At 42.0% G+C, this 71,555-nt stretch overlaps 2 protein-coding genes and 1 non-coding gene across 5 annotated transcripts in view; all 3 read left to right on the forward strand.

Annotated features, from left to right (window-relative positions):
* The first annotated feature begins 399 nt into the window (after nucleotides 1-399).
* SUN3 (Sad1 and UNC84 domain containing 3) lies at nucleotides 400-38,277 on the forward strand. Its single transcript, XM_036864325.1, has 10 exons — nucleotides 400-521; nucleotides 4,549-4,610; nucleotides 10,765-10,868; nucleotides 14,962-15,002; nucleotides 16,024-16,195; nucleotides 17,476-17,560; nucleotides 25,588-25,703; nucleotides 26,763-26,930; nucleotides 36,889-36,981; nucleotides 37,976-38,277. The coding sequence occupies exons 1-10, from the start codon at nucleotides 400-402 to the stop codon at nucleotides 38,093-38,095; spliced, it is 1,083 nt and encodes a 360-aa protein (XP_036720220.1). The 3' UTR covers nucleotides 38,096-38,277.
* On the forward strand, nucleotides 12,253-12,359 carry LOC118901422. The gene has a single exon (XR_005021393.1). It is a non-coding gene; the product is annotated as a U6 spliceosomal RNA (small nuclear RNA).
* Nucleotides 38,278-43,968: 5,691 nt separating the features above from the next.
* The window catches only part of HUS1 (HUS1 checkpoint clamp component), a 27,778-nt gene continuing 191 nt past the window's right edge, over nucleotides 43,969-71,555 (forward strand). Inside the window, exons 1-9 of one of the 3 annotated variants that reach the window (XR_005021274.1) lie at nucleotides 43,970-44,160; nucleotides 44,771-44,898; nucleotides 44,999-45,175; nucleotides 53,906-54,013; nucleotides 55,036-55,110; nucleotides 59,022-59,121; nucleotides 66,514-66,633; nucleotides 67,802-67,943; nucleotides 70,779-70,848. Coding sequence is in view for 1 of the 3 variants with exons in the window: in XM_036863989.1 (XP_036719884.1) it covers nucleotides 44,109-44,160; nucleotides 44,771-44,898; nucleotides 44,999-45,175; nucleotides 53,906-54,013; nucleotides 55,036-55,110; nucleotides 59,022-59,121; nucleotides 66,514-66,633; nucleotides 67,802-67,884 (843 nt within the window). In the remaining 2 variants the exon portion in view is untranslated. Of the gene's footprint in view, nucleotides 44,161-44,770; nucleotides 44,899-44,998; nucleotides 45,176-53,905; nucleotides 54,014-55,035; nucleotides 55,111-59,021; nucleotides 59,122-66,513; nucleotides 66,634-67,801; nucleotides 68,030-70,778; nucleotides 70,849-71,555 lie in introns of those variants that run through there. The other 2 variants (XM_036863989.1, XR_005021275.1) reach the window with 2 other exon arrangements.

The raw sequence follows: 71,555 nt of genomic DNA on the forward strand, positions 1-71,555 counted from the left end.
GGCATGGCCAAAAGAAAAAAAAATTTTTTTAATTAAAAAAAATTGAGAACAGTGGGTACGGGTACCCTGGCATTTCCTGGTATGTTTGGGAGCTGCTGCCATAAAGCACTGTGACGTACACTCAGGACGTGTGCTGGCTGGTGGAGGGGGCCGCGTGCACCCCCTGCGCGGGGCTGGGCCATTGTGATGTGTCACAGAAGGTGATGCAACAGAAGAGCCCAAGGCATCTCAAGGTTTGTTCACTCGGTTCCCTCCTCGAAGGACAACCACCTGAGAGGTAAGAAGACAAAACCCGAACCAACCCAAAGCGCATTATGGATCGCATCATGTTTTCCATCAGGTAGCAAAGAGACAGCGGACGGTATTCCATCTACCAGCAACTTGTTCCTCGTGGGGAAAATGAGTGGAAGACCCAGGTCGAGGCGGGGCGCCAGGCTCTTCAGGGGTCCTTCTGAGGAGGCCGGCAGCGGCTCGAGCAGGAGTGCTGTGCTCTCTGAGCAGGAAAACCCTGACGCCAGCGGGTACGTACCTGCAGGGGGAATTCCATAAGATCTGATGGGATACGCGTCTTGTGTCCTATGTGCTCTGTTCACCTGGAAAATAACCCTCCTTTATAGAGAAAGCCTCTGAAGATTTCTCTGAATCCCAGTGCTTTCTGTGGCCTGCTGTCTTCTTTCTAACGGCAGGGGTTTTAGGTTAATTACAGCAAGTGGGGGACAAGGGTTATAAAAGAGAAGACATTCTTTTTCAATGTCACTTTGGCAGCAGTGTGAAATTACGTGATTGTAACCTGCAGCCTCTCGGGTCATTCGTCAGTGGCCTCTTGGCCGGTCTCTGTCCTGTGCAGGGTCCAGCGCTGAGCTTTACGACTCTGGACACAGAGGGCATTTGTTACATGCTTGGGTGAGAATTGACTACACAGGCTGTTAGTGGGTACATATTTTGAGCTAATAACTGTCTCCTCTAGTTAGAGCACATGAGGAGACAGCAGGAAAGCCCCGGCCACTTGGGTGGCACAAAGACCCAAGACCCTTTACCTGCCTCCTTGAAGCTGCCTGCTGGGAAAACAAAACAAAGAGTAATGAAGTAACCGTCCCCATGGTAACAGCTAAGGTTTAATCAAAAAGCTTAGTTAACCTTTGGTTAATGAGGTATGTGGTAATTTTCATTAAGCCAGTCCCTCGGGAGGGCTCCATGACCTTTGAGTAACTCTCTTTAGACAGTGGATCCCCCAGGTGACCAGTGAGATTTCAAGGGGTATGGTGGTTTCAAGAATGCACGTCCCTTCAGAGAAGAGGCTTGGGAAGACCTACCTCTCTGTTGCTTTTAGCACATTCTCACCACCCTGGATGGACAATAGGCATGATTGCTTTTTGTAGACGGATAAGCCACTTAAAGATTCTATATGGGGGGAATTAGGTGACTCATTCTGTAGAGGAACAAAATTTGCCCTCCCCCCCATAAAATATGTCTCTTTGGCATGAGGGTTAATTTAGGCTGATTATTTTGAAGAAACAGAAGACTCAGGAGGTCTTTCTTTTTACCTCCCCCTTAGCTGCGTAAAGAACTGAGATAAAGGGACTGCCCCTGGAACAGAGCTATCAGCAGGGAGGGATGTCTGCAGAGAATTGGGGCAAGGGGTGGGGACCGGCAGGGCCCAGACATCAGGGTCCACTCTGTGTCCCACCGTCTCTGCTTTTATGTACCAGACTCTTGCTTTTCCATCCCCATGTGAACTGCCTTCCTCCCCTCTGAAGTCCCAAACCTGACCTCCTCTTCTGCCTTTAGCTGAAGATGGTATTTGAGGTGAGCGTCTCAGCCATCTGGGCGAGCGACTCCGTTTTCCTGGCCTCCCTCACACGTACCTGATATAAAACTTGTGTTTGCTTAATCTGTCTCAGGTCCATTTAATTCTTAGACCAGCCAGAGGAACCTAGGAGGGGAGAGGAAAATGTTTTCCTCCCTCACAGTCCTGAGTCTATACTCCCTGCGGCGTTTGAGCTGCTTCCGGAGCTGTCAGGTTACAAGCCCAATGGACAGAACCGCTCAGGAGCAGATCCCTGAGGGAGCAAATCTGTCCATTTGGCCAACTCTTTCCTGTCTCGTTCCCATAATGTTAAACAGCAATGTTACTTTCTGTGGCCTGGGGTTTTAGGTTAATTACAGCGAGTGGGGGACAAGGGTTATGAAAGAGAAAGACATTCTTTTTTAGAGAATGCACTTCGGCAGCAGTGTGAAATTATGACTGTAAACTGCAGCCTCTCGGGTCATTCATTTGTCAGTGGCCTCTTGCCCGGTCTCTTCGTGTGCAGGGTCCAGCACTATGAATGAAGCAGCGTCCAGACTTGAGGTCCCTTGCTCAGCCATTCTTCATTCGCCTGGAGCAGGGAATTCTGCCTTTCTGTTGATGGCAACTAGCTCATAACAGGTCAAAACCCCAAACCCAAACTGCTCAAGTGACTTGCTGAAACTCAGGCCCAGCAGTGTCATAGGGGCAGGGCGGGCACCAGGCCGTTATCGCCAGACTGTGAGCACGGGTCCGACGGACCTGGTCCCCATTTGCGTGGCCTGAGGAGGCTGAGGGCCGGCTGGGTCCTGGGCACCTGGCTCCCTCAGTGACGGTGGCTGGGCAGGTCTGGGGACTTGGCCCTGAGGGCACTGCCAGCTGGGATTCCTCAGCGGGGCCTGGGCACTGGCAGGAAGACCCAGACTGTGTGTTGGATGAGCGCTGCCCGGCAGGGTGACCGGCCCGCACAGGGACCCCCTCCCCTCAGCCACTGCCTGGACCTCGGAGGGCGAAAGTCGAGACTTGGGACCTGAACAAGTAAGATGTGGGGTGACGCTGTCGCTTTGCTTAGGGATTTGTTATGTGTTAAAAGCCGCAAGGACGCATGGAGAAGGAATGTAATGCCTGTCTTTCTCTTCCTTGTCTACGACCTTTATGAGCATTACACCTTTAGATAAAAACTTGCAGGACAGAGGATAACATTTGTTTTGATGGAGGTTTACAGGAACATCGTGCGTGACCTGACCTTCACGGACAGCTGCGAGAACAAAGGCTCTGGCACCAAGAAGCCTGCAGCAACCAACCATGCCCATCCCTCACCTTTCCTATGAAAGGGCTTTGCTGAAAGGCTTCAGGGAGTTCGGGTGTTTTAAGGCGTGAGCCACCCGTCTCCTTGATCGGCCCTGAAATAAAACTTTCTCTGCTCCACACTCCAACGTTTCTGTTTTGTCTGCCCTCGCTGTGCATCGGGCACACAGACTTGCGTTCAGTAACAACGCCCCCTTTCCTAAGTTGTGACCCAGTGCTTCTCCTGCTACGTCAAGGTGCCATCTGTCATTAATGAGTGATTCATCTTTACCTAGTTTTTCATATGTTTTAAATAGAAATTTCAGTCTGCCACCTTAGAGTACTTTGTCCCAAAGCTCCTAGCCTTCTGCCTTAACGGGATTAGCCTGTTTTAGCCAATTTCTTTTTTTTTCTTTTTAAACAATCTTTAAAGTTGGATCTGAAAAGGTTATAACTGGGATCACATTGTAAAACTCTTTGGAAAAATCTACTGAGGCTGAATATGCACAGAGCCTACCACCCAGCAGTGCCTCTCCTGTGAGTTCACCTAAATGAAATACACACGGCGAGTCCATCAGAAGCCACGGACAAGAGGGCTCACAGCAGCATTGTTTGTAAGACTGCAGCGGTGTTGTGCATCACGACCCCTAATGCCCACCAACGTTAGGATGGTGCCCGTGTGTGTACTCACACAGTGGGGTACTCTGCGGTGGTAAGGATGAAGGGGCTCCAGCCACGCAGCGTGAGGCCATGGACGGCTCGCAAACATTCAGAGGAGCAGCCGCACGTACGTTCCGTTTACGATGCTTCCCAACCAGGCGGCCTACTCAGTGGGCACAGAGCCTGGGAGAGAGGTGCCCTTCAGGGGCGGGAAATGCAGGGTCTGATGGGGGCCAAGAGGGGCTGCTGACCAGCTGCCGTGCTCTTTCCCGGTTCTGGGTGAAGTTACGTGGCTACGTTCATTTGGTGAAGGTCCACTGAGCTGTGTGATGGTTTGTGCTCTTTTCTGTATGTATGTTGTACTTCAATAGAAAGTGGGAAAAAAGGTTAGGATTGCTTTCAAGAATTTTATCAGGTAGTTGCTCATTGTCGTGGTTCTTTAGCTTAATACCGAATTTCCACAAAATCCGACTCTGACTTTTCTTTTTTCTCTTTGGCTCACGCTACATTGCAGACCTCTAGGATAACCTCCTTTGTTTTCTTCTTTATAAGCATTTACAGGCATAAAAACATGCAACAGCATGACAGTAATGTGTGTGAAAGAGAGGGGTATATATGTGTGTGTGAATCTGTATATGCACCAGCCTGAATACTGCTTTCCCTCAGTTTCGCAAATAGTGGATTAGGAATTAAATTAACTCACATGCTCATCCTAGTCATGTTTGTTGACTTGGTTACAGAGGTTAAAGTTCAAATTAAAGGTTAAGGGTGGTGTGTGGTTAAATTCTTTTCGCTGTTATTTTTCTTCTTTTTAGGTTGACTCGATCATGGAAGACTGTCGCGAGTATGGTGTTTATACTGACTTTTCTTCTTCTAGGTGAGTCTTCCTAAATAATGATCCTTGAAGCCATTTCACAGGATGTGTGTGGTGAGAGACATCACAGTGGAATGACTCACATTTGTAATAAATGCCACAGGAGCCTGGAAGTGACTGCACGCTCTTGAACCATTCCTTTTTTTTTTTTTTATCTTTTATTTCTGATTGTAAAAGTAATATGGGCACCTTTGTGAAAACTTAGCAAGTACTTTATTTCTCTTAGAATCACAGTTTAAAATGAAAGAAGTTGCTTTGAAGTTAAGAATCCTTTATATTTTTACTGCAAACACATACAATTGACCTTTTCTAAATCTGGGTGACTCATCTTATGGGATTTTGACAACCAAAAACTCTGGCTTATCATGGGATTCTTGAAGAAATGATGGAACATGCCATTTGCAGTTTTCTGACTGTAAATATCACCCATCACAAACCCTAGCACACAGGAAAACTGCTCTGTGGTATGCAGACAACCTGAAGTGTAGACTGCCCATGAAAGAGTTCCACCCAGTTTCACCACGAAATGCTGTTTTACCTGGCAGTGGGGGCTATTTAGTTGGGACTGCATGCAGACACCTGGACCGAGGGCTCTCTAAAGCCTGCACCAGCCTTCCTTTAGCTGCATCTTAGTGCCCTGAGCACCCACCCCATCTCAGCAGACCTCTAGACTAGACCTTGAATATTCCAGTTCCTACCGAGAAGTGCACGCTGCCTGGCTCTGCTGCTTCCAGCTGTCTCGTCTTCATCTCTGCTGATTTCAGACTGTGAACCTCAGGAGGCCGCACCCACGCCCCAGCCCCCTTGCTGCTGCCCGCCCCTGACTCGTGAACCCTCTGTGATGAGATTTCCCACAGCTCTACCCTAGCCCCGTGTACAGTGCCCTAGCCCCCGCCTGCCCTTCTTTGGCCCCACCTCCCTGCCTGTGTCAGGAGCGCGCCATGTGAACGGTAGAACTCTTTATGCTCAGGATTTTCCTTGTTTTGGAAATGAATACCCTATATTCCTTTGACATCTTTTAAGATACAACTTCACAGTGCATGCAAACTTCTTCTTTGTCCTTCCCCACTGTAAGCTTGACCACTTGCCCACAAAGGGGCCAGATCCATTTTAGACACCACTGATGTGTTAATGATTTCAATGGAATTAAACTGGACTCAGATCCTTCTTTTTTTTTTTTAATTTATTTTCGGCTGCATTGGGTCTTCGTTGCTGTGCGTGGGCTTTCTCTAGTTGCGGCGAGCGGGGGCTACTCTTCGTTGCGGTGCGCAGGCTTCTCATTGCGGTGGCTTTTCTTGTTGTGGAGCACAGACTCTAGAGCGCAGGCTCAGTAGTTGTGGCTCACGGGCTTAGTTGCTCTGCGGCATGTGGGATCTTCCTGGACCAGGGCTGGAACCCGTGTCCCCTGCATTGGCGGGCAGATTCTTAACCACTGCGCCACCAGGGAAGCCCCTCAGATCCTTTTTTTATCTACTGGGGTGAAATCCACATAATATAAAATTAACCACTTAGAAGTGAACAATTTAGTGACATTGAGTGCATTCACAATGTTGTACAACTATCACTTCTAACTCCGAAATATTTTCATCAACCCCAAAAGAAACCCCACACCCATTAATCAGTCACTCCCCATTCCCCCTCCCCTATCCCCTGGCAACCACCAATCTGCTTTCTGTTTCTAAGGATTGACATGTTCTGAATGTGTCACATAAACGGAATTATACAACGTATGACCATTTTTGTCTGGCTTCTTTCACTAAACATCATGTTTTTGAGGCTCATCCATGTTGTAGATGAATAAGTGCTTCATTCCTTTTTGTGGATGAATAATATTCCATTGTATCAATAGACCACAATTTGTTTATCCATTCAACTATGGATGGGCGTCCACTGCTTCCACCTTTCGGCTGTTGTGAATAGTGCTGCTATGAACATGTGTGACCATGTACTTGTCTGAATACAGTAAGTCCCCTACATACGAACCTTCACGTTGTGAACTTTCAAAGGTTCGAACATACGTTCACATGTCCAATCGCATAACTTAGTTCACATGTCTGGCGTACATTGTCATGTGTGTGCATCCTCTACAAGTGGTTGTGCTTTTGTGTACTTCATTGTACAGTACTGTATAGAGTACAGTAGTACAGTGTCTTTATTTCTTGCCTGTTCACTCGATGCCAGCCCCTGTATGCCAGCTGTTGTACTGTACTACTGTACTTTTCAAGGTACTGTACTGTAGAATTTAAAATGTTTTCTTTATTTTTTGTGTTTCTTTGTTTTTTATGTATTATTGGTGTGAAAAGTATTATAAGTATTTGGACTTATGAACAAATTGGACTTAATGAACTAGCTCTCAGAACGGAACTCATTCACATGTAGTGGACTTACTGTACCTGTTTTCAATTCTTTGTGTTATACTCCTACTAGCAAATTGCTAGGGAGGAATTGCCAAACTCTTTTCCATAGAAGCTGCACCATTTCACTTTCCCACCAGCAATGTATGATGGTCCCAGTTTCCACACATCCTCACTGACACTTGTTGTTCTCCATTTTTTAGGATTGTAGCCATCCTGGTGGATGTGAGGTGCCGTCTCATTGTGGTTTTGATTTGCATTTCCCTAATGATTGATATTGACTAATACTAGGCCACTTTTTATGTGCTTGTTTGACATTTATATATCTTCTTTGGAGAAAGTCTCTTCTAGTCCTTTACCCATTTGATTGGGCTTTTGTCTTTTTGTGGTTAGACTTGTAAGAGTCCTTTATATTAATATATTCTGGATATTAGACCCTTCTCAGATATATAACTTGCAGATATTTTCTTTCATTCAGTAGGTTGCCCTTTCACTTTTTGAGTAATGTCCTTTGATGCACAAAATGTTTTAATTTTAATGGTGTCATACCTAAGAATCCATTACTAAATTTTAGGTCATGACAATTTACTTCTATGTCTTTTCTGAGAGTTGTATGATTTTCACTCTTACATTTAGCTCACTGATCCCTTTTGAGTTAATTTTTGTATATAGCGTTAGGTAGGGATCCAACTTCATTTTTCAGCAAATGGACATCCAGTTGTCTCAGCATCATTTGTTGAAAAGACTATTTTCCCCATTGAATGGTCTTGTCATCCTTGTCAAAAAATTCAATCAGCCATAGATGTATGGGCTTATTTCTGGATTTGCAATTCTATCCCATTGGTCTATATATGTCTATCTTTATGCCTGGACCACATTGTTGGAATTTGACAGGGATTGCTTGGAATCTATAGACAGTTTCAGGTAGTATTGTCATCTTAACAATAGTAAGCATCCTATCTATTTAGATCTTTAAAAAATACCTTTCAGCATTGTTTTATAGTTTTCAGTTTGGGTTGTAAAATGCGTCTCCTGTAGGCAACATATAGTTGGATCATGTTTTTTTAATCCATTCTGGCAGTCTTTATTTTGATTGGAGAGTTTAATCCATTTACATGTAAAGTAATTACTGATAAGAAAAGAATTCTGCCATTTTCCTATTGTTTTCTCTGTCTTATATCTTGTTTGGTCCTCATTTTATTCATTATTGCCTTTTGTATTTAATTGTTTTTTTGGGTTTTTTTTCTCGGCTGTGCCACACAGCATGTGGGATCTTAGTTCCCTGATCAGGGATTGAACCTGCGCCCCATGCAATGGAAGCACAGAGTCTTAACCACTGGACCACCAGGGAGGTCCCTGCAGCGTACTGTTTTGATTTTCTTCTCATTTTGTGTATATTTTTTAGAAGTTTTCTTGGTGACTACCATGGAGATTACAACTAACACTCTGAATTCATAAAATATAGCTTGAATTGGTAACAACATAACTTCAACAGCATATAAGTACTTGGCTCCTATACAGCTCCACCCCTTCCTCCTTTACGCTGTTGTTGTCAAAAATTACACTTTCATATATTGTGTATCCATTAACATAGATGTATAATTATTTTTATACATTTGTCTTTTTAATCATGCAGGAAATAAAAAGAAGAGTTACGAAGCAAAAATACAATAATACTGGCTTTTATATTTACTTATTAAAACTTATAGTTACCTTTACTGGAGATATTGATTTTCTCCAGATGACATTGACTCTCTAGTGCCATTTCACTTCAGCCTGAAGGAGTCCCTTTAGCATTTACTGTAGGACAGGTATTCTGGCAATAACTTCTTCAGTTTTTGTTTTCTGGGAATGTCTTAATTTCCTCTTCATTTTGAAGGATAGCTTGGGTGGATATAGAGTTCTTGGTTGGCATGTTTTGTTTTTTTTTCCTTTCAGCATGTTAAATATGTCATCCCACCACCTTCTGGCTTCCATAGTTTCTGATAATATTCAGAGATCTGATAATATTCTTATTAAGGATTCCTTGTACATGACAAGTAGTATTCCTCTTGCTGTTTTCAAGATTCTCTGTCTTTGGACTTGAGGACACAGTGGGGAAGGGGAAGCTGGGATGAAGTGAGAGAGTAGCAATGACATATATACACTACCAAGGGTGGGAGGGAGGCTCAAGAGGGAGGGGATATGGGGATATATGTATACATATAGCTGATTTACTTTGTTGTACAGTAAAAACTAACACAACATTATAAAGCAATTATACTCCAATGAAGATGTAAAAAAAAAAAAAAGATTCTCTTTCTTTGGCTTTTGACTGACTGATTATATTGTGTCTTAGTATAAGTCTCCTTAAGTTTATCCTAGTTAGAGTTTGTTGAGCTTCTTGGATGTGTAGATTTATGCTTTTCATCAAATTGGGAAGTTTTCAGCTATTATTTCTTCAAATATTCTTTCTGCCCTTTGCTCTGTCTTCTTCTGGGACTCCCATAAGTTTACATTGATAAGTTTGATGCTGTTCTGCAGGTCTCTCAAGCCCTGTGTACTTTCTTTAATCTTTCTCCTCCTCATCATCATACTTGATAATTTCAATTGTTCTATCTCTGAGTTCATTGATTCTCTCTTTTGCCTACTCACATCTGCTGTTGAGCCCTTTTAGTGAATTTTTTCATTTCAGTTACTGTACTTTTCAGCTCCAGAATTTGTATTTGGTTCCTTTTATAATTTTTCTATTGATATTCTCATTTTATTCATACTTCATTTCTTTGGTTTTCTTTAGCTCTTTGTCCATGGTTTCCTTTAGTTTTTGAGCATATTTAAGACAGACGGTTTATAAAGTTTTTGTCTAGTTAGTCCAATGTTTGGGCTTCCTCAAAGACGTCATGGCCAGTTTATGTCTTGAAATCTTTCAACAGACATTGCAGCCTCCCAGAAAACTGTTCTAGCCCAAAGGAGCAGGTAGAAACAAAGGTCAGCCTCTGCACCAGCTAATCAGGGGAACACTAGGCAGGTCAAAGCTCAGAGTCACAGTAGTTGAAGAACAATGTCTGTATTAGACCCCTGGCACAACATCTACACCAGAAACATTGGCTGCCATTCACACAGCCACTGCCACCATTCTGGGGAGTGGGATACGGTAGAGCAGGTGAGCAATAATGCCGCACTGCTCTCTTTCCAAAACGAATCTGCCCTTTTCTTCAGTCCTCTGGTTGCTGTAAGTTTGAGATTAGATTTCAGAATTCCAATAAAGTTGGTCCTGTTAGTCTTTGCAAGCTTATGATTGTTTCAATGGAGGAACAATTTTTTGAGCCCCTTATGCTGTCATTGAAAATTATTGTCACCCAAGAATCTGATATAGCTTCCCTGCTTAGAGAAATTTCTATTAATATATGTTGTCCACAAAAATTCAATTAACAATCAGGTTAAGAAGAAAAAAGAGGAATTTTATTCAAGCCAAACTGAGGATTATATCTCAGGAGACAGACTCTCAGTAGTTCTGAGAACTGTTCCACCTGTTAGAAGTCAAAGGCACATATACATTTTTGAGACAAAAGCTCATATGTCAAAATGATATGCTGATATTTATATAAAGTTCACTCCCGTCTTTGAGGAGCTCTGGTTAATGTGTAATGCAGATGTACACTGAATATTAGGGAGGGAGGAAGGAGGCCCAAATGGACACAGAGAAAGAACTTTAATTTTTTTTTGTCCTGCCTGAAAATATAAATTTTGTTTCATGAATGTAAAATATCTTATAACTGTTTCCAGATAAACTATTTAATCAAAGTCAATCTTTTCCTTAACAGGATTTAGAAATCACATGAGGCTGAAAGAAAAAGAGTTTCCTCACAAATCCAGACAATTTTATGCTGCAATTGCAGAATATGGTTCACAGCTTTACAATTACCAGGTGATGTTTTGTTAAATCATTTTGTATGTCACTCATTTAAAATCTAATACACTAGATTTGTGATTCATTACCCTTTCCTTCTTCCCTGTTTCTCCCTTTTTCAATGAGAATGTCTATCCTATGCTGCTATGTTTGAAAGCAGATAATGTGTTTGATTTCACAGCTTCATAGCTGGAGGGGAGTTTGCTTCAGGATGAATTGTACCTGGGGTCTCATCCATATCTGACTTGGATGATATTTAGTTGAGGCTTTGGACTTTAGACTTTTAAGTTGATGCTGGAATGAACAAAGACTTTTGAGCTGTTGGGATAAAATGGATGTATTTTGCATGTAAGAAGGACATTAATTTGGGGGTCCAGGGTTAGAATGTCATAGGCTGAATATTTATGTCCCCCCCAAATTCATATGTTGAAACCTAACCCCAAGTATTAGGAGGTGGGGCCTTTGAGAAGTGATTAAGTCATGAGGGTGGAGCCCCCATGGTTGGGATTAGTGCCCATTAAAAAAAGATAGCCCAGGGACTTCCCTGGCAGTCCAGTGGTTAAGACTCCACAGTTCCACTTCAGGGTGTGTGGGTTCGATCCCTGGTCGGGAAACTAAGATCTTGCATGCCACATGGTGTGGCCAAAAAATAAAAATAAAAAATAAAAAAAGATACCCCAGAGGGCTCCGTGCCCTCTCTCTGCCATGTGAGGACACAGTGAGGAGACACTGTCTATGAACCAGGAAGTGGTTCTCACCAGATACCAAATCTGCTGGTGCCTTGATCTTGAAATTCTGTCTCCACAACTGTGAGAAATAAACTGTTATTTATAAGCCAACCAGTTTCTGGTATTCTGGAGCATCCTGAACAAACTAAGCCAGCACCCCAAGGGAAGCTTCAGCATGTGGAAAATGGCAACTAGCACTTCAGTTAACCACTGCCTGGAGCTGTGGACAGAATGGCCTCACAGCTGTTCTGAAGCTAGTTAGAGCAAAAGGGACTTAGCCTGAGACCAGACACTGGTGTCCTCTCTCTGGTGCACCCCAGCGCTCTAGATGTTACCTTGTCTATCCTATGCTTTGGCCTCCGAAGATGAGAGAATGGAGGAAGGACAGGAGATTCGGTCAAGTCAACCACTGCTCCACGGAAAGAAGGGACAGACCAATGAACTCCATCCAGTCAATGACCTTGGACCTGAGTTGGTGCCCTCTTCCCTGGAAGTTATAAGGTTTAAAATTAGATAACTTGTGGCAGTTTTGTTATTAAAAAAAAAAAAAGTACTGGCCAAGTGAGGCATTTGTGAACACTTGCATCCAATTCTTCCCAGCTCGAAGTATTGGAGCCACATTCTAAGGCATAAAGCTTTGGGTCTCAGTCTACATTACCTGTAAAAACAAAACAGTGCTCGCCTAGGCAGTGCACATACAAAAACTGGAACAGTACAGAGAAGATCAGCACGGCCCCTGAACAAGGATGACTAGCAGATTCATGAAGGCTTCCATATTTTTAAGAGTAAAATAGTTAACAATGACAAACAAGGCTGTGGCCCTGTCCACAGCTGTTTCTCTGCCTTTTCTACTCAGCCCTTTCAGCCCTACTCAGTCATTTCTCAGGAGGCTGTTGATTCCACACCTGTTCAGTTGACTGTAGATGCCAACTGGTCCTCCTTCAGTGGGCATGTTTTGGGTCAGGCAGCAGGTGTTTCATCAGGAGCTTTGTTGGAGATGCTGTGCAGTCCTACTGAAGGCTCTGGACATCTGTCCTAACCTTCCATGGGGCTCTGTACACCTGCCCGGAAGGAAACTCCGGAAAGGTTCTTAGGAGCCCCAGCACCATTCTTATCACAGGACCCTCTTGGAAGGGATGGATCACCAGCCGTACCCACAGCAGCCTCTGCTGCATCTTTGAGGTTTTCTTTTTTCCCTGTGGATGCCAACCCATCTTTCACGTGTTATCTTCCTTTTCCAGTCCTTCTTTTCTTTTCACTTTCATTTCCTCACTTTTTTTTGGTCTGATGGCTTTTTTTTTAAGCTTTTTTTATTTTTTAATTTATTACTTTATTTATTTTTGGCTGTGTTGGGTCTTTGTTGCTGTGCACGGGCTTTCTCTAGTTGCGGTGAGTGGAGGCTACTCTTCATTCCAGTGTGCAGGCTTCTCATTGTGTTGGCTTCTCTTGTTGTGGAGCACGGGCTCTAGGTGCGCGGGCTTCTGTAGTTGTGGCTCACGGACTCAGTAGCTGTGGCTCGCAGGCTCTAGAACGCAGGCTCAGTAGTTGTGGTGCACGGGCTTAGTTGCTCCGTGGCATGTGGGATCTTCCCAGACCAGGGCTCAAACCCATGTCCCCTGCATTGGCAGGCAGATTCTTAACCACTGTGCCACCAGGGAAGCCCTGGTCTGATGGCTTTTTATACTATATTTGTTCCTATAGTGGAAGCCACGTAAAGTCCTTTTGGAAATGAGGCAAATAAAAATGCTTTTAAAAATCCAGAAAATGTTAGCTTTCAAAGAACTCTCAAATTCATTTATCAGCAAATTAATGAAGGCATATTTTCTGTATGTTCTTTTAAGGTTAGAACAGAAAAAAAGTAACAGAAGTGCAAAACACTGCCCCTACCGACAGGAAACCTATTCAAACAGAAACTGAAAAACTAGAAATAAGAATTTCTCCCTACCAAAAATAAGCTCCCACATCCACATCCCCATCAAAAGAAAAATGTTGAGGAGAGCCTATAAGAAATTAAATTGCCCACTAATGAGAACCTACCGTTTAGCACAGGGAACTCTACTCAGTGCTCTGTGGTGACCTAACTGGGAAGGAAATCCAAAAAAGAGAGGATATATGTATATGTATAATTTGATTCACTTTGCTGCACAGCAGAAACTAACACAACATTGTAAAACAACAATACTCCAGTAAAAATTTTTTAAAAATTAAATTGCTCAGCAGAAAAACAAAAGTGAGGTAATTGTTTTCTGTGTGGCGTGCTGTGTTCCATTCCACTCCACTGTCACACAACAGTGTGGATGAGATGTCCCTCCCGCCTTGCACCATTTTGGCAGAACAAACTGATGGGAAGTCAGAGTCTTTGAAACAAAAAAGCAGACTTGTCCGCTGAGAAGGATGGGACATTATTTCCCAGATAACTCATGGATGGTCACTGCAGAGGGTGGAAAGTGACCCCCAAGAAGCTATTTCATGGCCTGACCCCCAGAACCTGTGCATGGAAACTTTATTTGGAAAAAGAGTCTCTGCAGATGTAATTAGGGCTCCTGAGATGAAGTCATCCTGGATTTCCCAGTTGGGCCCTAAACCCATTGACACGTGTCACACAGATAAGATAAGAGACATGCAGAGGAGATGCACCTAGGGGAGAAGGGCGTGTGGGGACAGTGCGGCCACAGCAAGCCCGGGAGCCTCCAGAAGGTGGAAGAAGCAAGAAATGGAATCTCTCTTGAGCCTGAGAGGAAAGTGCGGCCCTGCTGACACCCTGATCTCGGACTTCTGGCCTCCAGGCCTGTAAGAGAATCCACTTCTGTCATTTTAAGCTGCTGGGTTTGCAGCCGTTGGTGGGGGAGCCTAGAACCCACGAGGTACGTGGAGCTTCGCACACAGAGGAGCTGGCGGAAGGAAGCTGGGTGGGCAGGGGCTGCAGCCTGGGAGCAGCCCCTCTGTCCGCCGTCCCGTGTGGACCTCCTCCGCCACGCCCTGTGTGCATCCCAAACAGCAGCAGCGTTGTCAGCCTGGCTGGGCAGCCCCTGTTCAAACATGAGGTGGTCCTGTTGAGACACCCTGCCGGCATTAGGTAAAGGCCTGCAATTTGTCTGATGGCATGCTGATGGAATGCAGTCATCGGCTTCCTCGCAGAGAAAGGGGGTGCCCCTCACTGTGTGCAGGAACAAACCTCAGGTCTGGATGCTTCCGCATCTCCTCTACATATAACTATTTGCAGGAAGGTGCAGGTGTCTTAGAGGCTGTGGGTCCCACTTGCCGCACGTCTCTCTCAAGGGTGGCAGTGTGATTTCCTTCCCCTTTGCAAATAGGAAAAATAACTCCACCTGAGTAGGCAGGATTTGGAATGATTTTGTTTTGTTCTGTTTTGTTTTTTTCAGGCCAGGCTTCGAATGCCAAAAGAGCAACTGGAACTTTTAAAGTGAGTGAGATGTTCTCGTGTGTGTGACTTTCTGGTGTGGGTCCAAACGCTGAAATGCTTTTGTAAAATTATAAAACTAATTTCTACTTCTGCGGATCATTCTTTAAGAAAATATACACTGGGAGGTTCTTTCAATATTATTTATTATTTTTTTAAAAAAGGAAACCACCAAGATGAGAAAAGCAGGTCGAAGGTTAAACATGTGGAATGGAGAATTACGAAGCCATTAAAATAATTCTAAAATATATTTACTGATCTGAGAAGTGCAGTGGGACACAAAATTATTTTGTAACAATGTTTTTGCATGGAATAAAAACTGTTACAAACACACCAAAATTTAACAGTTTTTATTTCTTCAAAATTTTATATTGTTTCACAAATTGGGAGAAAATACTAGATAAGTAGTGCTTCCATTTTTTTCAGCATAAAGAAATACCCATTGGCTTGACATTTTCTTATTCTTTCTAATAACTTTCAAACTGTACAAGTAGCAGAGCCCATACTTGGAAAGTAAAATCTTGCACCCTGGAGCTGGTGAAAGGCAGCTGCCCCCCACCTCCACCCCTGGCTGGATCCTCCAGCTCCCCCCTCGCCTGCCCGAGGCTGGTCCACAGAGCCTCAGGGCTTGGTTGGGAATCTCCTGCTCTGTACCCCACTCGAAGTACAAGGTGTTCCCCATCCTAAGGAGGTGAGAGGGGGATTTAAGATCCACACTGTGAGATCACCCAGCTCAGGTCAGGGTGGCTGCACTCCCCAGGGAAGGGATGGGACGTGCCTGCACAGAGCACACCCCAAGCCCTGGGATGCCCTCAGGACGGCTTCCCTGAAAGTCTTTGCTTTTCACATGTAGTGAAGGGCAGTGCTTTAGACGAAGGGGCATCCCCTGAGCGCCCCTCACTTAGGGTTTCTCTCTTCTGCAACGTAAAGCACCTCTTCATTTTGCTGGCCCTGAAGCCCAGCCCTGGGGGGCGGCAGGGAACCCACAGCTTCCTCCTTTCACAGTGAGGGTCTCTATTCACAGGAAGGAAAGCCAGACTTTGGAAAACAACTTCCGTGAAATTCTATTCTTAATTGAAGAAATAGATGTTCTGAAGGCCTTACTTAGAGATATACGGGATGGTCTGCACAGTTACAGCTGGACTGCAGACGGAGACCCCGCTGAAGGCTGGGACCATACTGAAGTTGTGGACGAGGTGATGTGGGCATTGGCAGGGAGGCGGGGCTCGTCCGACCTTCAGTTGTCACATCCCCAGCTTATGTGAGTGGGGAATGGGGCGACAGCTGGGGTGTGGTCAGTGTCCTCTTGAAAATTCTTCCCCGGTAGTAGCTTACATTCACTAAAGCTTGCCCCTGGAAGCACACTTTTTCATAATTGCTGTGTCACAGGGAAGATTTTGTATTGCAAGAAAACTGACTTCCCACCCAAATAAGTAACTGATTCTGTCTTATTTTGCACTTAAAAAACAAAAGAAGACAAACAAAAGCTCATGCAGAAATGACAGTCTCTGAAAGTCCATACACAAATACTTAAATAGTAAAATATTTTTATTCAGGGACCTAAAGCTCGTGTATTTGACTTGCTCAGCACCAAGTTGGGCAATATTATGGTGAAGACCAATGAGCTTGGTTTTGCCTCTTCTCCCCCCTTATTAGCAATAACTTCTTTCCTTTCCTTAGGTTCTGCTTTTTGAAAGACACAGAAAGCTGACACTGACCACCACTGCCTCCAGGCCCCCACTGCCACGGCCCTGGGACAAAGTGCTTCCTCAGTTAGAACTCAGACTGTTATGTTCTCTCAGGACACTTGCTTTTTTAGACTCAGAACATCCTTAAGAACCCAATATTAATTCAAATGATGAATAATTTCTAACACAAGCAATCATGTACTCTATGTAAACTGTCTTGATCCCCAAATACCTACAGGGAGTTCCCTGGTGGTCCAGTGGTTAGGAATCTGCACTTCCACTGCAGGGGGCACACGCTCGATCCTGGGTTGGGGAACTAAGATCCCACAAGATGCAAAAAAAAAAAAAATATATATATATATATATACATTTAACCAAATATTACAGAACATTCAAGTCTTTATTACTAAGCAGAGACACTAAAAGCGGCACCCAGCCGGTCACACGCATCCTCATCTGACTGCCCCACTGTGAGAGCGTGATGGAGTGGTTGTCAGGGCTTCAGAAGGGGCTTGAGTCCAGCCTTGCTCTGTGGCCTTGGCGAACGGCTGAACACATCTCAGCTTGGATAATTCAGCTGCCTGAGAAACACCGAGCCCACTGACCTGGGAAGGCGATATTAAGAATCTGTGTGTGGTGCCGGGCTCCACCTGCAGCTTGGTCAACATTCAGTGTTGTTATCATTTTGCAGATTAGGAAACTTGGGTCCAAATCAACACAGTAAATTGTCAAAACTCAAGCAGTTGACAGAGTTTGTTAACAGGAAACTCTTTTTAAAATTTGTACAGGAAACGTCAAACTTGGTAAATTATGTACTTAAAAAGTTGAGAGAAGATCAAGTCCAGATGGCCGATTACGCACTTAAGTCAGCAGGTGAGTAAAGAAGTGACAAGGCCTGTATAAAAAGTCGATGCTTCAAAAGCATCTATGTCCTCTGTGTTTCTTTATCTGGTGTTTATCTACCTGGTAACTGGAGAGGGAGGAAAAACTAACAAACCTAGACAATAAAGCGGAGAATAGAAATGGTTGTAGGTGAGTGCAAATCTCAGACGGAGCACAAACTGTGCATCTTCCTTAGCGCGTGTGACGTACACTAAGAGCACCACAGAGAAAGTGCGCCTGCCACAGGGAGGCTGGGGATGCATCACAAACATTATAACATTTTATCCTCTATATACTAAAACGACTACTAATGACTAATCTAAATGCATTATTAGGGATTAAGTGATAGTGTCTCAAGACTGTATATAATGTTCTTAGTATCCTCCAAAAATATATTCTTAAGTGCTTAGACTGTGAATCGTTAACCTTAATATTGCCTAGAAGCCCCTGCCTGTGGCAGTGTATGACCATGGGCTCAGTGAAGCATGGGGCGGGGGGCGGGGAAGGAGGAGGAAAGGATGCAAGAGAAAGAGGGAGGAAATACAAAGCCCACAGAGGAACGCTAATTTTTATCAAGTGACAAAAGCCAAACTAATATTGCGGGAATAAATTTGTGTCCTGCATGGAGTAGAGAGCATTTGGACCAGAATGATTATTAGTCGTGTGTGTGTGTGTGTGTGTGTGTGTGTGTGTGTGTGTGTGTGTGTGTGTGTTGAGAGACAGAGCAAGAGGACAGATGCCTGACTTTGAATTCCCTGAAACCTGAGAGGCATGAGCTTAGATAGGGTGGGAAGGTAACTCACAGAATGTTTTTTTTTGTTTGTTTGCTTGGGCATAAATTTATTTATTTATTTATTTTTGGCTGCATTGGGTCTTCGTTGCTGTGCACAGGTTTTCTCTAGTTGCGGAGAGCGGGGGCTACTCTTTGTTGCCTTGCGCAGGCTTCTCATTGCGGTGGCTTCTCTTGTTGCGGAGAATGGGCTCTAGGTGCACAGGCTTCAGTAGTTGTGGCTCACGGGCTCTAGACCGCAGGCATGTGGCATGCACTCAGTAGTTATGGTGCATGAGCTGAGTTGCTCCGCAGCATGTGGGATCCTCCTGGACCAGGGCTCGAACCTGTGTCCCTTGCATTGGCAGGCGGATTCTTAACCACTGCACCACCAGGGAAGTCCGAGTCTTGGCATTCTGATACAGCCTTTTGATGCCTTCTTCCTATTCTGTTGAATATATTTACAACTTCCATTTGGAAAAACCATAATGACAAAGGTCCGTAGATACCCTATGTAGAACAAGGAATAGCAGAAAATGTTATGGCTTCTGAATAAATGTTAGCATGATGCACAGCCAGCTTCTGGTTAGGATGAGATGGAGAAAAGCCTAGGGCAGCCTTTCTTCCCTGCTGATGACATACAACTAAAAGAGTTGGACAAAATATAAAAACCAGCTACCTGAGTATGATGAAAAGTAAACAAAAGGAGGCAGATTGTGGAGGGAAGTAAAAGACTGGAAATGTGGCCCATGCAAGGGTGAGTTTACCGTTTTTCTTTTCTCTCGAAGCTTGAGCTGAGGCTTGAGCTGCAGTGACAGAGCCACAAGGTGGTGACAGTGCGGTGGGTGACTAAAATTGTGAGAGAAACTCCACCGTTCTAGAAAGAACCAGAACAAAATAGTCCTGTCGGTCAGAGAGTGTAGGAGGAAGGCTTGAGAAGGCCGGACAGGAGAGCAGACGCCCTGACCTCGTGTGTGTGGCCTGCTGCCAGCTTGCCTCGTAGCTTCTCTTTCACGGAGACGGACCCACGGCAGCACAGCAGCAGCTCTGAGATTTTGACAAAGATTTAGCCACAGCTCGGGTCTTAGACTGTCCACTGAGGGGCACATGGGCAGAACATGCCTGTTGTAAAGGCTCTGAAAATGGAACTGAGATTGTTACCACCTCCCATAGAAAAGGAGGGGCACTTATGGTCTGAACATTTCTGGTTGATTGTCTGATGAAACAAACAAAAGCACCCAGAGTCTCACAATATAATATTCAGTATGTCTAGGATACAGTTCAAGATTAGTCGACATACCAAGACCTAGGCAAATGTGACCAATTTGCACGGGGAAAGAGAACCAGCAGATGCCAACCCACTCCATCAGGACACAGATGTTGGATTAAAACACAGAGACTCTGAAGCAGGTAGTGTAACTAGGCTTCAAGTGGTAAAGGTAAGTACAGCTGAAATGAATGAAAAGATATGATCTCTCAGCCAAGACAGAGGAACTATAGAAAAGCACCAGATGAAAATTTGAGAAATGAAAAATACATCTGAAAAAAATTCATTATATGGGCTTAATAATAGGACAATGACAAGAGAAAAGAATTAGTGAAATTGAAAATCAGTAGAAATTATCCAATCTGAAGAAATGGGAAAAAATGGAAACAATTTTGAAAAAAATGAAAAAGCTTCAGAAACCTATGGGACATATATGAAAAGGTCTAACATTCTCATCCTTGTAGTCTCAGAAGCAGATAAGAGATAAATGCAGAAAAATAATTTATTTGAAGAAATAATAGCTGAAAACATCCCAAATTTTGTTAAAAACGTAAATTTATAGAGTCAAGAAACTGAGGAAATCAGAAACAAGATAAAGTCAAGGAAAACTATATCCAGACACATGATAAATTTCACAAAACCAAAGATGAGGAAGTCTTGTAAGCAGCAAGAGGAACAAAACACTCACATTAATATGGGAGAATAATGATACAAATGACTGCAGATTTCTTATCGAAAACCAAGGAGACCAGAAGAGAAGGGAACTACACTGTAAAGCACTGAAATAAAGGAAATGCCAATGCAGATCCAGTAAAAATATCCTCTAAGAATGAGGGTGAGGGACTTCCCTGGTGGCGCAGTGGTTAAGACTCCGTGCTCACGATTCAGGGTCCCAGGTTCAATCCCTGGTCAGGGAACTAGATCCCACATGCATGCTGCAACTAAGAGTTCGAATGCCACAACTAAGGAGCCAGTGTGCCGCAACTAAGGAGCCCACCTGCCACAACCAAGACCCAGTGTAACCAAATAACAAAAAAACAAAAAAAGAATGAGGGTGAAATGGAGTCCTTCTTAGATGAAGGGAAACCAAGGGACTTCTTTGTCAACAGATCTGCTAAAGGAAGTTCTTCAGGGCTAAGGGAAATGACACCAAAAGGAAACTTAGAACTTAAGGAAAGAAGAAAGAACAACAGATAAGACGAATATCTATAACTATGAGACAATTTTCTTAAGTTCTTTAACATAGGTATGACTGTTGAAAAGAAAAATTATAACATTAGCTGATGGGGTTTTAATATATGTAGATGGACAACTCTTAAGGAAAGGTCAATGGGTGAAGTTAAAGGGACCTCTTGGTAAAATATTAACTCTAAATTTACTTTGAAAGGTTAGTTATGTGTATTAAGATTGCCAGAGCAACCACTAAAAAAATACAGAGACAAAGTGTGTACAGAGGGAACACACCTCAACAAAATAAAACCATATATGACAAACCCAGAGCTAACGTCATACTCAACAGTGAAAAGCTGAGCACTTTCCCCTAAGATCAGGATCTAGACAAGGATGCCTACTCTCACCACTTTTGTTCAATGTAGTATTGGAAGTCCCAGCCACAGCAATCAGAGAAGAAAAAGAAGTAAAACTGTCACTATTTGCAGATGACATGATACCATATACAGAGAACCATAAAGACTCTACAAAAAAACTATTACAACCAAAAATGAATTCAGTAAAGTTGCAGGGTACAAAATTAATACATAAAAATCTGCTGCATTTCTATACACTAATAACAAATTATCAGAAAGAGAAATAAAGAAAACAACTCCATTTACAACTGCACCAGAAAGAATAAAATGCCTAGGAATAAATTTAACTAAGGAGATGAAAGACCTATGCTCTGTCCTAGTCAACACTGTACTAGAATTCCTAACAGTAAAGTAAGACAAGAATCAGAGAGAGAAGGGCAGGGAAGAGTGGGGGTGTGGAGGGGAAGAGAGGGAAAGAAGAAAGAAGCAAGCAAAATTGGAAAGGAAGAAATAAAAATCTCTGTATTCACAGCATGATGATTTATGTAGAGAATCATCAAAAAATCTACTAGCACTAATAAGTGAAGTTAGTAAGTTCAATTGTATATATATAATTTTTAGATGCTAGTAGTAAGAAATTGGAAAAAGAAATTTTAAAAACAGTCTTATTCACAACAGCAGTGAAAAACATGAAAAACATGCTAAAAGCGAAAAAAAAAAAAACCCCACTAATGAAAGAAATAACAGAAGACCTAAATAAGTGGACAGATCTTCCAAGTTTGTGTATTAGAAGCATCAATATTGGTAAGATGGCAATTCTTCCTAATCAGTCTATTGATTCAATACAATCCCAGTCAAAATCCCAGCATGATTGTTTAGAAATCTACAAGTTCTTTCTAAAATAGCCAGAACAGTTTTGAAAGGAAGAACAAATTTGGAAGACTCACACTGATTTGAAAGCTTACTATAAAGCTACAGTAATGAGAGAATGTGATGTCAATGAAATTAATGAAACATAATAAAAAGTCAAGAAATAGTCCCACACTAACTTTTGACAAAGGAGAAAAAGCAAGTTGATAGTGCTGAAAGAGTTGGACATTCATATGCAAAAATAAACCTTGACTCACAGCTCACACCTTACAAAAATTAACTCAAAATTCATTAAATGTAAAAAGTATGATCTAAATATAAAGCTTAAAGCTATAAAACTTCTAGAAGAAAAAATAAGAGAAAGTTTTTGTGACTTTGAGTTGGGAAAAGATTTCTTAGACACAATATCCAAAGTGTGATCCGTAAAAAGAAAAGAATGGATAATTTGGACTTCATCTAAATTTAAAACTTCTGCTTGGAAAAAGCCACTGAAGAGAATGAAAAGACAAGTCACAGGCTGGGAGACAGGACTGCAAACCAAATACTTGACACAGGACTTATATCCACAATTTATAAACACTCTCAAATTTCAATGGTAAGAAAACAGCCAATCCAATAAAAAGTGGGCAAACGATTTGAAAGCAGCCAATCCAATAAAAAGTGGGCAAACGATTTGAAAGCCACCTCATCAAAGAAGATATATGCATGTCAAAAAAGCACATGAAAAAATGCTCATCATTAGTATCCATTAGTGAAATGTACATATACCCATTAGAACAGCAAACAAACAAACAAAACCTGACACATGAAATGGTGGCAGCAATGGGAAGCAAGCAGAACTCTCACACGTGGCTGGTGAGAATGTAACGTGGTACAGCCATTTTGGAAAACCATTTGCCAATTTCTTTCTTTTTTTTTTTTAATTGAAATATAGTTGATTTACAATGTTGCATTAGTTGCAGGTGTACAACACAGTCATTCAATATTTTTATAGCTTATACTCCATTTAAAGTCATTACATATAAAATACTGGTTATATTCCCTGTGCTATGCATTATATCCTTGTATCTTATTTATTTTATACCTAGTAGTTTGCACTTCTTAATCCCCTTCCCCTATCTTGCCCCTCCCCCCAGCCCTCTCCCCTTTGGTAACCACTAGTTTGCTCTTTGTATCAATGAGTCTGTTTCTGTTTTGTTATATTCACTCACTCGTTTTATTATTTAGATTCCACATATAAGTGAAAACATACAATAATTGTCTTTCTCTGTCTGACTTACTTCAGTAGGGTATGACATTTGACAATTTCTTATGAAGTTAAACATAACATGTATGACCCAGCAATTCCACCTCTACGTATCAATATTTACCTAAGAGAAGTTTAAACTTATGTTCACAATAAAACCTGTCTGAGAATGTCTACAGCAACTTTATTCATTGTCATCAAAACTGGAAATAGATGAAGGAATAGCTAGTTGTGATGTATCCATACAGTGGAATGTTACACAACAATAAGAAGGAACACATTCATTATACCTGCCAGGAAGCTCAAATGTATCAATTGTGCTAAGTGAAAGTAGCCATATTCAAAAGGCTACTACTGTGATTGACTACAAAGAGACAGCAAGACAGAAGGTCCAGAATAGGCAAATGTAGATAGCAAGTAGGTCAGTGATTGCCTAGGGATGGGGTGGGGTTCGGGGGAGTGGGGAGTGACCGCTGAGCGCAATAGGGTTTCTTTGGGGGCTGATTGAAAGTGTTCTAATGTTAATTTCAGTCATGGTTGTATAACTCTGTGAATATGCTAAAAACCACTGAATTGTACACTTTAAATGAGTAAATTGGGTAGTATGTATATCTCAATAAAGCTGAATAGAAACTTAAAAAATGAGAATAAGAAAAGTGAATTTGAATTACTTAAAAACCCTACCTGCCACAATTAGCATTTTCTGAACTAGATTATGGCTGGGGTGGGGTCAGTCCTCACATCAGTATGTGAAAGTTTAATTCCCGTCCAATCAGTCCAGCAGGAACATTCACTGACCGAGCAGACGGTATCAGCACTCAGAAACAAGGTACTACAAATAACTCCATTTTGTTTCTTTTTATGGCTGAGTAATATTCCATTGTATATATCTGTAGTGAGGTGGATGGAGTTAGAGTCCATACAGAGTGAAGGAAGTCAGAAAGAGAAAAACAAATACAGTATGCTAACACATATATATGGAATCTAAGGGGGAAAAAAAAAAGGTCATGAAGAACCTAGTGGCAAGACGGGAATAAAGACACAGACCTACTAGAGAACGGACTTGAGAATATGGGGAGGGGGAAGGGTAAGATGTGACAAAGTGAGAGAGTGGCATGGACATATATACACTACCAAACGTAAAATAGATAGCTAGTGGGAAGCAACTGCATAGCACAGGGAGATCAGCTCTGTGCTTTTTGACCACCTAGAGGGGTGAGATAGGGAGGGTGGGAGGGAGGGAGATGTAAGAGGGAAGAGATATGGGAACATATGTATATGTATAACTGATTCACTTTGTTATAAAGCAGAAACTAGCACACCATTGTAAAGCAATTATACTCCAATAAAGATGTTAAAAAAAATATATGACAAGAAAATAACCATGTAGACAAATCCAGAGCATTTTAAAAAATCTGTATTCTACAAACATACCAGAAAAAAAGAAAAAAAAAAAAAAAACAAGGTACTCACAGGGTTGCCAGGTAAAATAAAGGATGCTCAGTGAAACTTGAGTTTCAGGCAAACAGCAAACAATTTTTTAGTATATGTCCCAGATATTGTATGGGACGTAACTGTACTAAAAAATTATTCATCGTTTATGTAAAATTAAAATTTAACTGGGAATCTTGTGTTTCTACTTGCTAAGTCCTGCAACCCTGGGTACATTCACTATTTCAAATCCTACCATCTTAGAAAAGGCACTGGTGATCTGATATTCATCACGTATGTGTCTTTTTAATGTTGTATTGTGATATCCAGATGGAATTTAAGGAAGTGATTTGCATTTTCTTTACTTCTTTTGTGTCAGATACATTTTGCTTCTAAAATGAAGTAAACTGAAGGGATAATATTTGATGAGTATATTTTATATTTCTTTGATTAAAATGAAAACTTAATAAATCTGCAGAATGGCTGTATGAATACAACTTGTGAGTACATTTATGACATTGCTGGTCATTCTGCTTTTGTTTTTGAGTGAATTGGGCTTATTTATCACATGAGTTGTTGAAATATGGGGATCCATATGTCTCCTTAGCTAATAAACACAGTACACATAATACTTCCATGTCTAAATCAATTGCTCCAGATTTCAATTTTTTATTGTAATATCAGTTCCAGAAATTTTGTGAAACCACACAGAGCAAGCATGGTTTTCTCAAAGTGACAAAATTTCAGTGGTAGTGAAAGCTGAAAGTCATACTTTTCTTATCAGTTTCCTGGTATGCATTTTACCTTATTTGTAAGTTGCCCAGTAATAGTTTTCCAACAACATTAAAATCTAAATGGTGTTTTGAATTGTGTGATTTTTTAATTTTAAAAATTATTTTATAATTTCAGGAGCCTCTGTTCTTGAAGCTGGGACCTCAGAAAGTTACAAAAATAATAAAGCAAAACTCTACTGGCATGGGATTGGGTTCTTAAATTATGAAATGCCTCCAGATATCATTCTCCAGGTAAAAGCTAGATTTAAAATAACCTGTTTATATTTTAGTATTCTCTTCCTATTACTTATCATGAAAAATATTAATGTCTGAAATGGAAACAACTCTGAACTTGTCAGAGAAACTGAAACTGTCCTCTTGCATTTCTACAGTCATCAAACTACATGAAACACTTCCTACTTATGGGCAATGAACTATGATTAATTAATTAATTAATAATTATTTATTATTCTAAGATCAGTGAACTAGAGTATGTACTTCTCAAATAAAACATACACATTCCATATCTTTTCTTTAAGTTGATTCTGTGGTCTTCCTTTTCCACTGAAAACTTCAGTCACTCGACAAACACTTGTTGAAGATGCATGACCCCTAAGTGCAAGGACTGTGCCATGTGCTGTTCAGGCCAACACATTTTTATAAAGTCCAATTATAATAGGCGATATTTCCAAGTAAGATTTTCACTATCATTTCAGTTCAACTCAAAAGGCACTAGACACCAACTGACAGTACAGCTCTTCTTAACTATAACTACACACCTGAATTTATTTCCAGTTTAGAAATACCTTCAGGGGCAAATGTATAGATCTCACTCCAGAGTACAGTCTAGATCTAGAAAATGGTAGAAATCATCTTTCTTCCTTACCACCAGGAGAGCCTGCTTCGCTATCACCACCATTATCATCACCACTACTACCATCACCATCACCATTACCATCATCACCTGCCATCATCGTCACCACAGTGACTGCCACCACCCTCTTCATTACCACCACCAGCACTGTCTTCACCAGTGCCTTCACCGCTCATACCAACTAGCTGCCTGTAGCGACTTACAGTCTAGTTAGAGCAATAAAAGAAAACATACTCACGCAATAAAAGGCTCTGATTGACATCAGCACAACCAAAACTATGGGTGTCATGGAAGCTTTCCTGTTTGATACATCCCACACAGTGCCTTCATATTATAGGCATAAGCAAGTTCTTTGGTCAATAGTGATTAGCTGGCCAACATTGTAGGGGTGGATTTATATAAGCAGATAAAAGATTAATGCGGTGCTTTCTTTCCAGCCGGATGTCCACCCTGGGAAGTGCTGGGCCTTTCCAGGTTCCCAGGGCCATGCCCTAATCAAGCTTGCCAGGAAGATCATACCAACTGCTGTTACCATGGAGCACATCTCAGAGAAGGTGTCTCCCTCAGGAAACATCTCCAGCGCACCCAAGGAATTTTCTGTCTATGTGAGAAGCTGTCTAAATCTTCATTCAGAAGGGGTTATAGTAGGTGATTGGCTAGGAATTGGGAGCTGGGATCTCATCTGAACTGTGCAGCTAACCATTTGTATCACTGTGAGAAAATCACTTACTTCCTGGATCCTGTTTTGTCATCTACAAAGTAAGAGGGTTGGACCAGATGATTACTATTACTTAATTCTATTTTTTACTTTTATCAAAGTTATATGTGTATAATTTAAAAAGAAACGTTTCCATGTTTATAGGGAAACATGATTTCCCCTTGTCCCACTTCTCCCACCCCAATTTTTACTCTCTGGAAGCTTCCACTTGCAACAGTTTTAGCTGCTTATGTCATTACTGCCTTCATATTTGCTTTTACTGTTATTCCTTGATTTTTCAGTTTTGATTATTATCTACTGACTTCCTCTAATGGAAAATGGAGATTAGTTCTCTTCCATGCCTCTCCCATTCTCCCAAAATATTTATGTCTTAACTTAAAAAAAAACAAACAGGTTTATTGAGATATAATTCACACTCTGGGGGTTCAGTCATGTAAAGTGTACACTTAGTGGCTTTTGGTATATTCACAGAGTTGTGTAACCATCAACATGATCAATTTTAGAATATTTTTACTATTCTCCAAAGAAAGCCTGCACCCCTTAGCTGTCACTTCCCATCCCCCACCTCACTCCCCCAGCCGCTGACAACCACTAATCTACTTTGTAGCTGTAGGTTTCCCTATTTTGGATATTTTGTATAAAATGGAATCATATAATACGTGGTCTTTTGTTTTTTTGGTTTTTTAAATTTATTTGTTTTTGGCTGCGTTGGGTCTCTGTTGCTGTGTGCAGGCTTTCTCTAGTTGCAGCGAGCGGTGGCTTCTCTTTGTTGCGGAGCACGGGCTCTAGGCGCTCAGGGCTCAGTAGTTGTGGCTCGCTGGCTCTAGAGCGCAGGCTCAGTAGTTGTGGCGCACGGGCCCAGTTGCTTCGCGGCGGCATTTGGGATCTTCCCGGACCAGGGCTTGAACCCATGTGCCCTGCACTGGCAGGCGGATTCTTAACCACTGCACCACCAGGGAAGTCCTGGTCCTTTGTGAATGGCTTCTTTCACTCAGCATAAATTTTCCAAGGTTCATGTATGTTATAATGTGTCAGTACTTCATATTTTTAATCTCTGGATAATATTTTCTTATATGGATAGACCCCTTTTATTGATCCGTTAGTCAGTTGCTGGACATTTGAATGGATCCCACCCATTTGACTATTATGAATAAAGCTGCTGTGAGGAGCTGGGTACAAGGTTTTCTGTGGACCTCAGTCTTCATTTCTCTTGGGTTTGTGCCACAGAGTGGAATTGCTAGATCACATGATGAATCCGTGTTTCATGTGTGAGACACTGCCAGATGGCTTATCTCAGTTTCAATCCATAGCCAACGTTTTCATTGTGACTCTGTGAACAATATTGTTTTAGTTGAGTTATACAATGCACTGGAATACTATTTTCTTTACATGAAAATTTTGATATTCTTGAGGATAATTGCCTCATTTTAATTTAATTTGCTTAGTTATCTATATTTCTATCATGAAAACATTTCCAACCTCTTCTTCAGATGTGTAAATATCCTCCCATTCTGCCCATTCATGTCAGATACTTTATAAATAATTTCTTTTTTATTTTTTAAAGATATCCTCTGGAGCACTGCTCATCTGCTCCAAACTGGTTGCTGGCCAGGCCTGATGCACAACTGTTGTCAGGGGGTTTCATGTCCACATCCTGAGGATTTGACTTATCTATTTTTTTATTAACATCTTTATTGGAGTATAATTGCTTTACAATGGTGTGTTAGTTTCTGCTTTATAACAAAGTGAATCAGTTATACATATACATATGTCCCCATATCTCTTCCCTCTTGCGTCTCCCTCCCTCCCACCTTCCCTATCCCACCCCTCTAGGTGGTCACAAAGCACCGAGCTGATCTCCCTGTGCTATGCGACTGCTTCCCACTAGCTATATATTTTACATTTGGTAGTGTATATATGTCCATGCCACTCTCTCACTTTGTCACAGCTTCCCCTTCCCCCTCCCCTTACCCTCAAGTCCATTCTCTAGTAGGTCTGTGTCTTTATTCCCATCTTGCCCCTAGGTTCTTCATGACCATTTTTTTTTTTTTTTAGATTCCATATATATGTGTTAGCATACGGTATTTGTTTTTCTCTTTCTGACTTACTTCACTCTGTATGACAGACTCTAGGTCCATCCACCTCACTACAAATAACTCAATTTCGTTTCGTTTTATGGCTGAGTAATAGTCCATTGTATATATGTGCCACATCTTCTTTATCCATTCATCCAATGATGGACACTTAGGTTGCTTCCATGTCCTGGCTATTGTAAACAGAGCTGCAATGAACATTTTGGTACATGACTCTTTTTGAATTATGGTTTTCTCAGGGTATATGCTCAGTAGTGGGATTGCTGGGTCATATGGTAGTTCTATTTGTAGTTTTTTAAGGAACCTCCATACTGTTCTCCATAGTGGCTGTATCAATTTACATTCCCACCAACAGTGCAAGAGTGTTCCCTTCTCTCCACACCCTCTCCAGCATTTATTGTTTGTAGATTTTTTGATGATGGCCATTATGACTGGTGTGAGGTGATACCTCATTGTAGTTTTGTCTAATCTATTATTTTAAAAATCTTTTCTATCTTATTTTTCTTCTTTGTTTTCTGTTCCACCTTCTGGAATATTTTATCATTTATATTTTAAACCCTATGCTAAATTTTTCATTTCTGCTGTCATGATTATTCTAAGACTTTTTTTTCTATAAATACTCCTTTTTCTAGAGTCTATATGTTTTCCTATATTACTGGGTGCAATTACAGTTTTGCTCCATGTTTTTAGCTCCCTCACATTTTTACTCCCAAGTACCCCCTTTCCTATTTGTTAACAGGGGCTCCATGTTTCTTGTTAGTTGCTTTCCACATTTGTCTGGTGATGCTTGTCACATTTAAGAGCTGAACAGTCAAAAGCTGGCTTTTTCTGCACACATGAGAGGCAAGTCAACAGTGAGCTTCATGGCTAGATGGTCTGGTTGGAGACTGCAGAGTGTGGTATCCAGAAGTTTGACCCCAGGAATCCTGCAACCTTGTGTGGGGGTTTCAGCTTGGCCAATGTGCTGGGTGTGGAGGTGCACAGCCCACCATTCATGCAGAGGTTATACCTTCACCTCTTATTTTTGCCGGGTGCTCCTGAGGTCAGCTGTCCTAGACCTGGGAGGAAAAAGATAATCTCTTTCTGGACAAGGGCAGGGGTGATGACTAGGGTCTAACTGCTTCTTAAAAAGACAGTTAGCCCACTCTCAGATGTAGGGACCCCTCAACCTCATGCTGGGCCCCCAGCATGGCCCCAGCTCTGGCCCTTTCTGGGCCCTTGCAGTAAACATCAGCACCAGCATGCTGCTGATTCCCCCTACAGCCAGGGTAGCGTGAGTTTTCTCCAGGCCACTACACCAGTCACCATCTGGCTATCTCCACATGTTTTTCTCTCAGTGTCTGCTCCCGTGTTTTCCTCAGAGGTTTATGCCTTACTTCAATCCCTTCGTGTTCCTATCCAGAGGGGCGCTCAGAGTTAAACAAGGGTGCTCAGCCTGCCTTCTGTGTCATTCAAATGCCTTTAAATGACGTGGTCCTGGAGTTATAAAACACAGAGACTACTGTCCTTTGATGCAAGCCTGATGCCATCCAGTCAGTGTCTGCAGACACCTATAGTTGAGTTATGTTGGATTTGAGCAGAACAAACCCTATCTCACAAAAGTGTGCACAGTTGCTCATTATAGAGGGATTTTATGGATGAATCCTTCAGTCAAGAATCCTTTAGTAAGAAAAATTACTTCTCATTGTTTTTCTCTAATATTAGTGAATTTATAACCAAGTGAAATTAAAATAGAATGATAAAGAAGGTGGAAATAAAACTAGCATGCCTCTCAAAAGGTTGAAGGAACTATATGAGACTTATATATATATATATATATATATATATATATATATATCTCAAATGTGAAATATGTAAATTGATATGTCAATATATAGATAATGTATATATTATATATAATATATATTATATACAATAGAATATATTATATATAATTGAATATAATATATATTATATAAAATTGTTAGTGCATTATTTAGTCATGATGTATCCAATTCTTTTAATAAATTAATTGATAAATAGTTTAAATGTTGATATTATGATTTTCATTATATTGAATAAAATGACTGAACTCATGAAATCTTTATTTTGTTGTGTTACTATGATTCAAGGAACCTAACAATAAACTTTAGATTTACAAGGTAAATTAATTTCCACCAGTGTGCTCTCCTCTCAAAAATCTTCAATTTTAAAGGGTAGAGAGAAGCAAGAAGAACTACAATCCTGCAGCCTGTGGAACAAAAACCACATTCACAGAAAAATAGACAAGATGAAAAGGCAGAGGGCTATGTACCAGATGAAGGAACAAGATAAAACCCCAGAAAAACAACTTAATGAAGTGGAGATAGGCAACCTTCCAGAAAAAGAATTCAGAATAATGATAGTGAAGATGACCCAGGACCTCGGAAAAAGAATTGAGGAAAAGATCGAGAAGATGCAAGAAATGTATAAAAAAGACCTAGAAGAATTAAAGAACAAACAAACAGAGATGAACAATACAATAACTGAAATGAAAACTACACTAGAAGGAATCAGTAACAGAATAACTAAGGCAGAAGAACGGATAAGTGACCTGGAAGACAGAATCGTGGAATTCACTGCTGTGGAACAGAATAAAGACAAAAGAATGAAAAGAAATGAAGACAGCCTAAGAGACCTCTGGGACAACATTAAACACAACAACATTCGCAATATAGGGGTCCCAGAAAGAGAAGAGAGAGAGAAAGGACCAGAGAAAATATTTGAAGAGATTATAGCCGAAAACTTCCCTAACATGGGAAAGGAAATAGCCACCCAAGTCCAGGAAGTGCAGCGAGTCCCATACAGGATAAACCCAAGGAGAAACACGCCAAGACACATAGTAATCAAACTGGCAAAAAATAAAGACAAAGAAAAATTCTTGAAAGCAGCAAGGGAAAAATGACAAATAATACACAAGGGAACTCCCATAAGGTTAACAGCTGATTTCTCAGCAGAAACTCTACAAGCCAGAAGGGAGTGGCATGATATACTTAAAGTGATGAAAAGGAAGAACCTACAACCAAGATTACTCTACCTGGCAAGGATCTCATTCAGATTCGATGGAGAAATCAAAAGCTTTACAGACAAGCAAAAGCTAACAGAATTCAGCACCACCAAACCAGCTCTACAACAAATGCTAAAGGAACTTCTCTAAGTGGGAAACACAACAGAAGAAAAGGACCTACAAAAACAAACCCAAAACAATTAAGAAAATGGTCATAGGAACATACATATCGATAATTACCTTAAACATGAATGGATTAAATGCTCCAACCAAAAGACACAGGCTTGCTGAATGGATACAAAAACAAGACCCACATATATGCTGTCTACAAGAGACCTGCTTCAGACCTAGGGACACATACAGATTGAAAGTGAGGGGATGGAAAACGATATTTCATGCAAATGGAAATCAAAAGAAAGCTGGAGTAGCAATACTCATATCAGATAAAATAGACTTTAAAATAAAGAATGTTACAAAAGACAAGGAAGGACACTACATAACAATCAAGGGATCAATCCAAGAAGAAGATATAACAATTATAAATATATATGCACCCAACATAGGGGCACATCAATATGTAAGGCAACTGCTAACAGCTATAAAAGAGGAAATCGACAGTAACACAATAATAGTGGGGGACATTAACACGTCACTTACACCAATGGACAGATCATCCAAAATGAAAATAAATAAGGAAACAGAAGCTTTAAATGACACAATAGACCAGATAGATTTAATTTATATTTATAGGACATTCCATTCCAAAACAGCAAATTACACTTTCTTCTCAAGTGCGCACAGAACATTCTCCAGGATAGATCACATCTTGGGTCACAAATCAAACCTCAGTAAATTTAAGAAAACTGAAGTCATATCAAGCATCTTCTCTGACCACAACGCTATGAGATTAGAAATGAATTACGGGAAAAAAACGTAAAAAACACAATCACATGGAGGCTAAACAATACATTACTAAAGAACCAAGACATCACTGAGGAAATCAAAATGGAAATCAAAAAAATACCTAGAGACAAATGACAATGAAAACACGATGATCCAAAACCTATGGGATGCAGCAAAAGCCGTTCTAAGAGGGAAGTTTACAGCTATACAAGCCTACCTCAAGAAACAAGAAAAATCTCAAATAAACAATCTAACCTTACACCTAAAGGAGCTAGAGAAAGAAGAACAAACAAAACCCAAAGTTAGCAGAAGGAAAGAAATCATAAAGATCAGAGCAAAAATAAATGAAATAGAAACAAAGAAAACAATAGCACAGATCAATAAAACTAAAAGCTGGTTCTTTGAGAAGATAAACAAAATTGATAAACCATTAGCCAGACTCATCAAGAAAAAGAGGGAGAGGACTCAAATCAATAAAATTAGAAATGAAAAGGGAGAAGTTACAACAGACACCGCAGAAATACACAACATTCTAAGAGACTACTACAAGCAAGTCTATGCCAATAAAATGGACAACCTGGAAGAAATGGACAAATTCTTAGAAAGGTATAATCTTCCAAGACTGAACCAGGAAGAAATAGAAAATATGAACAGACAAATCACAAGTAATGAAATTGAAACTGTGATTAAAAATCTTCCAACAAACAAAAGCCCAGGACCAGATGGCTTCACAGGTGAATTCTATCAAACATTTAGAGAAGAGCTAACACCCATCCTTCTCAAACTCTCCCAAAAAATTACAGAGGAAGGAACACTCTGAAACTCATTCTATGAGGCCACCATCACCCTGATACCAAAACCAGACAAAGATACTACAAAGAAAGAAAATTACAGACCAATATCACTGATGAATATAGATGCAAAAATTCTCAACATAATACTAGCAAACAGAATCCAACAACACATTAAAAGGATCATACACCACAATCAAGTTGGATTTATCCCAGGGATGCAAGGATTCTTCAATATATGCAAATCAATCAATGTGATACACCATATTAAAAAATTGAAGAATAAAAACCATATGATCATCTCAATAGATGCAGAAAAAGCTTTTGACAAAATTCAACACCCATTTATGATAAAAACTCTCCAGAAAGTGGTCATAGAGGGAACCTACCTCAACATAATAAATGCCATATATGACAAACCCATATCAAACATCATTCTCAATGCAGAAAAACGGAAAGCATTTCCTCTAAGATCAAGAACAAGACAAGGATGTCCACTCTCACCACTATTATTCAACATAGTTTTGGAAGTCCTAGCCATGGCAATCAGAGAAGAAAAAGAAATAAAAGGAATACAAATTGGAAAAGAAGAAGTAAAACTGTCACTGTTTGCAGATGACATGATACTATACATGGAGAATCCTAAAGATGCCACCAGAAAACTACTAGAGCTAATCAATGAATTTGGTAAAGTTGCAGGATACAAAAGTAATGCACAGAAATCTCTTGCATTTCTATACACTAATGATGAAAAATCTGAAAGGGAAATTAAGGAAACACTCCCATTTACCACTGCAACAAGAAGAATAAAATACCTAGGAATAAACCTACCTAGGGAGACAAAAGACCTGTATGCAGAAAACTATAAGACACTGATGAAAGAAATTAAAGATAATACCAACAGATGGAGAGATATACCATGTTCTTGGACTGGAAGAATCAATATTGTGAAAATGACTATACTACCCAAAGCAATCTACAGATTCAATGCAATCCCTATCAAATTACCAAAGGCATTTTTTACAGAACTAGAACAAAAAATTCCACAATTTGTATGGAAACACAAAAGACCCCAAGTAGCCAATGCAGTCTTGAGGGAAAAAAACGGAGCTGGAGCAATCAGACTCCCTGACTTCAGACTACACTACAAAGCTACAGTAATCAAGACAATATGGTACTGGCACAAAAACAGAAACATAGATCAATGGAACAAGATAGAAAGCCCAGAGATAAACCCACGCACCTATGGTCACCTAATCTATGACAAAGGAGCCAAGGATATACAATGGAGAAAAGACAGCCTCTTCAACAAGTGATGCTGGGAAAACTGGACAGCTACATGTAAAAGAATGAAATTAGAACACTCCCTAACACCATACACAAAAATAAACTCAAAATGGATTAGAGACCTAAATGTAAGACCAGACACTATAAAACTCTTAGAGGAAAACATAGGAAGAATGCTCTTTGGCATAAATCACAGCAAGATCTTTTTTGATCCACCTCCTAGAGTAATGGAAATAAAAACAAAAATAAACAAATGGGACCTAATGAAACTTCAAAGCTTTTGCACAGCAAAGGAAACTATAAACAAGATGAAAAGACAACCCTCAGAATGGGAGAAAATATTTGCAAATGAATCATTGGACAAAGGATTAATTTCCAAAATATATAAACAGCTCTTGTGGCTCAATATTAAAAAAAGAAACAACTCAATCCAAAAATGGGCAGAGGACCTAAATAGACATTTCTCCAAAGAAGACATACAGATGGCCAAGAAGCACATGAAAAGCTGCTCAACATCACTAATTATTAGAGAAATGCAAATCAAAACTACAATGAGGTATCCCCTCACACCAGTTTGAATGGGCAGCATCAGAAAATCTAGAAGCAACAGATGCTGGAGAGGGTGTGGAGAAAAGGGAACCCTCTTGCACTGTTGGTGCAAATGTAAATTGATACAGCCACTATGGAGAACAGTATGGAGGTTCCTTAAAGAACTAAAAATAGAATTATCATATGACCCAGCAATCCCACTACTGGGCATATACCCTGAGAAAAACATAATTCAAAAAGACACATGCACCCCAATGTTCATTGCAGCACTATTTACAATAGCCAGGTCATGGAAGCAACCTAAATGCCCATCGACAGACGAATGGATGAAGAAGTGTGGTACATATACACAATGGAATATTACTCAGCCATAAAAAGGAACGAAATTGGGTCCTTTGTAGAGATGTGGATGGATCTGGAGACTGTCATACAGAGTGAAGTAATTCAGAAAGAGAAAAACAAATATCGTATATTAATGCATATATGTGGAAACTAGAAATGGTACAGATGAACCAGTTTGCCAAGCAGAAATTGAGACACAGAAGTAGAGGAAAAATATATGGACACCAATGAGGGAAAGCATGGCGGGGGGTGGGGGTGGTGGTGTGATAAATTGGGCGATTGGGATTGACATGTATACACTGATGTGTATAAAATGGATGACTAATAAGAAAAAAAAAATATTTGATAGTGGAAAACAATAAATAAATAAAATTTAGAGAAAGAAGGTCAAAAGCACAAGGGAAATTGCATACACAAATCAACAAAAGCTTACATTTTGGATGGAGCTATTTGTGTGATCAAAGTTTGGCAAACTGGTTAGGTTTCACGCATATTGGGTCAATATGGGGACTCATTTGGTGTTTATTTTATTCAATGTATAGCAAATACATTTATGAGGCCAAAGTCAATGCTGGAATTTGCTTTGTCATCTCTCTCTCTCACCTCTCTGTTTATCTCTCTATCTGAATCTATTCAGCCCTTTGATTAACCTGTTTCTTGCCTAAGGGTTCCCCCACCCGAGTTAAACACCTTTTGGGTTTATAGGGCAGTACTGGCACCTAGCATAGCGCTGTGCCCCGGGGGACACCCAAAGATGTCTGGAGAATCGTTGCTACTTGAACAGACACTTGCCTCCATTTACTGTAACTGAACACCCATTCATTACAACCTCTGTGTCTGTTGCTTTCTTTACAGGGCATCTCGAAACAATGTGAAGGAGAAGAAGTTTTCCTAGGTCAGTTTATATATAATAAAACAGGAACCACCGTTCAAACATTTGTGCTCCAGGTAATGAGACCCTTGGGAAAAGATAGGGTATCAGTGACTCCAACCCAGGGAGGGATTTGTTGGGATTGCTTGATGCAAAGTGGTGTGTGTGAGAATAATTATGACAAAAGTATGAGATAAGCAAGGCTTGTCTGAATTTCAATTCTTAGCTCCAATCATGTACATAAGTTTTAATGCAAAAAATAAGCAAATAAAAAAGTGGTTTCTAAGCCAAATTCTTCATCATTTGCTATCACTTTAATATATATATATATATATATATATATATATACTCTTTCTCAGTCCTTATCTTACTTATTAGATTCCCCTGATAAGATTAGGTGTGATGGTCACTATCATCTTCCTTCGGTAAAAGGGATGGGATGATGATGGTACAAAATGAGATGGTTGGGGGCAGAGAGGAACTTGGAGAGAATAAATATTTAATACCAGATAATATAAGTAACACTTCTCACCCTAACTCAATGGGGAAAGAATACCAACTGGTAACTTAGAAACCCTTGAAAGTCATTAGGGCATATGAAATATATTTCATCATTTCCCATTAGTCACAGGAAGTAATGAAGAGATGTTGAAGGCATCTCAAACCATGTAAAAACAAATGTGTTACTACACTTCTTGGCCAATGGTGAGAAAATCTAAGCTGAAAGCAGTATATTTGTCAGAAATGAATGTACTTGTAGAGTTTCACATTCAGTTGTATACCCACATCCCTCCCTGGGGCAGCCAACAAGGAGCACCACGGAGGCGGGACAAGGCAGTGAGAGGCCTTGGCGTATAGACCACCATGTTATCTCCCTCCCCTGTATTTGCCTTTTTATGAGCTCTTTACTTACAGTAGCTCATTACACCATCCATTAGACTGGTACTTGAAAGTACTTGACTTAAGAAGGAAAGACAGTGTTTTAATTTTTTATTACATCAGCATGACTTAGGGTTCTTTGAGAAGGTTTAATTTATAAGACATTAATTTCAATCTTTTCTGTATTTTCAGCATGAAGTTTCTGAATTCTTATTATGTGTGAAACTTAAAATCCTTAGTAATTGGGGACACCCGAAGTATACTTGTTTATATAGATTCAGGGTTCATGGCACCCCAAGAGATGACACCTAGAAGAACTGGTGCAGAAGGCCATGACCACAGGTCCAAAATATTCAAGTGATTCCCTTAGATTACACCACACCTATAGGAATCAAAAATCAGGAGTGAGAAAGAAACCTCCAAGTGGTTCCTACCTGCCAGTAAAAAGTGAATGAATTTTACTAATAAAAAATATGAAAGTAAATTCAATCTCTCTGTGTTACTGTGCTTTTAAAAAAAAAAAAATTTAGCTTCAGGGCATGTGGGATCTTAGTTCCCCAACCAGGGATCGAACCCACACCCCCTGCAGTGGAAGCACAGAGTCTTAACCACTGGACCGCTAGGGAAGTCCCATGTTAGTGTAGCTTCTGAGGATGAATCATGTTGTTGAAGCACTGAAAAATGAGTTTGCATTTAGAAGAAGAGGTATTTTTCAACAGTCTTTCACATAATAGCATCTTTGCCTTCATTTATTATTCATCCATACCAGGAATGGATGTTTGCTGTTACCACTGTTATTTAACACTGATCTGGATACACTCTCAGTGCAATTAGGGAAGCTAATAAAATTAGAGGTAAAAATTAGTGAGGAAGTCTGACCGTGACTAATTTGCAGATGACTTGATGAATTCCTTGAAATGCAATAAATTCGATTGAAAAATACATTACAAACACAGATGGAGACAAAATTATCATATATAAATCAAAATCATTCATAAATGCAAACCACAACCAGTAAAAGGATATAATTTACAAAAGCCACAAGAAAGATTTTAAAAAATCAAATGAAAGAATTAAACTGTATGAAGAGCCAATGAAAGAGAAGTGGATAATGAAAAAAAGACTTCAATAAATGGAAAGACATAACTCATCTGTGGATACAAAAACTTCACTGTCAAGAAGTCAGTTCTCTCTAAATTGATCTACAAATTCAATTTGATCTCAATTAAAAGCCAGAAAAAAAATTATGGTATTTATGAGGCAATTATGGAATATTAAGGAATTGTTTTTAAAAACAATATTTAGGTTATTACGGTATTATGATTTTGTTACAACAAAGAATTCTTATCACTTAGATTTATAATATATATTTTAAAATTTACAAATGAAATGATATACCTGGGATATGTTTCAAAATAATATAGGAGGAAATGGGTGAGAGAATCAATGAAAAAGATTGGTCATGAAATGATCACTGAAGTCAGGTGTTGGTCCACAAGGTTTCACTTAATACTATTCTGTCTACATTTATATATGTTTGACATTTTCAGTTTTAGAAAGGTTTAAAAAGATTAAAACACATATGCATAAGAAACCAAAGGGTTGTGTTTTCAACCAAACTGACTCTAAAGTTTCCATGGAAATATAAACTTAGTGAGAAGCTAGGAAACCCCTGAAATAAAGACAATCAACAAAGGGAAATAGCTCTAAGACTGTTGTACTGTGATTTACAGTAAGAAATAAACATTTGTTTTTCTTCCCAGTTTATGGTGCAGAGCTCCTAAAACCCTTGGAATTTCCTAAGCGTAAGAGTGATCAAGGTGTCTTTTGTTGTGTCAGTGAGGTGACTTTTGGAAAGGATGGGGGCTGGTTGCCAGGAGAACCAACCACTGAATAGAGGGTTGGAAATTTCAGTCTCAACCCTTGACATCTGGGGACAGGAGAGGAGCTGGACGCTGAATTGAATGCCAAAGGCCAGTGATTAAATCAAATCAATCATGCTTATGTAAGACACCTTCATAAAAATCCAAAAGGATGGGGTTTGGAGAGTTTCCGGTTTGGTGAACCCATGGAGATTAGGGAAGAGTGGCCAGCTCTGAGGCAGTAGGGAAGCTTTGAGCCCCTTCATCATGCCTTGCTCTATTCATTGCTTCCATTTGGCTGTTCCTGAGTTACATCCTTTTATAATAAGCCAGTGAGTAAAATGTTTCTCTTGCAACTAGTAAGTAATGTAACTAGTAATGATTCTCTTGAGTTCTGTGAGTGGCTCTGGCAAAACATTCAAATCCAAGGAGGGGATCATGGTACCCCAATTCACAGCCAGTTGATCAGAAGCACAGGTGACATCTGGACGGTGACCATCATCTGAACAGGGGGGGCCAGTCTTGTGGGACCTGTGGGGTCTGATGCTCTCTCCAGGTAGGTAGTGTCAGACTTGAATCATAGGACACCCAGCTGGTCTTGGAGAATTTCTTGGGGTGGGGGAGAAAGCCCCACACATTGGAATTGGTGTCCCAGAATTATTAATGACATAGATATAAATAATTTAAACCGTGTGACACTGGAACATTGATGGACCAATGGAACAAACAAAAAACTCTGTTTCTGATATTCAGAAATAGATTAATATCTATGTCGGAACATAGTATATATGATAAAGGTGGCATCTCAAAAGGGATGGGAAAAAACAAATGGCTTGGAACAATTATCTCCTCGTTAAGAAAAGAACATTGCATCCATACTTCTCGGTGTGCAACATGATGAATTCCCAATATGGGAAAAGATTTACAGGTGTAACAAAACCATAAAAAAAATAAAAGTATAACAAGAAAACTTGGAAAAACTCCCGTATGGCATTGGATAGAGGAACACCTTTCTGAATATGACTCAGACTTCAGGAGTCACAAAAGAAAAAAAAAATAAGTTCTACTACATCAAAACGAAACACAGGAGCCACCCAACAAACGTGGGTCTTCCCCCCTCCTGGGTGGAGGAGCCCCCTCCTCAGAGCCCCAGCCCCAAGCACTGTACCTGACACTTCTAACAGGCTCCACAGATGTCAATTTTTTTAATTATAAAATGTATTGAAGTATTTTTCCTTTAACATCTAAAAGATGAGAAGAGTCTTTGAAGAACTGTTTAAGCAAAACCCACCCTTAAACTAGTATAATTCTCGAAAGACATTCACTCATGCCACCTCTGCAGTATGCTTTCCCTCATTTTACAGTTTTCCAATGTAAAAGAAAAAAAAAAAGACAAATATTGCCCATCAGGACTGATGCAGGACCTCTGAGCTATGCCAGTATCTTTCCCCTTGGGTAATTTTTCCAACATTAACTGTTAACTACAGGACTGCAAATAGCCTTCCCCTGGGACTGTAGGGGGAAGCAGGCACCTGACAGACACTGGCAGATGCAGCTTTGGGTGACAGCTACTAAATGCATGATACTTGTCTAGGTGGAGTTTACCATCTCTGCAGCTATAAAAAGGTTAGTTCCTTACTTCCAACTCCACACCCTGACTGATGTTTTGTATGCTTCACTCATTGTATTTCCGTTTTCAAGATAAGGGCATTTCCTTGCACAATAAACAAACATAATGAATAACATCAACACTGCTTCCCGGATCTTTTAATCATATACATTAGAAGACTATGTATTAGCTAGACCAACAGCAATATGACTATACATTGCATTAGAAAACTCAGTACCACACAGGCTTCTAGAGAGCTCTGGTGACCTCATTCCTTGCCTTCAAAACGTCTGGAAGAAATGTAGGGAAGTAGTGTCAATATATTTAATTATCAATACTGAAATTATTGAATTATTATTTTTTTCTAAGAAGCATGCAAAAAGTCCATTTTTATTGATTTATAATCATATTATCATATGGATTATGACCTTTATAAATAAAGATGGATCCAGGATGGCATGCCTCTCTGAGAGATGGTGCGGCACAGAGCAAGCCACAGCAAAAAGGTCCAAAAGACTGAAGCAAGACACAGCCTCATTAGTGTAATGAAATTCAACTCAGTTCATTAAGTATGTATTGATTATCAACTAATACCTATAATTAGAGAGATATCAAAATATAAATTAGTTTACTTTGGTAAAATTGATCCAAATACATTTCTAATCATTTCAAATGCTTTAAGCTTGCCAATTTTCCCTGTACCAAGACTATTACCTAGTTTCTGGACCACCAGTCTTTGCTACTCTTTCAAGAATGGGAACCAAGTAACAATAGCACTTGAGTCCTAATGACAGGCTTAGCCTGAATTATTAATTTGCCAAACCTATTTAAGAAAACTGCAAGAAAACATAAGATTCCTATTATCTTTCAAGAAAATATCATTGCAACTTAATTTTATATTTGTTGGGTCAAAATTCCCTATATTATTTGGGCCTTTGTGCAGAATGTATACTCACATATCTTCTTAGGAAGTTTAAAAAAAATTTTTTTTTTTTAATTCACGAACTGTACTTCTTTTTTTTTTAAATTTATTTATTTATTTTTGGCTGTGCTGGGTCTTCGTTTCTATGTGAGGGCCTTCTCCAGTTGCGGCCAGCAGGGGCCACTCTTCATCGTGGTGCGTGGGCCTCTCACCATCGCGGCCTCCCTCGTTGCGGAGCACAGGCTCCAGACGCGCAGGCTCAGCAATTGTGGCTCACGGGCCCAGTCGCTCCGCGACATGTGGGATCTTCCCAGACCAGGGCTCGAACCCGTGTCCCCCTGCATTAGCAGGCAGACTCTCAACCACTGCGCCACCAGGGAAGCCCCTTTTTTGGTTAATATTGCCACAGAGCTTAAATTTTTTTCCTCTTGAACAAAACAACTCATTATCCATGCTTAGACAATTTTCCCCACAACACCCAACGCCATTGATGTTATGACTAAACAAATCGTTTTTTTTTATTTTATGGCAAAAAATTAAGTGATTTGAAGTAAATATCAATACATTATGAAACACTGTTTACAAAGCTTACTTAGTATTTAATCATATTCATGACCTCCATAGCAACCATCTCATTTAATGATTTATCTATTTTAAAATTAACTTATGAAGTACTAAAAAGCATGTTTTGTTACTAAAAAATTTAAATGTGACATTAATCACGTTTGGCTTGGCAAACACTTGTAACAATGTAGATTGGAGTCTACCTTCATGTTATAGTCTTAAAATAGGTAGAACTGCTTGTAATTTTCGTATTTTGCACTTTTAAAATGATCTGTTATTACTGTTTATCATATCTTGATTCTATACACCAAGGTAAAAACAAGGTTGTAGGTTTCTACTTGCAAAGCACATTAAAAATAAAACATTCTTAACATGGACAATCTTGTCTCTGAAAAACCAAGTTGGAGACAATTGTTCTATTTCTCGTTTTGTTTTTCAAAACTCTACCACATCATTTATATTATTTGTGCTGTCAGATTTTTAAAAATTAATTAATTAATTAATTTGTGGCTGCGTTGGGTCCTTGTTGCTGCACAGGGGCTTTCGGTGTGGTACACGCGGGCTTCTCACTGTGGTGGCTTCTCTTGTTGCAGAGCACCAGCTCTAGGTGTGCGGGCTTCAGTAGTTGTGGCACGCGGGCTCAGTAGTTGCGGCGCGTGGGCTCTAGGGAGCACTGGCTCAGTAGTTGTGGCACATGGGCTTAGCTGCTCTATGGCATGTGGGATCTTCCCGGACTAGGGCTCGAACCCGTGGCCCCTGCATTGGCAGGCAGATTCTTGACCACTGCGCCACCAGGGAAGCCCCTATGCTGTGAGATTTTTTTAACAGGCTCTGGTGAAGTTCATCTTGAGATAAGCCTACAGAATTACCACTTAACATTAGTGTTCTTTAAACATCCTGTGGTTTGCACACTTTAAAAGTTTAAATTTGAAACAATTTCACAGCATCATCCAACGTGGTCCTGCACTGCTGAGGTACTAGTGCGAACGTCTGAGCCGAGGGAGGTTCTAAAGCTCCCCTACCCCAGAGAGGTGTGTATTTAAGCGGTAACTCTACTCAATACTTTATAAATAAGGGATTGATTTTATTTCTCATGTTGTAGAAGAGAATTGGAAATAAGCATCACGGAGCTCAAACTTCAAATCGTCAGAACCACTTCCGGTACCTGCGGGCGGAGGACGCGTCACTTCCGGCAGAGGTCGCGTCACCACAGGGGCGCGACCCGAAAGCCCTCCTCCCCTCCGCGGGCGCGCGTCCGGCCGAGCCAGGCGGAACCCAGGCCCGCGGTGGCGTTTCCGGCGGGCAGCGTAAGGCTGGGGTCCCTGGAGTCGGCCGCCTACGGGCGCCCCGCACGGGCTGCGTCTCGCCATGAAGTTTCGGGCTAAGCTTGTGGATGCGGCCTGTCTGAACAACTTCACGCGTGAGTGGGGGCCGCGTCGGCCCTGGGCGGCGGGGAGGAGGGCAGAGGGGCGGGCGGGAGGCCCGGAAGGGGCAGTGCTTGCGGCCGGGGCCCCGCGAGGAAGACGGGGGCGCGCTGGCCTGGCGGGCCGCTGGAGGATGGGGCGGGCGCAGGTGCCGAGGGTTGTCCCTGAAGCTTGAGTCCTATCTCGTGTCTTTTCTTAACCCGGCCGCTGGCGGCACAGACACCTTTATCTGGCGCAGACCGCCCTTCACAGCCCGGCCCCGTTGGTTACCCCGCCCCCTGCGGCGCCTGGCCCTGCCCTGATCCCTGCAGCACCCGGGGGCCCCGAGTGGACGTGGGAGGGATGAAGGCGGCCAGTAGGCGCCAGTTCACTTCCGAATCTCGGTTTCCTTATTCCAGCCCTAATGGCTGGTGATGCGAACCGCGCAGGGTTGTTGGGAGGCTGGCGTGACCTCAGCGGCATAGGCTTCCCGGTGGGTACCAGCGTAAACGTGATTCTCCCACCGGCAAGCTCGTCGGGCTGAACTGGGAGTCCTGCGAGCTAAGTTAGCGTCTGGGATACTTGGCGTGCTTCTTAGTAATTCCTTACTCGAATCCTTCTTTGTAGGAGTCAGTAACATGATAGCCAAGCTTGCCAAAACCTGCACTCTGCGCATCAGCCCGGATAAGTTGAACTTCGTCCTCTCGGACAAGGTGGCCAATGGAGGGGTGAGCATGTGGTGTGAGCTGGAACAGGTGAGCGGAGGCTCAGAGAGGCCTGCAAACCGCCCCCACCCCCGCCCCCCACGAACGCCGCCAGAAAGAGCACAGATGCCCCCCCTTTTTCTTCCCTTAGGAGAACTTCTTCAGCGAATTTCAAATGGAAGGTGTCTCCGCAGAAAACAATGCGATTTATTTAGAGCTAACATCGGAAAATTTATCTCGAGCCTTGAAAACTGCCCAGAATGCCCGAGCCTTGAAAATCAAGCTGACTAATAAACACTTTCCCTGCCTCACAGTTTCTATAGAGCTGGTGAGTACGACAGGAGTGTTTCTGAAACTTCCCAGAGGATTCAAAAGTAGTTATAAGCCTAGGCTTTCTAACAGTATATGGAAAGCTAATTGGTTTTATTAAAATGAAAGATCTGCACATCAGTATTTGTTTTCCATTGGAGTCAGGTCCTCCTCATATTTAAATAGCATTGTGATCCCATAATATTCAACGAGGATACTGCTTTTCCTATGAAATAGCACTTCTGCATCCTTCTTCTCATATCTGCATATCCCAGCATCTCCATTTCTTTTACTGGTTTTGTCACCTAGTCTAGAAACCATGGTTTCTCTCCATTTTCACTTTTGAAGCATTTGTGTGTCCCTCCCTTCTCCCACGCCTCTGCTGCTAACACCTTTAGAATGACCTCTGGTTTTCGAGGAATACATCTTTCTTCCATGCTACTACCAGATGAATCCAATGCGCAGCTCTCTTCAGGACACGTGTACCCCACAGGCTGTCACTGCTCACAGAATGAAGTTCACGTTTCCAGCTTACTGTCCGAAGCCCTTCACGTGTGGCCCAACCCATTGTAGAGCCATATTGCAAACACTTGCCCTCCGAGTGGTTCCCCAGGTGTGTCCCGTTCTTTCCCAACTCCCACGCTTTGGTGATGCTGGGTCTTCTTCTTGGAGTCTCTCTTACTCTTTGAAGCCTTAACTTCCTTTAGTGCCAATGCTGCCTCTTCCCTGGCCTTCCCTCATCCTGGCACCTCTCCTCCTTATGTGATTTGTGGACTTTGTTTTTCGGGTGAGTGTTGTATTCAGTTTAATGCTCTTTATGGAAGAGGATTTCTCAACTTTTTTTTTAATTGAAGTATAGTTGATTTACAATGTTGTGTTAATTTCTGCCGTACAGCGAAGTGACTCAGTTATACATATGTATGCATTCTTTTTTTAATATTCTTTTCCATTATGGTTTATCTCAGGGTATTGAATATGGTTCCCTGTGCTATACAGTAGCACCTTGTTGTTTATCCATTCTGTATGTAATAGTTTGCATCTGCTAACCCCAAACTCCCAGTCCATCCCTCCCCCACCCACTCTCCCCCTTGGCAACCACAAGCCTGTTCTCTATGTCTGTGAGTCTGTTTCTGTTTCGAAGGTAGATTCATTTGTGTTATGTTTTAGATTCCACATATAAGTGATATCATATGGTATTTGTCTTCCTCTTTCTGACTTAGTATGATAATCTCTAGGTCCATCCATGTTGCTGCAATGGCATTATTTCATTCTTTTTTTATGGCTGAGTATTATAACATTGAATGTTTATATATACCACATGTTCTTTATCCATTCATCTGTCGATGGACATTTAGGTTGTTTCCATGTCCTGGCTATTGTAAATAGTGCTGCTATGAACATATGGGTGCATGCATCTTTTTGGATTATAGTTTTGTCTGGGTATATTTCCGGGGGTGGGATTGCTGGGTCATATGGTAATTCTGTTTTTAGTATTGTGAGGAACCTCCATACTGTTCTCCGTAGTGGCTGCACCAACTTACATTCCCACCAACAGTAGAGGAGGGTTCCCTTTTCTCCCCACCCTCTCCAGCATTTGTTATTTGTAGATTTTTTAATGATGGCCATTCTGCCTGGTGTGAGGTGGTACCTCATTGTAGTATATTTTGAAAATTAATCCCTTGTTGGTCACATCATTTGCATATATTTTATCCTATTCTGTGGGTTGTCTTTTTGTTTTGTTTATGGTTTCCTTTGCTGTGCAAAATCTTGTAAGTTTGATTAGGTCCCATTTGTTTGTTTTTGTTTCTATTTCTATTGCCTTGGGAGACTGACCTAAGAAAATGTTGCTACGATTTATGTTGGAGAATGTTTTGCATATGCTCTTTTCTAGGAGTTTTATGGTGTCATGTCTTACATTTAAGTCTTTAAGCCATTTTGAGTTTAATTTTGTGTATGCCATGAGGGTGTGTTCTAACTTCATTGATTTACATGCAGCTGTCCAAGTTTCCCAGCACCACTTGCTGAAGGAACTGTCTTTTTCCCATTGTATATTCTTGCCTCCTTTGTCACAAAGATTGACTGTAGGTGTGTGGGTTTATTTCTGGGCTCTCTATTCTGTTCCATTGATCCATATGGCTTATTTTTGTGTCAGTACCATGCTGTTTTGATTACTGTAGCTTTATAGTATTGTCTGAAGTCTGGGAGGGTTATGCCTCCTGCTTTGTTCTTCTTCCTCAGGATTGCTTTGGCAATTCTGGGTCTTTTATGGTTCCATATGAATTTTAGAGTTATTTGTTCTAGTTCTGTGAAAAATGTCATGGGTAATTTGATAGGGTTTGCATTAAATCTGTAGATTGCTTTGCTTAGTATGGCCATTTTAGCAGTATTAATTCTTCCAATCCAAGAGCATGAGATATCTTTCCATTTCTTTGAATCATCTTTAATTACCTTTATTAATGTTTTATAGTTCTCAGCATGTAAGTCTTTCACCTCCTTGGTCAGGTTTATTCCTAAGTGTTTTATTGTATTTTTCTTTGATGTGATTTTAAAAGAGTCTTTTTTTTTCTTTTTTACTTTCTCTTTCTGATATTTTATTGTTAGTGTAAAGAAATGCAACAGATTTCTGTATGTTAATCTTGTATCCTGCTACCTTGCTGAATTCATTTATCAGTTCTAGTAGTTTTTGTCAAGTCTTTAGGATTTTCTATATGTAGCATCATGCCATCTACATATAATGACAGTTTTGCCTTTTCCCTTCCAATTTGGATGCCTTTTATTTCTTTTTCTTGTTTGATTGCCGTGGCTAACACTTCCAGTAATATGTTGAATAGACGTGGTGAGAGTGGGCATCCTTGTATTTATCTAGATTTTAGTGGATAGGCTTTCAGCTTTTCACTCTTATTATATTGGCTATGGGTTTGTCATAAATAGCTTTTGTTATGTTGAGATATGTTCCCTCTATACCCACTTTGGTAAGAGTTTTTATCATGAATGGATGTTGAATTTTGTCAAATGCTTTTTCTGCATCCATTGAGATGATCATGTGGTTTTTGTCTTTTCTTTTGTTCTTTTTTTTAATTTTTTTAATTTTTAAATTTTTTTTATTTTTGGCTGCGCTGCGTGGCATGCAGTATCTTAGTTCCCTGACCAGGATCAAACCCATGCCCCTACAGTGGAAGCATGGAGTCTTAACCACTGGACCACCAGGGAAGTCCCAGTCTTTTCTTTTGTTGATGTGGTGTATAACATCAGTTTGCATATGTTGAACCATCCTTGTTAACTTGGGATGAATCCCACTTGGTCATGGTGTCTGATTTTTTTACATGTTGTTGGATTCGGTTTGCTAATATTTTGTTGAGAATTTTTGCATCTATGTTCATCAAAGATATCGGCCTGTAATTTTCATTTTTGCTGGTATCTTTGTCTGGTTTTGGTATTGGGTCGATGGTGGCTTAATAGAATGCTTTTGGGAGTGTTCCCTCCTCTTCAGTCTTTTGGAAGAGTTTGAGAAGGATCCGTAAAAGTTCTTCTTTGTATGTTTGGTAGAATTTGCCTGTGAAGCCATCTGGTCCTTGACTTTTGTTTGTAGGGAATTTTTTTTATTACAGATTCTATTTCACTTCTAGTGATCAGTCTGTTCAAATTATTGATTTCCTCTTGATTCAACTTTTGGTGGGCTGTATGTTTCTCGAAACTTGTCCATTTCCTCTGGGTTGTCCAATTTGTTCAAATATAATTGTTCATAGCATTCTCTTATGGTTTTTTCTGCAGTATCAGTTGATAGTTCTCCTTTTTCATTTCTTATTTTGTTTGGTTTCTCTCTCTTTTCTTCTTGGTGATCCTTGCCAGACGTTTGTCAATTTTGTTTACCCTTTCAAAGAACCAGCTCTTGGCTTTATTGATTTTTTTCTATTTTTTTTTTTTATAAATTTACTTATTGATTTATTTTTGGCTGCATTGGGTCTTTGTTGCTGCGCTCGGGCTTCTCATTGCGGTGGCTTCTCTTGTTGCAGAGCACGGGCTCTAGGCGCGGGCTTCAGTAGTTGTGGCTTGCTGGCTTCAATAGTTGTAGCTCACTGGCTTCAGTAGTTGTGGCTCACTGGCTTCACTATTTGTGGCACACGGGCTTAGTTGCTCCGTGGCATGTGGGATCTTCCTGGACCAGGGATCGAACCTGTGTTCCTTGTATTGGCAGGTGGATTCTTAACCACTGAGCCACGAGGGAAGCCCCTTTTTCTGTTTTTTTAATCTCTATTTTATGTATTTCCCCTCTGATCTTTATTATTTCCTTCCTTCTGCAGACTTTAGGTGTTGTTTTTTTTTTGAATCTTTTAGGCAGTAGATTAGGTTGTTTATTTGAGATTATTCTTGTTTTTTGAGGAAGGCCTGTATTGCTATGAACTTCCAAGAACTGCTTTTGCTGCATCCTTAGATTTTGTATGGTTGTGTTTTCATTGTCATTTGTCTCAAGGTATTTTTAAATTTCATTCTTGATTTCCTTGTTGACCCATTGGTTTCTTAGTAGCATAGTTTAGTCTCCATGTGATTGTTTTTTTCTCATTTCTTTTGCTGTGGTTGATTTCTGTTTTCATGCCATTGTGGTCAGAAAAGATGCTTGAAATAATGTCTGTGCTCTTAAATTTGTTGAGGTTTGTTTTGTGCCCTAGTATGTGGTCAGTCCTAAAGAATGTTCCATGTGCACTTGAAAAGAATGTGTATTCTTTTTTTTTTTAACGTAATGTCCCAAAAATAACAATTAAGTCTAACTGTTCTATTGTATCATTTAGGATCTCTGTTGCCTTATTGATTTTCTGTCTCAAAGAGCTGTCCACTGATGCAAGTGGGGTGTTAAAGTCTGCTACTATTATTGTATTCCTGTCAGTTTCTTCCTTTATGTTTGTTAGTATTTGTTTTATGTATTTGGGGGCTCTGATATTAGTTGCATATATGTTGATGAGTATAAAATCCTCCTCTTGTATTGATCCTTTTATCATTATATACTGTCCTTATTTATCCTTCTTTATGGCCTTTGTTTTAAAGTCTATTTTGTCTGATACGAGTAGTGCGACTGCCACTTTCTTGTCAATTCCGTTTCCATGAAATACCTTTTTCCATTCCCTCACTTTCAGTCTTTGTGTTTCTTTTGCCCTGAAGTGGGTCTCTAGTGTTTTTTTTGGCCACACCGTACCATGCTGTGTGCGGGATCTTAGTTCCCAACCAGGGATCGAACCTGTGGCCCCTGTAGTGGAAGCACAGAGCCTTAACCACTGGACTGCCAGGGAAGTCCCTGAAGTGGGTCTCTTGTAGGCAGCATATTGCAGGCTCTTTTTTTTATCCAGTCCACCACTCTGTCTTTTGATTGGAGCATTTAGTCCATTGACATTTGAGGAAATTATTGATAAATATGTATTTATTGCCATTTTAAATCTTGTTTTCCAATTGATCTTGTGTTTCTTCTTTGTTCCTTTATTTCTCTTCTTGTTTTTCTTTTTGTGGTTTGATTCCTTTTATTTTATGCTTGTGTTCTGTTCTTTTTGGTTTTTGTGAATCTATTGTATGTTGTTGATTTGTGGTTACCCTGTTTTTCAAGTATGTTAACCCCTTCCTATATCTACTTGCTTTAGACTGATAGTCATTGTAGGCTCAAACACATTTAAAAAAAAAAAAAATCTTCGTTTTCTAATTCTCCTCCCCTGCGTTTTATGAGTCTGACGTCCTCTTTTACATCTTCATGTTTATTCTTTTGTAGTTTGTTGTGGTTATCATTGTTTTCACAAGTAGATTTAAAAATTTTTTTTTTCTTTTTAATCTGTGTATTGGCTTAAGTGATTTACTTTCCATTTGTTATTCCCTCTTTGGTATAGCTTGTTGCTTCTTTTATATTTAGAGAAGACCTTTCAATATTTCTTTTAGGATAGGTTTAGTATCACTGTATTCTTTCAGATTTTGCTTGTCTGAGAAATTTTTCTCCTCCTATTCTAAATGATAATCTTGCTGGGTAGAGAGAGTATTCTGGGTTGCAGATTTTTTTCCCTTTCAAGACTTTGAATATATTTTGCCACTCCCTTCTGGCCTGCAACATTTCCATAGTGAAATCAGCTGATAGCCTTATGGGGGTTCCCTTGTAATTAACTCCTTGTTTTTCTCTTGCTGTCTTTAGAATCCTCTCTTTAACTTTTGCCATTTTAATTATGTCTCGGTGTACGTCTGTTTGGGTTCATCTTACTTGGGACCCTCTGTGCTTCCTGTACCTGGATATATGTTTCCTTCTTTAGGTTTGGGAAGCTTTCAGCAATAATTTCTTCAAAACATTTTCGATCCACTTTTCTCTTTCTTCTCCTTCTGGAATCCGTATTATGCATTGATTGGCATGCTTTATATTATCCCATAGATCTCTTATCTTGCTTTCATTTTTTTTTTCTTTTGGCTTTCTGTCTGCTGTTCTGATTGAGTGATTTCCATTATTCTATCTTCCAGCTCACTTATTCTTTCTTCTGTGTTATTCATTCTGTTATTCGTTGCCTTTAGCTCAGCTTTCATCTCGGCAAATTAATTTTGTAATTTTTCTTGGCTCCTCCTTATTGTCTCTAGTTCTTTTTTACGGTAGTCTGCACTTCTGTCAAAAGCCTTTCTTTGGGTGGACCCGGGAGGGCTGAGTTCCCGTAGCGTGGGCATCTGCCTGCTGCAGCTTCCTCTGTGTGTGGAAATGGTTGTTTTGAAAAAAAAAAAAAAAAAAAAGCTTTTCTTAATTCCTTCACTATTATCATTACCACCTTTTTGAACTTTTTCTCTGTTAGACTGAAGAAGTCTGTTTCATTGTTTGTTCCTTCGGGGAATTCTCTCTTGGTCTTTTAACTGGGAGTGGTTCCTCTGCTTCTTCATTTTACTTGTATTTCTCTTTCTCTGAGTTTAGGAGAAACAGTTACCACCTGTGGTCTTAGAAGGCTATTTATATGCAGGAGCATCCCTGTGTAGCTTGTGTAGGTTTAATATTTTTGGTGCGAGGGCTGCTTTTAGTATGGATGCCTTTTGCCTCTCCTCAGCGTGTGTTGGCCACTATCCCCTTGATAGGGAGTGTGCAGATGTGGTGGCTTTTGCATGTTCCTGGAGCTGCAACAGTGAGGGCAGCTGGTGCCCCCTCCTGGAGCTCTCAGCAGTGGCGGCGGCTGGCACCTGCCCACCCAGAGCCCACAACAGCAGCTCGTGTGTATTCCCAGAGCCTGCAGCAGCTTGCACGTGCTCCTGGAGCCTGCGACGGCAGTGGCAGCTGGCGCCCACTCCCGACACTCAGCAGCAGCGGTGGCTCACGCCCGCCCCAGGAGCTCATATAGGTGGTGTTGTGTTGCCTGAGAGTGCGCGTGCACGTGGAAAGAAGCTCCTGTGGCGGCCCCGCCCCTCCCTTCACACGTCCTCCAGCAGTGGCACGTTGCCTCTCTGGCGGGCCCAGGTGCACCCTTGGTCATGGCCACACCACACTCCAGCCCCTTCAGGCAGCCCACCCCAGTCCTCTCCCCGGGCCTGAGCTCCGAAGCCTGCGCTTCAGCACCGAGCCCCCACCCGCCCCGGCGGACACGTGTCTCAGGCTGGGCAGTGCAGGGCGGTGGCATCTCCCGTCTGTGCAGGTCTCTCTCCATTCTGCCTTCTGTAACCTGGTTGCTGGATTCTCCTCCAAGGTTCCACAGCTTCCCCTCTGTCCAGGCTGATCTCCCTGCCTGCGAGGGGACATCCAGGGTGTGGGCACCTTTCCTCTTTCACAGCTCCCTCCCTGGGGTGCAGGCCCCATCCCAATTCCTCTCTCTCTTTTTTTCTTTTTTCTTTTGTCCTACCCAGTTGCGTGGAGGTTTCCTTGCCCTTTCTGAAGCCTGAGGCCTTCTGCCAGGTCTCAGTAGATGTTCTGTGAGAGCCGTTGCATGTGTGGATGTAGTTTTGATGTATCTGTGGGAGGTGGTGAGCTCCACGTCCTACTCCTCCACCGTCTTGATCACTCTCTTCCTCAGCCTTCCTTCCTTTTTCTCAGCTCTTTGCAGTCAGGCAGTTCTCAGAGCTAATCTGTATTTCACCTCACAATATAAGTGTGGTATGGTTTTAAGTTACTTAAGGAAAAGTAAGAGAGTAACATATCATGCTTTTCTTTCTTAAAGAGCAGAATATTTTGGTCTGTGGCGTCTCAGAGGAGCCTCTGCACATGGACAGGTCGAGTTCTATCCTTCCAGCAGCACCCGAGTGTCCTGTGCACACAGAACGGTCTCTTGGTCCCTTCTGCGTAGCAAGTCAGCTTGTGCCTCAACGGCTTTGCATGTGCTCTCCCCCTGCCTGGGGGAACACTGTCCCCCTCGTCTCTGTTTTCCCATGACTGGCAGCTCATCCTTGTTCTGGTCCTGTCTGAGACGTCACCTCTTGGAGAAGCTTTTCCGGGCCTCCCAGTCTAAGACCCTCCTCCCACGCTCACCTGGTCGCTCTTCTGCTTTCTTCACATCTGCGGTGATCATATGTAGTGCACCCAGCGTGTACAGTTTGTGTTTCCTTCCTTACCCACCTGTACCTCTGGAACGGAGGGGACCTTATCTTGTTCTTGCTCACCACACTTCCCAGCTCCTAGCAGGGCCCCAAGCTGGATAGGCACACCATAAATATTTGTTGAATTGAGAACATTCCACTTAGATTTGGGATCAACTTTTTTTGTCTTTCAGTTCTTTTTTTTTTTAAGTGTTGACGTGATACAAATAATTTTTAATTTTTCTGTTGGCAGTTATCCGTGTCAAGCAGTAGTCGTGTTGTGACACATGACATCCCTGTAAAGATTATTCCTAGAAAACTGTGGAAAGACTTACAAGAACCGACGGTCCCAGACGCTGACGTGAGTGATGCCCGGCGTCCTGTCGCTCACCACGTATTAAATGGTGTGATTTGAATTCTCTGACTTCAGATAAAGTCTTGCCGTAGGTTTTATTTGAAAGTTGTATAGTGCCTGAAAAGAGATAGTCATTTTTAAAGGACACTCCAGGAAAAAAAAATTGCAATATTTGTCTTTAGTTGTTTACATAAAACATCTTAAAGTAGCGTTTTACATAATAGAAATGCCACATTCTTTACAGTTAGGAGAGAGAAAGTCTTGCCCAATAATAACGCTTAAGTAAAACTAAGGTAGTATTTTGGAGGACCATCGCATTTATCAGGAGTAACGGTCCTAGGCACCAGCTTGGGTTTCACAGAACGTGTTTTTTTCCTTTGTCTCGTAAGGAGTGATGTCCAGGGTGTGTGTAAGAGCCAAAAGGAGAGCCTGCTTTAGTTCTCCTGACAGGAGTCCCAGAGCCACTGGGAATAAAGATGATGCCCAAGGGTCAAACTCTTGCTCACGATTTATTGAAGAAGAGACTGTGAAAATACAGCGAATGGAATATTTATTTGACTTTTACTAGAAGACATCTTTGCTGGGAAAAAGCCAGCATCGTACCAAGTACTGCTGTAACCCAGTCTGGACACTGCTGCAGAGACTGGCCCCCAGTGTTTCTGCACAGAGTAGGAGGCGGACCTTGAGCCTGGGTGTGAACCCCTGGAGGACGGCCTCCGCCTGTGCTGAGTCTTAGTCCGCTGGGGCATGTGCAGGGCATCTTGGCTGCAGGGCTGCAGTCTTGGAACCAGGGAATGCCTACAGGGGCATGGTCACTGATGTCACCAGAGGCAGGCATGAGTGAGTGAAGCTGTAGAATTGTTTTTCTTTTTATATTTTAAGCAGGACCTGTATTCAGGCAATTTAAAAACAAGATTCCAGAGCTTTTAAGCATACACACATTGCAAACAGGTAATGAGCACCTGTCAGTACTTGACTATGTTATGTTAATGTTTTAATATGACTGATTTTTCTCATTTGCTTTGTAGGTTAGTATTTATTTACCAGTCTTGAAGACTATGAAGAGCATTGTGGAGAAGATGAAAAACATCAGCAATCACCTTGTAAGCCCTAACTTCTTGGAAAAGAGCTCCCAAGTGTGTGGTTTCGGCTGCGTGTCCTGGGAGGAGCCCCGTCTGATGGAGGCTTGGTGCCCTGCCGTTCACCATGTGGTGTCCGCGTGGGGCGTCCCTCACCCCCCGGCTCTGGGGGCCTGGCTGGTTGTTGAGAGCCTGCAGTTTTACAGGCGCCCGTAGCAACCTGCTCTAGGTCTTCTCAACTTTCCTCACTCGCATTTGCCCTAGTCCCTCATGTCTATATTAATAGTACGTTAAGGATATATTCAACAGTTCTGGCTTTCTTTCCATATGTTTTGGGCAGCATATTACATGTTTTATCTGATAATGTACATATTTTCTTATGATCACTGATGCTGGCCTCTCTACTTGCCAGATGTCTCCGTGAGCCCAGGACAGAGATCCCCCAGGACACACCCCTCTTCCCATAGGCAGCTCTTAGGTCAGGTCGAGGGTCATGTTTACTTCCCTGTTTACTTCTGGGAAGGTTTTCTGCCAATGTCGTGAAACGCTGTGTGTGACAGTGACAGTGTTGGGGGATTGTGTGGGTCATTCTCCTTCCCTCCTGGGGTTCTCCTGAGTTCTTCACTCACCCCCAGAACTCATTCGATTGTGTCCCTGGATGTTTCATTATAGAAACCCCTGTCCACCTGGTGAAACCTTTGCTTTCGGTGTCTGCAGGCCGGTTACCTGCCACACGGCTGCCCCCTCCCTGAAGGACCCCTCTAGACTCTCGTCCATCCCCACAGCACCGGTTCTTCCCAGGCCCGTCTCCGCTGTTCACACTTGGCTGCTTCTCTCCCGTTGTCCCCTGGAAAGCACTTAGCCCTTCTCCCACCGCACTGGCTGTAAGCCCCTCCTCTGCCGAGCTGCTCTGCTCAGCACCACATAAGTTACCTGCTAGCACCTGGGAACCCTCCTCAAGTGGCAGCTTCCCGAAAAGGGAGATTGTCTTAACCGTCTCTGCGTAACGGCCACCCACTGTGGGGCGGCCAGTCAGCACGCGGGTAATAGGTGTTTGCACACGGACCTGGAATGAAACTTAGCTTCAAGAGATCTTTGGAATCCAAAAGTTTCCTGAAGCCTGGAAAACGCTGATGGGCTGTTTTATCGCCGCAGGTGTGCTCACTCATGACTTAATCTTTATAGATTTCACTTTAATTTACAATGGCTGTGAATGAAGCAGTGTGTGCTGGGCAGACATGGGTGTTCTGCTGTGCCTGCCTTGATGTTGATCCAGTTGTCAGGCTGGGAGCTTCCTCTGAGGGTACCCTGGGGACCTCCAGAGAGGTCCGAGAGGCCCAGGAGAGAAAAGGCGGGCGATTAAGTCCAGGATCCGATTGTTTGTTCTTTTGGTCCAAGGGAAATGAGTCAGCAAAGTCGCTTAGATAAAAGCATCAGAGGTGTTTTTCTCTTCCCTGGAGTGTTTAAAAGCGAGAATTTTGTGGAAGTGGCTACTGCATTGTGAAATACTAAATGGAAAGTCATCAAACGTATGGAAAGTTGGAGTAGCCAAATGCATAATGAGATCTACTTGAGTAACCAGAATTCTGTGTCTGAAGATTACAAGCAAGAGAACTAAGGAAAATGAATAGGACTTAACACATTAAAAATATCCCTGTCCCGTCAGACGCCCCAGCGGCCCTTGTTGAGACGCCATCCTTACCTTACTTCCTTTAGTGAGAGACGTGTGCGACTCAGGTAGGAGCAGAAAAAACAGGCATGGGCTGACAGGAGTCTCCGTCTGGTTTTAAGGCATTGGGATCCCCTCCAGCCAAATGCAGGTCTGGTTCGGGAGGTCTGCGGTGGGGTCGGGCTGAGGGTGTGACGAGCGCGCAGGGGTGCTGTTGCCGCGGTGGACGCGTGGGTCGGCGGTGCTTGGTGGTCGGAGCGGTGCTCTGCTGCTTACGCCTCGCACGTTGTCTCAGCCTCACAGGCGCCGAGTCCTTGCAGCCACCCTGGGCCCCCGGCTGAGCGGTGCCCCCTGGTGCTGGCTGTTACCCGGCACGGGAATGGCAGCCCAACTGTCACAGTGGCTCTGCTCCTTTTTGTGAATCGAGATCATTTGTGTTAGGTTCCCAGTGCGTTTAGCCACTGTTCCGTAAATGGTAGGTAATTGTGATTTGGGGAATCTCCGAAAGAGGTGAGACCTTGTCCAGGTCCCTGAGAAGCAGAGTGTGTTGATGTGCCTAATACTCTGGCCATCGCTCACAAAGTAAACGTGGTGACCAGTGTGCGGGGAGTCGCTCGTGAACTCCCGTGGCAAGTTCTGTTTGAACGCTGCCCTACACCAGGCACCGGCTGTGCTCAGAGGTGTGGAGCTACTGTTTGATCACTCAGGCGGTGGGGATGTGAAGAAAGCTGCGAGAGTGTTTGAAGTCTGGAGTGAATCTAGAACCTTGCAAGCTGCCTTCTTGAATAAATCTGTATTTATATAAAACCTGTTTTTCAAAAGCGGGGAGAATTTACAGGTAGACACTGAGTGTGTGCTTACTCGAAGCAGACGGGCCTGTGTTATGGGTTAGCTTTAGAGTCCCAGTAGGCACAAGGATTGTTTTACGTATTTTATTTCAGTCAAGTATTGTGTCCGGATAAGAGAGCAGGCTTAGAAACATCACCGTGTGTTTCTGGGTAGTGAAAGAATAATGAATTCTTCCCATTCAGAGGTACGTTTACTAGACGATGCAGCAAGGAAATGTAGAGGCTGTTTTCTATGTAACGTCAAAGCCTTAGAAATGAGAGCTTACTCAAGTTAAAAGCATTTTTTGATTTTGTTACTAGGATGGAAACTATTCAGAGTTCACTAATTTAAGGAACAAGAATGAGGTCTACTAGGTGATACTCCGAAGTAAATCTGTGTAAGATTTAGCTGCAGCTGAGCCCTGCGGAGCAGGGCGTGCTCCACTCGTCCCATGGCCTCCGCTCCTCTTGCTGCACCTCTGGAATGGCTCCTCGGTGAGACAGCCACCGTCATCTGCGGCGGCTCGGGGGCAGTCTTGTATTGTTGGCTGAGCAAAATGCTGACCTGCACACTGCTGCACGGGCTTTCCGAAGACCTGCCAGGCTTTAGAGATGGCGAGGTACTGACGGTAAAAGGCGAAATGCAGCGTGCCCTGGGCAGATGACCCAAATCTTCAGCGTATCATGGTACCTGTATCTTTCTCTGAGCTTCATTTCTAGATTCTGTCCAGTTTAAAGACCCTGTCGGTTGGTGGAGGGCAGAGCTTGAAAGGAAAGGGTCCCTCTGATCTTGGGAGAAGTTCCAGGCACTGCTGGGGCGGGGAGAGGTGTGGCCGGTAGGGGCCACGGCAGTTGGTCGCCAAGCCCAGCTGTCCTCTGAGTGCGGAAAGCACAGCGGCCAGGGGCCCTGCAGCATGTTGGAGTCCTGGACACCTGACGGCATCTCCGGGCCTTTCTGAATTTGGAAATCTCACTTCCCAATGTCTGAGTTTATTTTTTAGGTAGATGGTTATGTTCTCCTGATATTCTGAAGGCTTTCTGATTATGTGGAATTGGCAGTTGTAATAGATGGTTTGGTCCATTTATAAAGATAAGGCAGGTGGTGAGCTTCTAACTTCACGTTCTCTTCCGGTTCTCCTCCCTCCGTTTTGCAGGAGTCGCACAGTGTCTGTGTTGTCAGAACTTCTAGCAGGGACCCCCAGCCCCACCTGTTCTCAGGTCTTCCCACGGCGCTCTGCATGCGGAGGGGCTGCTCTCCGGGGATTTCTGAGTCCCTGGCTCTCAGGCCTTGTCTTCTTGCTGATGCCATGTGGGGCTTGGTGCTGTCAGGAGTGTCCTGGGTTTTGGGGGGCTACCTTGTCACCTGGTTTGTTGGAAGCTGATGTCCACTTTTTTTTCCTTTTTACTTTTCTTAAGACTGTAAAATACTCAATTTGCAGATTATTGAAGCAAACCTAAATGGAGAATTGAACTTGAAAATAGAAACTGAACTAGTGTGTGTTACAACTCATTTTAAAGATCTTGGAAATCCTCCACTAGGTAAGTTTCCTGCTGGGTTATGTTTTGCTTTTGATAAGTTGTTTCAGATGACATGCCATACCGAGGTCTCTAGATGGAAAATGGTTGAACTTTGGGTGCCTGTGTTTCATGCTCGGGAAGGGAACAGATAACGGGGCTGGGTCACTTGTTACTGCAGTGCGGTGGGCAGGTGAGCCTCTTGGGCTTGAGGAGCCGTGCCTCCACCGGTGGCTGAAGGGTGAGCCCTGGGGCTCCCTCGTTCCTCGTCCGTAGAACCTGGGCTTGGGCTCGGTCTCCAAGAGCCCGTCCAGCTCTTCACTGCCTGTGCCTTCTCCCAGAGGTTGTAGTTTCTCACTTGGGATGGAGTCAGAAATGTGGGTGACACTTCTCATTTTCTCCTACTTTTTTTGTGTGTGTATTAAAAAAGTAAAAAGTTTTTCTTTCTTTCTTTTTTTTTTTTTTAATTGTTGGAATATAGTTGCCTTACAATGTTGTATTAGTTTCAGGTGTATGGCAGAGTGATTCAGTAATACTTACATATATATATATATTCTTTTTCTGATTCTTTTCCGTATAGGTTATTACAGAGTACTGAGTGTAGTTTCCTGTGCTATACAGTAGGTCCTTGTCGTTTATTTTATATATACTGGTTTATATACATTAATCCCAAACTCCTGGTTTATTCCTCCCCTTCACCTATTCCCTTTGGTAACCGTAAGTTTGTTTTCTAAGTCTGTGAATCTGTTTCTGTTTGGTAAATAAGTTCATTTGTATCATTTTTTTAGATTCTGCATATAAAGATATCATATGATGTTTGTCTTTCTCTGTCTGGCTTACTTCAGTTAGTATGATAATCTCTGTGTCCATCCATGTTGCTGCAAATGGCATTATTTCCTTCTTTTTTATGGCTGAGTTATTTTATATTGTATGTATGTACCACTCCTTTATCCATTCCTCTGTCTATGAACATTCAGGTTGCTTCCGTGTCTTGGCTATTGTAAATAGTGCTGGAATGGACATTGGGGTGCATGTATTTTTTTGAATTATGGTTTTGTCCAGGTATACCCCCAGGAGTGGGATTGCTGGATCATATGGTGGCTCTATTTTTAGTTTTTTAAGGAACCTCCATACTGTTCTTCATAGTGGCTGCACCACTATGGCAATATACATTGCCACCAACAGCGTAGGAGGGTTCCCTTTTCTCCACACCCTCTCCAGCATTTAATTGTTTGTAGACTTTTCGATGATGGACATTCTGACTGGTGTGAGGTGATACCTCATCGTAGTTTTGATTTGCATTTGTCTAGTAGTTAGCGATGTTAAGTATCTTTTCATGTGCTTTTTGGCTGTCTGTATGTCTTCTTTGGAGAAATGTCTTTTTAGATCATCTGCCCATTTTTTTTTTTATTAATTAATTTTTGGCCGTGTTGGGTCTTCATTGCTGCGCGTGGGCTTTCTCTTGTTGCGGCGAGCGGGGGCTACTCTTCGTGGTGGTGCGCGGGCTTTGCATTGCAGTGGCTTCTCTTGTTGCAGAGCACAAGGCTGTAGGGTGCGCGGGCTTTAGTAGTTGTGGCACACAGGCTCTGTAGTTGTGGCTCGTGGGCTGTAGAGCACAGGGTCAGTATTTGTGGCGCACAGGGTTAGTTGCTCCGGGGAATGTGGGATCTTCCTGGACCAGGGCTCGAACCCACGTCCCCTGCACTGGCAGGTGGATTCCTGACCACTGCCCCACCAGGGAAGTCCCTTCTGCCCATTTTTTGATTGAATTGTTTGGTTTTTTGAGACTGAGATGCTTGAGCTGTTTGCTTATTTTGGAGATTAATCCCTTGTCGGTTGTATCGTTTGCAAATATTTTCTCCCATTTTTGGGTTGTCTTTTCATTTTCTTGATGGATTCCTTTGCTGTGCAAAAGCTTTTAAGTTTAATTATTTGTTTATTTTTGTTTCATTGCTCGAGGAGGTTAGCTCCACAAAGATATTGCTGCGATTTATGTCAAAGAGTGTTCTGCCTATGTTTTTCTCTAAGAATTTTACAGTGTCTGGTCTTACATTTAGGTATTTAATCCATTTTGAGTTTATTTTGGTGTATGGTGTTAGAGAATGTCCTAATTTCATTCTTCTACACGTGGTTGTCCAATTTTCCCAGCAGCACTTACCAAAGAGACTGTCTTTTCTCCATTGTATATTCTGGGATTCTTTATAAAAGATTAATTGACCACAGGTACGTGGGTTTATTTCTGGGCTTTCCATCCTCTTCCATTGATCTGTATTTCTGATTTTGTGCCAGTACCATACTGTTTTGATGACCATAGCTTTGTAGTATAGTCTGAAGTCAGAGAGGCTTATTCCTCCAGGTCCATTTTTCTTTCTCAAGATTGCTTTGGCTATTTGGGGTCTTATTTGTTCCCATCCAAATTTTAAAATGTTTTGTTCTAGTTCTGTGAAAAATGTCATTGGTAATTTGATGGGGATTGCATTGAATCTGTAGATTGCCTTAGGTGGTATAGTCATTTTGATTCTTCCAATCCAGGAGCATGGTATATTTTTCCATCTGTTTGTGTCATCTCTGATTTCTCTCATCAGCGTCTTATAGTTTTTGGAGTGCAGGCCTTTGCCTCCTTAGGTAGGTTTATTCCTAGGTATTTTATTCTTTTTGATGCAATGGTAAATGGGATTGTTCCCTTAACTTCTCTTTCTGATCTTTCGTTGTTAAAGTGTAGAAATGCAACAGATTTCTGTGTATTAATCTTGTGTTCTGCAACTTTACTGAATTCATTGATAAGCTCTAGTAGTTTTCTGGTAGCATCTTTAGGATTTTCTATGTATAGAATCATGTCATGTGCAAACAGTGACAGTTTTACTTTTTTTCCAATTTGGATTCCTTTTATTTCTTTTTCTTCTCTGATTGTTCTGGCTAGGTCTTCCAAAACTATGTTGGAAAAACATGGCGGAAGTGGACATCCTTATCTTGTTCCTGATCTTAGAGGAAATGCTGTCAGCTTTTCACCGTTGACTATGATGTTAGCTGTGCGTTTCTCATATATGGCCTTTATTACGTTAAGGTAGGTTCCCTCTGTGCCCACTTTCTGGAGAGTTTTTATCATAAATGGTGTTGAATTTTGTCAAAAGCTTTTTCTGCATCTATTGATGCATGTTGGGATGATCATATGGTTTTTTAATTTTTTGTTAATGTGGTGTATCACACTGATTGATTTGCGGATATTGAAAATTCTTTGCATCCCTGGGATAAATCCCACTTGATCATAGTGTATGATCCTTTTAATGTGTTGTTGGATTCTTTTTGCTAGTATTTTGTTGAGGATTTTTGTGTCTGTGTTCACCAGTGATATTGGCCTGTAATTTTCTTTTTTTGTGGTATCTTTGTTTGGTTTTGGTATCAGGGTAATGGTGGCCTCATATAATGAGCTTGGGAGTGTTCCTTCCTTTGCAAATTTTTGGAAGAGTTTCAGAAGAATAGGTGTTAACTTTCCTCTCTGTGTTTGATAGAACATGCCTGTGGTCCTGGACTTTTGTTTGTTGGAAGATTTTTAATCACAGTTTCAATTTCAGTACTCATAATTAGTCTGTTCATATTTTCTATTTCTTCCTGGTTCAGTCTTGGGAGATTGTGCCTTTCTAAGAATGTTTCCATTTCCTCTAGGTTGTCCATTTTATTGGCATATAGTTGCTTGTAGTAGTCTCTTATCCTTTGTATTTCTTTGGTGTCTGTTGTAACTTCTCCTTTTCCATTTCTAATATTATTGATTTGGATCCTCTACCTTTTTTTCTTAATGAGTCTGGCTAAAGGTTTATCAATTTTGTTTATCTTTTCAAAGAACCAGCTTTTAATTTCATTGATCTTTTCTACTTCCTTCATCTGTAGTTCATTTATTTGTGCTGTGATCTTTATGACTTCTTTCCTTCTACTAACTTTGGGTTTTGTTTGTTCTTTCTCTAGTTGCTTGTTTTTATATCCATTCAGCCAGTCTATGTCTTTTAATTGGAGCATTTAATCCATTTACATTCAAGGTAATTACCAGTATGTATGTTCTTATTGCCATTTTGTTAATTGTTTTGGATTTGTTTTTGTAGGTCTTTTTTCTTCCCTTCCTCTTTTGTTCTCATGTGATTTGATGACTGCCCTTAGTGTTGTGTTTGGATTCCTTTTTCTTTTTTGTGTGTATATGTTTTGTAGATTTTTGGTTTGCGGTTCCCATGATGTTTTGATATGGCAGGCTATATATATACAAAACTGTACTCTCATCTTCTCACGATTGCTGATTTTCATGTCATATTTGTGTGTGGATGATTTCCTACTTTTACTGTATGCTTGCCTTTACCAGCGAGCTTTACCATTCCTCATTTTCTTTTTTCTAGTTGTGGCCTTTTCTTTTTCACCTAGAGAACTTCATTTAGCATTTGTTGCAAAGTTGGTTTGGTGATGCTGAATTCTTTTAGCTTTTGCTTGTCTGTAAAGCTTTTGATTTCTCCATTGAATCTGAATGAGAGCCTTGCTGGGTATTCTTGGTTATAGGTTTTCCCTTTCATCACTTGAAATATATTGTGCCACTGCCTTCTGGCCTGCAGAGTTTCTGGTGAGAAATAAACTGATAACCTTATGGGGATTCCCTTGTATGTTATTTGTTGCTTTTCCCTTGTTGCTTTTAATATTTTTTTCTTTGTCTTTTATTTCTGTCAATTTGATTACAGTGTGTCTCGGCAAGTTCCTCCTTGGGTTTGTCTTGTATGGGACTCTGCGCTTCCTGGACTTGGGTGACTGTTTCCTTTCCCAGGTTAGGGAAGTTTTCAGCTGTTATCTGTTCAAATACTTTCTCAGGCCCTTTCTCTCTCTCTTCTCCTTCTGGGACCCTTATAATGGGAATGTTGGTGTTTTTAATGTTGTCCCAGAGGTCTCTTAAACTGTCCTCATTTCTTTTCATTCTTTTTTCTTTATTCTCTTGCGCAGCAGTGATTTCCCACCATTCTGTCTCCCAGTTCACTTATCTGTTCTTCTGCCTCATTTATTCTGCTATTGATTCCTTCTAGTGTATTTTTCATTTCAGTTATTGAATTGTTCCACTCTGTTCTTTAGCTGTTTGTTAAACATTTCTTATCTCTTCTTGGTCTGTGCCGCCATTCTTTTTCAGAGATCTTGAAACATCTTTACTGTCATTACTCTGATTTCTTTTTCAGGTAGATTGTCTATCTCCACTTCACGTAGTTGTTCATCTGGGGTTTTATCTTGTTCCTTCATCTGGAACATATTCTTCTGCTGTCCCATTTTGTCTAACTTTTCGTGTTTGTGATCCCACAGGCTGCAGGATTGTAGTTCCTCTTGCTTCTGATTTCTGCCCCCTGGTGGGTGAAGCTGCTCTAGAGGCTTGTGCAGGTTTCCTGGTGGGAGGGATTGGTGCCTGCCCACTATCAGGTGGAGCTGGGTCTTGTCCATCTGGTGCACAGGGACTTGTCAAGGGGTGTGTTTTGAGGTGGCTGTTGACTTAAGATGACTAGGCGCCTGTCTGCTGATGGGCGGGGCCGTTCCCCCACCCTGTTGCTTGTTTGTGCTGAGGTGTCCCAGCACTGGAGCCTACAGGCTGTTGGGTGGGGCCGGGTCTTGGTGTCAAGACGGCTGCCTCCAGGAGCGCTCACGCCGATGAGTACTCGGTGTTACCTCTGCCACCAGTGTCCTTTTCTCCACAAAAGTGAGCCACAGCCGCCCCCCACTTCCTCGGGAGATGCTCCAAGACCAGCGGGTAGGTCTGGCCCAGGCTGATATGAAGTCACTGCTTTTTTCCCTGGGTCCCAGTGTGCATGAGACTTTGTGTGCACCCTTCAAGGATGGAGTCTCTGTTTCCCCAGTCCTGTGGAGCTCTTGCACTCAAGCCCTGCTGGCCTTCAAAGCCAGATGCTCTGGGGGCTCCTCCTCCCGATGCTGGACACCCAGACTGGGGAGCCTGATGTGGGGCCCAGAATTCTCACTCCTCTGGGAGAACCTCTGCGATAATAGTTATTTTCCAGTTTGTGTGTCACCCACCCAGCTGGTGTAGGATTTGATTGTATTGTGAATGTGCCCCTCCTACCATCTCTTGTGGCTTTTTCTTTGTCTTTGGATGTAGAATATCATTTTGGTAGGTTCTATTCTTTTTCTGTTGATGGTTTTTCAGCAGTTAGTTGTGATTTTGGTGTTTGCATGAGAGGAGGTAAGGAGGTGAGCTCAAGTCCTACTCCACTATCTTGTCTCCAACCCCACCCACTTTTCCTACTTCACTCTCTTTGGTACTTACAGAATTATATTAGCAAATATTAGCTTTTCACACATCATCTAATTTCTTGTCTCATACAAGGTGGTAAGGGACTAGGAATCAGTTCAGTAAGCAGTGGATGAGAGGGTGGTTGAGCGGATTGGCTCAGGAATCAGAGTCCTGTGCTGTGGAGCTCACAGTGGCGGGCAGGCTGTGGGAGGGAAGCTCCAGCAGGGAGCGAGGCAGAGGCCCTGGGGACGGTGCTCGCTCCGTGAAGGCCGTTTTAGTCACCCGTGTGTTCCAAAGAAGATCTAATAAGGCTCCTGCCACTTTTAGAATTAAAATTCGTTACTACAAGTTTGCTTATTAGAGACACATTGTAGCTTACCATTGTGAGGGAATTTTACTTTATAGTGACGGGCATGCTTCTGGAGCAAAGTGAAATCCATGTGAATAAAGCTTTGACAGCAGTTGTATGAAATGACTTATTTTGGTGTTCCTCATTTTGTTTATTTTAGTAAGTAACAAAGAGGGTCTTTGATACCTTCCCAGAAATGAAAGGATGTTTTCTTCCCTTTCATTCCACTTTATAATGAGAGGCCTTGCTTTAGGTGTATATGGTCTTTTTTCTTTTTGGGGGTTTTTTTTGGCCATGCCATGAGATATGCGGGATCTTAGTTCCCCGACCAGGAATTGAACCTGGGCCCTCAGCAGTGAAAGTGCAGAGTCCTAACCACTGGACCACCCGGGAAGTCCTGTATATGTTTCTAAGAGAAACTGTTTTCTTTGACCTTAAGGAGGAGATTGGGTCATATTTCAGGGCCCTATAATTGAAGATTCCCTGTACATTAGCATAGTATTTTGGGGGGGCTGTGACTCTTGTGGGATCTTAGTTCCCTGACCAGGGATCGAACCCTGGCCCTCAGCAGTGAAAGCACGGAGTCCTAAAACCACTGGACCGCCAGGGAATTCCTGTAGCATAGCATCTTAAAAGAGTCAGTACTTAATGTTTGCTTAGTGAGTGATTGCATTTATATCATGCAGTATTTCTCTAGGCTGCTAAAATGAGTGGTCATGTAAATCATTTATTTACATAAACAGTCATCGTACGATCTCTGGGTTCCCCGTTCCACTTGAAGATAATTGTATCTTAAAATATTATGTCATTTTAGCTTCTGAAAATGCTTCTCAAGATAGAAACTCAGAACAAATGGCTCAAGTGCACATAGACATTAGGAAGCTCCTACAGTTCCTTGCTGGACAACAAGTAAATCCTACAAAGGCCACATGCAGTAAGTTTGCATTTTGATTCGTTTTTCACACTTCAAGTACTTTAATCAACTGTAGTCTTAGGCGTTGTGTGCAGTTTCGTAAATGCAGGGAACAGCTCGGTCACTGGTGGACTCCAGTTTTCTGGGGTAGTCAGGTATTTGGGTTTTCCCAGCCGTTGGGTCTGTGCTACTTTGCCTGGCGTCACGTGTGAGTCTGCACCTGGAGAGAAGCTGCATGTGGGCAAGGGCGTCCGGCCCAGTCTTGCTGTGTTCCTCTAACCTTACGTATGTGGAGTCTCTGATACCACTGGGCTTGGATTTAAGTTTCCATCTGAAAGCATTTCTTTCCTTCCTGTGTCTGAGCCTGACTTGTTGCAGTAGTCGGTGTCTTGTCATCTGTGCTTCCTCTTGACTCCTGACTTTTAACAGTGGTTGGCTCCGCTGCCCGCCTCTGGGGAGCTCTCCCTGCCGCCCTCAGTCTCCACTGCCACCTCTGTGTGTCCAGCATGTCTCCTGAAGTGTCCTTCTGCTGGTCCCCTGTGTCCCTTCCCAACCTCCCATTCTCTTGGGACTGGTCTCTCAGTAGCCTGGGCGTGTGCTCTTTGTTTGCCGTTCTCCTGCTGCCTGGCTTGTTCTAGCTTCAGCCGGCTTTCCTCAGGTGTGGCCTGCCCCATGGCTCCCCCTGCAGCTCCTGCCCTCGGTGGTGTGGCCCTGGCACCTGGGCTGCTTTCATGCTGCGGCCACTCCTCTTCCTCTTGTCTGGCTTCTCTTTTTGGTCTTGGGCCCCATGCCTCGGTGCTCACCTTAGGCTGCATGATGCCTGCCCTTGCAGGCTGCCTCCCGCTCTCTAACAAGGCCCTGCATGCTTGGCTCTTCACAACACGCTCAGGGCACTCGCTGATGGGAATCTGCTTTTTTCCTGGAAGGATGGTGACTTGGGTACATGTGGCTTCTAGGAAGTCTGCTGTGTGGGTTTTTCCTTGGATACCTTGGCCTGTTCCTTGGCAGCAGGTGAGCCGGCCTGGGCCAGGCCCCTGGTTTGGCATCGGCTGGGACAGTGGAGACCAGTCACCTTGGGAGGGCCTGGGTGCTCCAGGAGAGGCTTGGGGGAGAAGCTGCTGCAGTGTCCAGGGGTGAAAGTGTGTGTGCGGAATGGGTCTCTACGGTAATGGATTTCCTCTCTGCCTAGATATTGTGAAGAACAAGATTGTTCATTTTGACCTGCTCCATGAAGACGTCTCCCTGCAGTATTTCATCCCAGCATTGTCGTAACCCCACCTACGGTATCGGGGAGCTCAGGGACCTTGTTCTGGACCCGAAGAGGCCGTAGGGTGATGTGTTCTAAGTCATTTGTCTCTGTCCCCATAGCAGTGGAATCCTATGTATTTTTACTTTTTTTTCCCTTCTATAATATTTTAACTAGAAATTGAATTAATGAATTAATGAAACACAGTTGGATAAACATGTCTTCATATTATTTCTTTATTCTGTCTGCTTTGTTTTGCCTTTAAGATGTTGAAAAGTTAAAATTTATTTATTCAGACTTTAAACTTTCTTATTAAAGTTTTAAAAATCCTCCTGTGTTTGGAATTGGTGTAGTAATCAAAACTGGCAAAGATAATGTTTGCTGAGCCTGGCACTTTTCCCCAAGGCACTGTCTCCAGCTCAGCATATCGTTGTGGGAACAGACCTGGGGCACTTAAGTTTCCGTGTGCTTGGAGCTCAAGAAGGTGAGGATGGCCCTCCTGCCACCTCTGTCCCACAGAGCGGACCCCGCAGAGCATCTTGGGGTCCGGCTGCAGTGCGTGCAGCCTTGTCATGACGCCCACGGAGACTGGAGTTGGCCCCTTGTGGTGCCGTGAGGTGGTCCAGCTGCCCCAGCTCCCAGTGTCTCTCTGAGGCCGGTTTGGTCCCAGTTGTCATCTCACAGTTCTTTCTTCCACAACGCATTGGGTCTGCCATTCTGGAAAGGGGAGAAGCAAATGAGACTTCGATCAGGGTCAGTAAGTAGTCAGTGAGGACCCACATTTGTGTTTGGACGTCACAGCTGGTGCAGGTCCTGGCAGGCCTGCATTCTCCTCCTCCCAAAGGCATCCTGCATCATAATTCCTGTCATAATTGAGTTGCACTTGTCCTGTGTGGGTGGACATCATAAACGCTATCTCAGCATCACCCTGCAGAGCTGAGAAATGAGGCAGTTGCTTAGGATAAGAGGAAGAAATGGAACATCAGCAAAATTGAAAAATTATTTTATGTCTTTTTCCTATTGTTTGGTAAAAACCAATGTATTTGAATGACTCTTCCAGTGCTTACTAATGTTAGTTCGAATGGGATGTAATATTTTGTTAAGTTAACACTTTAAAATCAGAATCAGGATATTATTTGAATTTTGAAGCCTCTCTCCTGTCTGTGGCTTATAGCAAGTTAATTCCAGCTGCAGTGATAAAACTTAAAACTCATTACGTACAATGAAGCAACACCTGAAAATAGTTTTATAAAACTTAGATTTCTGTTAAACCGTGGAAGCGACTCACCAATCTGGAAAACTAGCTATTTCTGATTGTTTAAATGGTGATTTATAACGTATAATGAAGATAATCTAGGGCTTTTTAGTGTAAGTTAATAGTAACGGAGCACATCTCCTCATCTGCATTACACAACATGCCTTCAAGTTTTGCCTCTCAAGAGTTTAACATGCATCCTTTGGCCTCTCACTGTCCGGGGTCAGATATCACGGTCGTCCTGAGGAGGACGCATGGGCAGGGCCTGTCCCATCAGAGCAGTACGGACTCTGAGGAGGTTGAGCGACCTGCCCTGCGCCACACAGCTGGCGGCAGGGGTGGGATTCGAATACAGGAATTCTGATTTCCCTTTCCCTCACTTCTGCTACGTGACCAGAATAAAGAATAATACATTTCAGAGTTAACAGTCACCAACCATTTTGGGAATCTGGAAAGAACATCTTAGTTTTTTTTGTTTTTTTTAACGTCTTTATTGGAGTATAATTGCTTTACATTGTTGTGTTAGTTTCTGCTTTATAACAAAGTAAATCAGCTGTACATATACATATATCCCCATATCCCCTCCCCCTTGTGTCTCCCTCCCACCCTCCCTATCCCACCCCTCTAGGTGGTCACAAAGCACAGAGCTGATCTCCCTGTGCTATGCGGCTGCTTCCCACTAGCTATTTATTTTACACTTGGTAGTGTATATATGTCCATGCCACTCTCTCACTTCGTCCCAGCTTACCCTTCCCCCTCCCCGTGTCCTCAAGTCCATTCTCTACGTCTGCATCTTTATTCCTGTCGTGCCCTTAGGTTCTTCAGAACCCTTTTTTTTTTTTTGAATTCCATATATATGTGTTAGCATATGGTATTTGTTTTTCTCTTTCTGACTTACTTCACTCTGTATGACAGACTCTGGGTCCATCCATCTCACTACAAATAACTCAATTTCGTTTCTTTTTATGGCTGAGTAATATTCCATTGTATATATGTGCCACATCTTCTTTATCCATTCATCCAATGATGGACACTTAGGTTGCTTCCATGTCCTGGCTATTGTAAATAGAGCTGCAGTGAACATTATGGTACATGACTCTTTTTGAATTATGGTTTTCTCAGGGTATATGCCCAGTAGTGGGATTGCTGGGTCATACGGTAGTTCTATTTTTAGTTTATCGAGGAACCTCCATACTGTTCTCCATAGTGGCTGTATCAATTTACATTCCCACCAACAGTGCGAGACGGTTCCCTTTTCTCCACACCCTCTCCAGCATTTATTGTTTGTAGATTTTTTGATGATGGCCATTCTGACAGGTGTGAGGTGATACCTCATTGTAGTTTTGATTTGCATTTCTCTAATGATTAGTGATGTTGAGCATCCTTTCATGTGTTTGTTGGCAATCTGTATATCTTCTTTGGAGAAATGTCTGTTTAGGTCATCTGCCCATTTTTGGATTGTGTTGTTTGTTTTTTTGATACTGAGCTGCATGAGCCGCTTGTATATTTTGGAGAATCCTTTGTCCGTTGCTTCATTTGCAAATATTTTCTTCCATTCTGAGGGTTGTCTTTTTGTCTTGTTTATGGTTTCCTTTGCTGGGCAAAAGCTTTTAAGTTTCATTAGATACCATTTGTTTATTTTTGTTTTTATTTCCATTTCTCTAGGAGGTGGGTCAAAAAGGATCTTGCTGTGATTTATGTCATAGAATGAAGAACGTCTTAGTTTTAAGATAAAGTAAGTTTGCATGCAATTTTTAAAATGTCATAAAACCAGATATAATTTCCCTCAGCTCTGCATAGTGTTCATTTAAGGAGACCTGATTTGGACGGTTTTATGGATGGCTCAAGGTTTTCTCTGCATGGATGTGGCCAAAGGGGGCCTTCCTTGGAGTGGCGAAGCCGGGTCTCCTTCTGACTGTCAGCAAGACTTGCGGCTCAGTGTCTGCCTCGGCCGCTGCTCCCACAGAGCTGCTGAGCGAGGGTGGCCCTTCCTCCCATGGGGGAGCTAGCAGACGTGGCGACCTGGGGAGACAATGGTGCTGCTGTACTGAACAGGTATCGCAGGGCAGAATTTCAGTAGGTCAGGAAATAGCAGTTTAGTTCATTTAGAGGAAAGAATATAATTTGAGAAATTAACTTATTTCAAGACTGACATCTCCAGATGTTGAGGTCTCTCTTTAAACTGCTCTCTGGGTTTTAGAGACATGCTTTGGCTGGCTGTGATTGTGGAAGGAGCTGCCGTGTGGAGGCCTGTCCTGGGTGGTCCTGCTCAGGCCCATGTTGCTTTGGGAACCTGTCTGGGCTAAGTTTGGGGGCCATCCTGTACTGGGTCCGGGATGTCTAAGAATCCAAGCGCCTCGTCCTCCTCCCTACGGGGACCACCTGCCCACCGTGACCCCCAGGGCCTGGTGGAGGCGGCCTGGAACGCGGCCTCAGCATCAG

Source organism: Balaenoptera musculus, chromosome 9, assembly GCF_009873245.2.
Source record: "Balaenoptera musculus isolate JJ_BM4_2016_0621 chromosome 9, mBalMus1.pri.v3, whole genome shotgun sequence".
In the NCBI taxonomy this organism is placed as follows: Eukaryota; Metazoa; Chordata; class Mammalia; order Artiodactyla; family Balaenopteridae; genus Balaenoptera; species Balaenoptera musculus.

Coding starts and splice junctions, on each gene's coding strand:
- SUN3 (XM_036864325.1), top strand. CDS start 400: ATGAGTGGAAGACCCAGGTCGAGGCGGGGCGCCAGGCTCTTCAGGGGT. Junction 4,611..10,764: donor ACTGACTTTTCTTCTTCTAG/GTGAGTCTTCCT, acceptor TTTCCTTAACAG/GATTTAGAAATCACATGAGG. Junction 16,196..17,475: donor ATACTGAAGTTGTGGACGAG/GTGATGTGGGCA, acceptor AAATTTGTACAG/GAAACGTCAAACTTGGTAAA.